The sequence below is a fragment of the Megalops cyprinoides genome, chromosome 1 (assembly GCF_013368585.1).
Source record: "Megalops cyprinoides isolate fMegCyp1 chromosome 1, fMegCyp1.pri, whole genome shotgun sequence".
NCBI lineage: Eukaryota > Metazoa > Chordata > Actinopteri > Elopiformes > Megalopidae > Megalops > Megalops cyprinoides.
Genome location: NC_050583.1, coordinates 42,537,836 through 42,609,650, shown reverse-complemented (window position 1 = coordinate 42,609,650; position 71,815 = coordinate 42,537,836). Strand labels below are relative to the sequence as shown.

At 40.8% G+C, this 71,815-nt stretch overlaps 4 protein-coding genes across 5 annotated transcripts; 1 reads left to right on the top strand and 3 right to left on the bottom strand.

The window, feature by feature from the left end:
* Positions 1-11,203: 11,203 nt before the first annotated feature.
* Positions 11,204-13,737, bottom strand: LOC118777925 (ADP-ribosylation factor-like protein 4D). Its single transcript, XM_036529189.1, has 2 exons — positions 13,599-13,737; positions 11,204-12,450 (listed from the first exon to the last, which is right to left on the bottom strand). The coding sequence occupies exon 2, from the start codon at positions 12,305-12,307 to the stop codon at positions 11,705-11,707; it is 603 nt and encodes a 200-aa protein (XP_036385082.1). The 5' UTR covers positions 12,308-12,450; positions 13,599-13,737; the 3' UTR covers positions 11,204-11,704.
* A 6,307-nt stretch (positions 13,738-20,044) lies between these two features.
* Positions 20,045-25,792, bottom strand: LOC118783202 (transmembrane protein 106B-like). Its single transcript, XM_036536956.1, has 8 exons — positions 25,591-25,792; positions 24,031-24,217; positions 23,774-23,837; positions 23,395-23,548; positions 23,130-23,270; positions 22,637-22,680; positions 21,102-21,155; positions 20,045-20,260 (listed from the first exon to the last, which is right to left on the bottom strand). Exons 2-8 carry the CDS (start codon positions 24,194-24,196, stop codon positions 20,155-20,157), a joined length of 729 nt encoding a protein of 242 aa, XP_036392849.1. The 5' UTR covers positions 24,197-24,217; positions 25,591-25,792; the 3' UTR covers positions 20,045-20,154.
* A 2,409-nt stretch (positions 25,793-28,201) lies between these two features.
* Positions 28,202-47,782, bottom strand: LOC118786212 (next to BRCA1 gene 1 protein-like). Of its 2 annotated transcripts, none has more exons than XM_036541319.1 (21): positions 47,552-47,782; positions 42,708-42,770; positions 42,406-42,424; positions 42,168-42,190; positions 41,584-41,781; positions 41,188-41,265; positions 40,284-40,477; positions 39,716-39,838; positions 38,963-39,166; positions 38,507-38,666; positions 37,199-37,450; positions 36,555-36,680; positions 36,393-36,468; positions 36,059-36,169; positions 34,532-34,702; positions 34,219-34,374; positions 33,488-33,926; positions 33,287-33,369; positions 31,500-31,581; positions 30,590-30,689; positions 28,202-30,252 (listed from the first exon to the last, which is right to left on the bottom strand). In XM_036541319.1, exons 1-21 carry the CDS (start codon positions 47,651-47,653, stop codon positions 30,076-30,078), a joined length of 2,937 nt encoding a protein of 978 aa, XP_036397212.1. In that variant the 5' UTR covers positions 47,654-47,782; the 3' UTR covers positions 28,202-30,075. The 2 variants fall into 2 exon arrangements, with proteins under 2 accessions (XP_036397212.1, XP_036397220.1); XM_036541327.1 differs by having other exon boundaries at positions 41,596-41,781.
* A 1,252-nt stretch (positions 47,783-49,034) lies between these two features.
* On the top strand, positions 49,035-56,131 carry LOC118780285 (proteasome activator complex subunit 3-like). The gene is made up of 11 exons (XM_036532710.1): positions 49,035-49,179; positions 50,336-50,368; positions 50,455-50,517; positions 50,995-51,099; positions 51,751-51,805; positions 52,241-52,359; positions 52,508-52,576; positions 52,903-52,970; positions 53,061-53,115; positions 53,820-53,906; positions 54,400-56,131. Exons 1-11 carry the CDS (start codon positions 49,138-49,140, stop codon positions 54,478-54,480), a joined length of 777 nt encoding a protein of 258 aa, XP_036388603.1. The 5' UTR covers positions 49,035-49,137; the 3' UTR covers positions 54,481-56,131.
* The last annotated feature ends 15,684 nt before the right edge of the window (positions 56,132-71,815 follow it).

Genomic DNA, 71,815 nt, shown 5'->3' with positions numbered 1-71,815 from the left:
CCAACTCTTCCAGCCTCCTGCACCCAAAGGCAATGGTTCCTGGCTTCCCACTTAAAGAAAAATGGCACTACACAGCAACATCACATTGTTACAGACATTAAAGCAAGTGAAGCAAATGAAGAAACACTTAGGGTGACTGTAGTGGGAAATAGACCATTACCATATTTCACAGCCTTTGATGACAAATGGAAATCATGAGAGATATAGAAAGGTCTGTCCACACTGCTGGGACCTATTTGCAATTTTAACACTAATCACTAAACCCATCTTTGTGTCTTTTCCGCCACAAACAGATCACTGTTGAATCTTGAATCTTTTCCAATGGGATCTTTACTGCATGAGATTATTTAACCCCATAGAAGATTGAACTGGGGTCAGTGGGTTACAAGTCAAAGGCCACGTAATGCCTTTACTCAGAGTGCAAGTGAGTAAGGGCGTTATGCCTTTAATCAGAATGCAAAATAGATGTACTGCATTGCATGTTTTTTGCTATGCACACCAACACAGAGACCCAGCAGCAAAAACTAATTCAAGCAGAGATCAAGTGCTTAATGATCTCAAATGTCTTCTTTTTCATTCCACATTACTCACAGAAAAAGGTGCACATGCATACATTTTAATCCACTCAAGGCAAAATACGATGAGCAAATAGATGCTGAAATGATACACTATTGAACTATGGCTCTTATCCCTGTGAATAAATTTGTACTTTGACCTCCAGAGTCTTGGGACAACTTGTGGCTGCCAGGCAATTGAACCCTGTGTTCTACTGAGCCCCATGTACACTCGATTAACCGCTTTGCCACGGCTGGCTGACTGATCAATAGGTCATACAAAGAATGGGGTGAGCCAGGGTGTCCTGTTAAACCTACAGGATCAGGCTCCCGCTCAGAGGCTTAAAGTGCCCCCATTAGGGCTCTGCTCACAGATAATGTTTCACTGGCACACGAGGAGCCCAAGCTGAAACAAAAACCTTTCCTTAATTTTATCCAGGATGTCTGCTGCATTTACCCCTCTCATATCTGGCTGCCTGTCAAGGTAATGTGGAAGCAAGCCTTTCCTTTGAATACAGCACCCATCTGGATGGATACACATCAGCCTTTCCACCAATGATCTGAATGCAGCAAGTAAGTGGATACAATCACCTTGAGCACTAATGATTAAGTGACCCATGTCAATATACTTTGCAATTTGAAAAAGATAGGAATTTATTTTTCATTATACCAAAAGTATGTTATTTATTACATTTTAAATAATCCCTTTTAAAATCCACTTTCATGCATATGGTTTTGGAGGATGAATTATACAGGCAAGTAGCGATAAAATACATATAGTCTGACACAAGCTTTATTTTGACATATGTTAATATGTACGTTTTGGATATGTTCCTGGATTTTATGCTGTATATTTTTTTTTTTTTCAAAAGGGAATGTTCAATGGAAATAATTCAATATAACCAGTGGATTGTTTGGGTTCCCTTGTGTTCTTTTAAACCAAACCCTTCCATTAACTCCTTGCTAGTAGTAATAGCTCTGGCATATGTATCAAGAATCTCATCACAGGATGTCCCATTCCCAAAACATAATTCTGACTTTGCAGCCGTTGTCAACCACCAGATGTGTCAAGTTGTGCTGTCAGGCACAGGTAGGAGCAAACATTGGGTGGAGGGACAAGCTAGGAACAAGCCTTGGGTGATTGTATGAAAAAGAAACATACTTCCTGTGTCAGACCTGTAAAATCTAGACAGGGGATCTTAAATGAAAACACACTAACTCCTGCATGATTATGTCCTGTTCACTCTGCCATATCTCCAGTATCTCTGTGTCCTAGGGTGTCATGGCACCCTCCCCAGTGTCGTACTGCTAGGGTGTAAGCATGAGCTCGTCCAAAGGAAAAGCCACTATCATTCGGATGGAGAGGAATATGCTCAGTGAGGCCTCTGTGTTTCCCCACTGCTTCCCAGGCCTAAACCTATTTATGAATTTCATGCTTTGCTAGAACAAACTCTAGGCCTCCAGTCAACTGCCCTCAGCCCCAGCTGTGTTTGCACTGGAAGAGTCTTCACTTCACCTAGCCCCCTGGTTCTCACTGAGGATAGTGGTGTAACTGTTGGTGGGGAATCCTGTGATAGACTGTTAAATCTACCTAAATCCACAAAGTAGTTTTCTGTCTTGACCTCACACACTGATGAGTAAGGTATTGACACTGCCTGTAGTCAGGTATGCCCTGGTGTAGCTACTGTGTTTACTTTACCTCCAGGTGCACCTCAGCTCACTTTCTAATATGGCACTTGCCTGAAATAATGCCAACTATAATTTGAATATAGCTAGCTTTCAATATATCTGGATATCAGAAGAAATCAATGACTGCCAATGATGTAGGTGGGCAGTAGCATGTGCCAGCACTTCTCTTTTTTTCTGTAATAAGAGCTGGTGTAGGGGCAATGTTTAGAGGCTGACCTCTGATGCTGTTGGAACGCACACGTTTACCCAGTGTAAACTGGCTGAAATGAAATATCACCAACAGTTTCAAGCTGACATGTTACAGACTAGTTAGACCCAAATGTGGCCAGAGAAAACAGGGCAGAAACAACAAGCTTGCTCAAGTGGTCTCAAGGAACATATTCCAGCTGATGTGTCTGTGGAATGAAATCATTCAGCTTCGTAAGCTTCCATAATGTTTATGCTGCGGAAAACCTGCCTGTTTATAAAAGTGTGGCACAGTAGCCCTCATTCTTCTTCCCACATAGTGACAGTAGATTAGATTACGGCACTTCAAGTCAGTTGACACTAACATCTAGAAAACAAACTGACGAGATTAAATAATAGCTATGTTTGCTGGTGATATAATTGCTCAATGTCACACGTAATGCCCTGAAATTGTTCATACAGAAATAACTCAATATCCAAGCATGGTTGCAGAATGTATTAGGATTGCATAAATTCTGATAGTTATTTATAGAGAGAAATGTAGGGCACTAGGTCAGGATACAATGAATTATTGGTTATGTCTAAAAAACCTGAAATATACTATATCTCAGTTTAATGTGACATAAACATTGACTGTTACAAAGAAAGACTAAAAACAAAAATAGTGTTAAACAATTTATAAAAATGATATAAAAACTAAAACAAAGCTCAAACAAACAAATCTCAGTAATTTTCTACCATTTTTAATCTGTACATTTGTTACAATGATCATGTCCTTTTGTTGCTTTATGTATCTTATGTAAGGTCACTTCCAAGAGTGATGTATTTAAAGCGTTCATAATTAACTGTACAAGACCTGCAGTTTAGCATTGAAACCATGACCTTTCAGTTCTGAGTCCTAAGCTGTGACCATTACCCTAAGGAGTATGTGTTCCTCTGGATCTTTGGGATTTCTTAATTCTCAAACAAGATGACATTATGACCTCCATTTTATTACAACTGATTATTGTGACAGGAGCTACTCAGCACCTAGATCAATCAGTGGTAGGAATACCAGATGAATTGGGACTTACTGTTAGTCCTATATCACCAAAAAGCCCTCTCAAGATTTAATGGGCCTTTTTAATAGTGACATTAAAAATAAGTAGAGGTCATCTGCATCCAAACAGCCATGCAATTTTAGTAAGAAAAATATCATAGTGAGAAATACAATACATCACATTCAATTAGCATGTGCTTGCAGGCTTTCTTTTCAGAATCTCCAACAGAAGTACAGACTACCATTGAATAAGAAAGGAACAAGGGTGATATAAGCCCCTACATAGATGAAGCTGTCACAAAATGATACTAATGCAAAAAGGTATAGTTATGAAGTCTTTTCTCTGTTAACACTCTTCATCTTTTAACTAACAGAGATAATGTTCCCATCAACCTCTGCATAGGCTAAACAAATACATCAAAGTCCATTGCCAATGCTTTTTACAATACTTTTTTTGTACAGTTTACAAACAATTTGTTGTAAAATATGAAATCCCTGTTGTGTAATGTCTCTTAGAAATAAGGGGCCTTTGATTTTTTCAGAGGCCAGTGTACTCAAAATTAATCAAAATCCATGTGCCAGAACCACACAGCAAACACTGCTATGAAGTGCACTCTAGCAGTTTTAATGACTACATTCCTGAGACTAATGGCAGATGCAAAGCCATGGGAGCTCACAGCTTGGGTTTGTGTCTATACAGCGGGAGTCTCCTGAGAAAATTCTACCAGCAACTAGCAAGCGGGGCTCTCAGCTGTAGCGATGGGAATGTTGTGTCACTGTATGAGCACTGTATAGGTCTCACAGTAAACAATCTGACACATTCTTGCAGTGCTGCTACATGGCTTTAGATCACACACAACCACATAGTGCCCCACCAGATTCACTTCTATAGCTGAGAGCAGGCACAGGAATATTTTTGGAAAGGTGTGTGTTGGGGCATTTCCCAACAGAACGGTGAATTTGTCACTGTAACCTCCTTTTTAAGATGCAGCCCTCTAAGGATTGCTTTCCCACAACACTGGCACTGTATAAAATACCATGTTTTGTGATGACTGAAAAAAGGCTGCTATTCTTTTTCCATGAAGCAAGGTTGAGACAGAAGGCATATGCCAAGATAAACAGAGGTACAAGGTAAAGCACATGTTTCCTATTACATCTTTTACCAGGATTTGAGGCAAGGACAGCCTGTTGGTTCGCCAGCCTCGGGGGCTGATGCTGAATGACAACATGTGTGCTCCAGATTCATGGCAGGGCCCCAAACAGACAAACCCTGCAGGCTGTGTAAGGCCAGTGAAATAGAGCTTTCCAAGCCAATATAATTAGTATTAGTCTAAATGCCACAGCTCTGCCCATGTCATCAATGTTTGTCTATGCAAAGGCTTGTTTGTTCAAGTTGTTAATGCTGAACACAGAGTAATTGGTCACAGGTGATGGAGTGCTACTCAACAAGTGGTCGTGATATTCCCAACAAGTCTTTCATCATGAAAGAAATCCTGAAATGAACTCCCCAGTTCACACCCCAGTGACTAGTGATTTATGTGGTCCAAAAACAGTCACAGGATTTCATAACTAATCCACTATAATTAACAGATAAAGCAATCAAACAAACTGGACAGGAAGCAAAAAATCCCACTCGTTTTTGAACCTGAAGAGTGTCATGTGTATGCTTACTCAACTCAGCTATGACCCACCTCAGCATTGTTCAGTAAGGGAGTCAGTAACAACACAGCCCTGTAACAGGATCAGTGAAACACAGAGTATCTTTATTAAAGTGTCCCTAACCACTCCCAGGAACAGAAACAGCAGGCTTAGTGTGTTATTAAAAGTGTGTATCACCCCCAGACAGCTCCACCACAGGACACAAACCTGAAACCATTATAACCTGAGCTCATTGTACAAGGGGGAGGGAGAGGCTAGGCAGATTTTCTGGCACACTTTTTTTTGCAGAGCTGGAATAGAATTGTTTTTCTCTGTCTTTTCTGTCACTTTAGTTGTGTGGCTGTTCCCTGTGCAAGCCCTCCATTGTAAGTCATGTGCCTTTAGCAAATAATTGAAAAGAGATGCATGTTGTTAATCTGTTTGTCATGTAACTTTTACCTGAACTATTACATTTGCTCTGTGATTGTAACCTTAGCACTGAAGATGGCACATTGACCTTGCATGTGCATGCATAATTAAATCCAGTATATTTTTTTATATTGCCATCAAAGTTTTTATCTTTTTTGAGTGCAGTTTTCTTGTGTTGCATGCTGTATTATTACTGTACCTCAGTATTCTGTGTTTCTAATTCAACAAGGCTGGAATATTTATAAATTTATCCAGTAATATCCATAAATCAATAGCAGCCAATGTAAAGCCACCTTTAAATTAACAAGAACTCTTTCAATTCCACAAGATGATGCAGAACCTTAGAAAGCCACACATTTTCATTTCATGTCATAACTGTGCACTTTAACTTTTTGTGTGAACCAAAACCAGGACAGTTTCTGAAAGCCCTGTCCTTTTGCATTCTTACTGCTGTTCAGTAACTCACTGCAGCTCTGCCTGGCCATGTCACCATGTTTCCTGCTTCACTGGACACTGCTCCTAATAAGGCCACTGCTGGAATTGCAGACACACACATATTGACACATGTACTAGACAGGCTTCTCCTCGTTACCTGCCTTTTGTAAAGTAGAATCCACATACACTGTAAAAGCAAATCTATGCTGTCAGCGTGAACCAGTGAAGAAGTGTTGGGATAAACCTCTAAAGCCACCATTTTACCATTGTCGAGCTCTCTGGCTGCTGTGTCTGCAAACAACAAATCTTAAATAGACATGGCAGAATCTGACAGATAGGAAAACATAAAAAGAATGTGACATATTTCTTTTATCTTCAATAATCATTCATTCTCACTGAAGGCCTGGGTGGAATCTATTGGAGAAACTGATTGCTCAGCAGAATCATTTGTTACATCATCATAAATCTATTCATTGGGATTGGCTCCAGTGCAGTGTTAGGTTAGTAGGAAGCCCTTATTGAAAGCATTATCTGTAGTCTGCCACCCCCACAAAGGTTACAAATGAAATAAAGTCAGCCTGATAGAGGTCACCAACAGTAATGGAACCTTTTCAACCTTTCAGTGGTAGGGATTTTTACAATCCAAGGAAAAATTTGGATCACTACACAATGCTCCTCCACAAAATCCCCATCAGACCATCCAGCAGACACATATCCTCTTATCCACTAAAAGGAAATGAGGGTCTTGTCCCTTGTCTAAGAAAGATTGTTCCAATTTCACCTAAGGGTGTGCTGCATTAGCATTTTTAAACATTTCCTACACACCGCCATCTGTTATCAGAGCTGAAATAAACAGTTTCCTCTTATCCAATTGGTGCTCAGCTCTGAGTTACTGACCATCTCATAAACAATCATGAGTGACTTGATTAGGGAATTCTGGGAGCCAGACACAAAAATCTGCTGCTGATATGCTGAGGGCAGCTGCAGATGGAGCGTGGTTACCTCACCAGTCGGTGTGTCCCACCCCCTGGTTTGGCTAGGCTGTGAAGCTAATAAACCTGGCATGAAGCCACTCAGAAAATCTGTCGAAGTCTGCAGACACTTAATACACGGGCCACAAGCTTTAGCAGGAAAGCGTGTAGTGAACATTGTCACAACATTTCCACAACAATCCTGGAATGTTCACCAGACTTCACAAGCTTCCTGAGGTCATTTTTGTTTTTGTTTTTGTTTTGGGGTTGGGGGATAGTAACAGGAAGCAATCTGGCATCAGGAAAAAGAAAAGCCTACCTCTAATGAGCGTGACAGCCCTTTATGATTCTGCCATTAGCACTGAGTAGTGGCACGCATGCCTTCACTGATGCTCAGCCCATCGTCCCACGCAGGGTGATCCACCCGCCTCACTCCCTTCTGCCAATTGGTTTCGATAATAGGAATAATGCTACCACGGCACACGCAAAGTGCTGTTAGTTGTCAAATAGTGTCTGAATCACATGGCAATGCTGTCGGAACGTATTCTTTCAGCTCCAAGAAGCACTCTGATCTCCCACAGGTGCAAGCTTTTTTGACTGTTAGATCTTGACAAAGAGAGCCCACATGCTGCCTGGTTCTGGCCTAAAACTAGTACAGGCAGTACTTACCTGGCTGCGGCCACACAAGCAAATGAATGAATACAGGCAGTACTTACCTGGCTGCGGCCACACAAGCAAATGAATGACTACAGGCAGTAGTTACCTGGCTGCGGCCACACAAGCAAATGAATGATCACCATCTTGATAAACCAACAGAGGTAAGGCTCAGATGACTTGCTGTGGCATTTGAATTAATTTGTTGCCCAAACTAAACAGTTAATGAAGGAATGTCAAATGCAACAAAAGGCATGTAAATAAGAAATACAGGTGGTTGCAAAGGAACAGTCTGTTATTAGGTGTGGTAAAAAAGATGCTTAATTTCTCATGATATGCGAAGGGCTCATGCTATCCCTTGTTCACATAAAAGCAATCTAGGGGTAATTTGGAGGAAAACATACGTGAACATCCACACGCATAGGCCACAACTGACATCCCATCTGTCAGATTGACCTCCTTCCAGTTGTAGTCATGCGAACAATGGGGACCCCATTCCAACTGTCTTCCAACTAGGCCACTGAGAAGACTGGTGTGGTTGTCGACATGGTTGCACTTAGACAGTGCAGCTTCTGTAGAGCAGCACTAGGAAACTTCAAAGCCTGTGAACTGTGAATATGAAAATCTGATTTGGCCTTACTAAAACAATGTATTCAAACTCATTATAGGATATGTTCAAGGATATGGAATTCTGTTGTGTTAGCCTTTTACCTAACCAAACATAAATCCTGTGAAAAATCCTGTGGAAATATCAACTATTTGCTCCAAGGTAAATCCCAAAGAAGGACAATTGAGTATTTATTTATTGTAGACAGAGAGAGAATTGGGGCAAATGTTTGCATGGTTGTTTTGGAGCTGATAGTGATGGTGTCACCTTGTAATTGAGTGTCCCTGCAGGGTGCTCCACCTCTGAGCCCATGTGGGATAACCTTGACTGAGCAAGTAAAGTTAATGCAATCTCTCCATAATGTGTCACCACCATAGCCTCGACTGCTATCTCCTCTCCCCAGTGTGCTACATTACATAGCCATTGCCTGAGGTGAAAAGTATGGTTTGCTTTTTTCTAGCACTGATGTATTCGTCTGGGCCTGGGTGTTGACCAGAGAATAATATGATAGCACTTTTTGTAAGAGCTGTTCTCGATTGCTTTTTTAAGGCTTGATTCACTAACCATGAGACAATGTGACCGGAGTGCTAATACAAGTTCGGGAGCTGTCACAGTTTCGTCTCCCCTCAGTTCTTACTGCCCTTGTGATATCTTTACCCTCTGATGATGTTAGATGAGAGAAACCAGATGGGTTCTGAGACTAGCCTAATCATCAGGAGTGAATGTTTGCAGTTTGAACTGGAACTTCAGTAAAGCTGCAGCTCACTAAAAAGCAGATGATACATGGAACAGCCTGTAAAATGGTAGAAGCAGCCAGGAAGAGGGACTTAGAAGGCAGCACACATCACAGGGTTGGATCTTAACACCTTTTACGCTTATTACTAATCCAATCGGTCCCATGCCAAAGTAGTCAAGTATTACCAAAAGCTACAGCAAAATCAAATTCTTTGTTCAACTTTGCTTCTCCAACTTCAGTTCTGCCCAAAAACGGCACTGGTAATTAATATAATTACAGCTCAAACAGCTGGGATGCTGCTGTTTCAATCAAAGTAATTCAATTTGATGGTAGGGCAAGTGTTTATGAGCTCACTGGGGGTGGGGGGTGGTCAGTCGAATTCCTCTGTAGCCTGAGGCAGCAATCCAGGAGCGTGGGTGTAGGGAAAGGGCCTTGTAGAAAAGAGGCCCTAATTTGATTACAGTACAGGCCTTGCAACAGAGCTAACAAACCAAAATCCACTCCGGCACAAGTGCCGCTGTAGCTGTTTATTCTCTAGCTGTGACAACCCAAGAGTGGCAAGCTAACATGGCCGTGTAGCTCCAGGACACCTCAAATGTAAACAGACTTGGATCCCAGCAGCTGTGCATCCAAATCATGTGACTTTGATTCCATTTAGTCTTTTTGTTTCTCTGCAAGACTCATATTTTAGGAAGCACCTGTGCTGATACAGTGTGTGTGCTGCATAAAACTGACTACCGCAACACGCATTCAGTACAGGCTTACACCATGAAAACAGTTTCTTGGGGTTATGATAGATCCACACAGCTATGCACACATAAACTTTCACTTCCCCAACCTTCTTTGAGATTCTCCATACACCTTGCCAAAGCCTGCTTGGTTGTTTTCAACGAAACAATCACATCTGGCTGTCTACTGGTATTTTAAATCACATTTTACCTTGATCCATCCCCCCAACGGAGCTATGAGCCATTTCTATTACAAAAACAAAATCAAGTCAGTTTAAGAGGATTATGCAGTGTTGTTGTGAAAAAACATTAAGCACATTTCTTTTAACAGTTTTCAAAGTACATAATGTGTTTAGATTAGGAGTAAGGCACCACTTGGTGACATGGAATTGTGTCAAGACATCTGATAAGCATAATTGGTTTTCAGTTCACTAACTACCCCCCATCACCAACCCCCCAATACATACACACACACACACACACACACATATGCACACCAAAAGACAAAAAACACTAAAGATGTATTGATTTCTCCAACTGCGGCAGGGGAATCAGATATCTCAGAATATCTTGTTACAACAGGACCCTTGGCAATACTAAGAATGTTGTTTTCTATGATATGAAGGTCCTTTTCTTTTTGATATGTTTGTTGTCAGTTTCAACATACTCCATATGAGTATATAATTTTTACAGGACTCTACACATATGTCACTGATATTGTTAATATGAAAGGAGGGGGATGCATTCCTTTCTATATTTGAATGCTACTTAATTTGCACAGATCTTTACGACAGAAAAAACAGCATATTAGGGATTACTTTTTCCTTAAATAGGTCCCAAAAATTTTGCTTGGGTAAGTCCCAATTCTTTCAATTTTACAATGTAGTACTGCAATGTCATCACAGCAACAATGAGATTGTGGCTGGCTAAACATGCATGTTCTTCTCTTAATCAGGGCACAATGATGCAAAAATCAGTCTCATTGAAAAAGGCTTCCTTTAGTGCATGGATTTGGGAGGAGAGCTGTATCTAATCACTGCTGTGGGGCAGGATTTTGTATATTAATAACCAGAAATCCCTTTTAAATTAAAAATTATATCAGGTTTAAGACTGGAAGGGAGATTTTGCTCCCTTCCAATACTGTGTGAGTTTAAATGCTAAACAATACCTAGAAATACTTAAAACCCATGTTGACCCAGGAACCAGCCTTCCCATAGATAAGACAGTGAGTGACATTTTTATAACTTTCCTTTCTCAGTAGTCTGTGCACATGCACTTTAACCCTTCGGCATTCTTCCGGTATTTCAGCATTTTCTGATTTAAAGTAATAAAAGCCCAAACATCTCTTTGACCCACACATATTTGCATTTTCATCACCAGTCAAAGCTTCAGATATCTGCTTCAGAAACAACAGAAAGGCAGCGCTCATGTCAAAGTCTTCAATAATTTATTTATTCATAAGCATTACAAAAAATATGTACAGATTGTAAAAACAGTCCACTGTAACTACAACTTCATTTCTGTGATGTGACAGGATTTCACCTTAGACATTATGTCTATAACTACCAAAACAAACAGTACCTTTGTAGTAGCTCACCTAACATACCAGTGCTGGCATTCCTCCCCAAACCACAAAGCAGTGTTATCTTTGCTGACAGCCAAGGGGGGCTGTGATTTTTTTGTGATTCTGCAAAATCGTTATCTTACCAAGCTATTAGCCTCAATGCAGCTGTTTGGTTGAAATGAAAATTTTAGTCTATCCAACTTCATGGATGCCTGGGCTAAATTCTGCTGATGCTACGGCCTATTTGAGCAATCACATATTTCCTTAGATACAAAGGGCAGCTGCAGCGCAAACACTAGCTACAGAAGAAAGCGGTTCAATACTGCATGTCACTTAAAGGACAAATCCATTTTTTCTGACCTCAGGGCTAAGTGTTCCTTTGTTTGGCAACTTGCTGCAAATTCTCTCGTTTTAAAGGAACCTTAGCCGAGGTTCCAGAGTTTTGAAAAAGGGAAGGTCGACTGGGCGAATGGCTCATCTCTTCTTCTTGCTGTGTCTGACCATCTTCTTCCTCTTCAGAATCATCTCGTACAGTTTCTCCAGGCCAGGCTGCAGGCCCTGGCCATCAACAGCACTGCAGCCCTGTGCATGGTGCAGGGTGGAGGTGTTCAGTTCATGGAGGGCGAGCACCTTCTCCACCTCAGCCACTGACAGTGCACCAGGCAGGTCTTGCTTGTTGGCCAGCAGGAGCACAGGCACACCCTGGTTCTCTGATGTGCGTGTGATCTTGTGCAGCTCCACCTTAGCCTCCTCCATGCGCTCAGCCTCAGTGGAGTCCACCACGAAGACCATGCCATCTGTCCGCCGCGTATATGATTTCCACAAGGGCCGCAACTTCTCCTGGCCGCCCACGTCCCACACCTGGAATGTGATGGCACGTGAGTTGCCCACTGCCACCTTTATCTTCTCCGTGTTGAAGCCCTTGGTTGGAATGGTCTTGACAAACTCCCGCAGCTTCAGTCTGTACAGCAGTGAGGTCTTTCCAGCGGAGTCAAGGCCGATGACCACCACGTGCAAGGACTGGAAGTTTGGCAAAAAGGGCGTGTTGGGGGCAATCTCTGTCAACTGGTTCCCCATGGCAACAGGGTTTTTGTGCCTAGTTAGCAATGAGGTGGCAGCTTCCTTTGTAGGTGACTGTCTTTATAGGTGCATGGCATTCACACCTACTTCAAAGGTAGAGCTGGCAGACAGGAGGGCAGCTGGCTGGAGTCACCAGAGACCTTATCAAAACACAAACACAACATTTGGTTACAAATCACTTACAGTATAAGGGTTAAATATATCTGTTCAACTTCTTGGAATGCTATTAACCTTACTCTGTATGCAAGTACTTAGTAAACTTAGCTACATGACTTAATGTGTTGCATATAATTACATATCTCCCTCTTTAGTAATTATAATTTCACTTTTTGTCCTCACGTAGTGACAGAGGAAGTGGCTATCAAATTGTTTAGTGAAGTATATATGCAATAATCCCCGAAAGTCAAGCAACCATAAAGGACAGACAACATTATTACAAGAAGAAATAGCTTGGTTCTAAAGTCTGCAATAATATAGCAAATCTATATCCACACCTCAGATACGAGTAGGAAACAGAAGGTTAACAGTCTGCAGGTATCAACAACTGCATAATTTTGAATTTTTCACCTGATATTTATCTAATATTTTTCATCTAACCGACAAGAGATAAGCAAAATTGTCAAAAACAATGAGGCGAATTTTGTTCATTTGGGAGACTGCCGGTTGTTGTGGCTTATTCGCTTCTGGAATCCTCTTACAGCACCAAATCGTAAGGCGGCAGATGGATCTGACGGCTTAAACAGTAATGCGAAGGTAGACGATATCTACGAATTATCCAAAAACACCGAATTCTCTGATTTCTGTCAATTATACCATTTTTCGATGTCATGATCTGTTTCAATTTATGGCATTGCTATAGTCAACACAGAATCTATAGCTATGATGCATAGGATGCCTTATTAATACTGTATCGAGAAATAGGCTATTATCATTCAAGTCAACATCGCCAAAAATTATAGTGAAGGCACATGTAACATCGATTATGTTTCATGCCTCGATTCGCTAGCAAAAGCAGCTCCCCTAGTCCAGAGAACGGCTTCGTGCAGTCGAAGTTTCCGTTGGAGTAAACGAAATAGGTATATAACATCACTGGCAGTTATAAAATACATCTCGTAGTTTCCGCAGCAAAACAAATGACAAACATTTAAATCACTTTATTGATGTTACCAAACACTGCAGTGTCCTAACGATGCCTGCTTACAAATATGATGGCATACATTTGAGCACAATATTGGGGTGTTTTTATTCCCCTCCAAATATTTATAGGTACAAATTTAAGTACACTTACCTTACGATCTATCTTGTATTGACCAATAAGACATCGTTCTTCTGAAATGCGATTAACAGTCCTTTTTATGCGTAGGTACACCGGTAATCCCAAATTCTGAGATTTCGACAGGTCTCGCGTACATCTCCCCTCCCCGGTATCATCTGATGAGTTGTGAGGCAGGGTAGACGGAACACAACAGTTAGAGCACAACCCCCGAGTGACGTAGCCCAAACATGCTACAAAGAATCCGCTGCTCCCTCCGACTCCCCTAGGCGGGATCTTAAAGGGGACGCATGATGTTTATCAAATGCCAACCTTTGTGAAATCTGCGTCCAAAAATAGCCACGGAATAAGCGTGTCTATTCCTCTTTACATAATGCACGGAATATCTCCCCCGGGCCCAATCGCAGTGTGGATGTCACGAAGATAGTACAAACTGGGGAGAATTCACAATCTGATAAATTCGGGGATTAGTCAAAATACTACACTGGAATATTTTCAAGCCACACAATATTTAAACACTTAAGTGTAGCACAACCCGTGTCATTGTTCACCTTTAAAAATCAATAAACAAGAAACGATGTCCGCACGACGTGGAAATTACATCCACTGTGCTCTTAAGGATCGGTACATTACAAGTATTAAACCAGCTATTTACATTTCTGATCACGGATGTACTTGGAAATACCATTCATGTTGCTCTGTAAGTTAGCTATGTACCTCATTCAAAACAGTAACGCTGAACCTGCCGGAGTTGTTGCTAAACTAGGTCGAGTTCAAGGACCAGTTGCTAAGGACAAACTTAGGTGAAGCTTTTCATGACGTGCTGCCCTGACTGTATCACTTAATGAGATATAATAATAATAATAATAATAATAATAATAATAATAACAAAACATTAACAAGAATAAGATATGGTGGAAGAAAAAAAAAATCATGAGCTTCAGGACAGCCTTTGCAAACGATGAGAGAAAAGGAACACAGTGGACTGTGGTGGTAAATTGATCGTACTCAAGATTCACTCTTGTGTGCCAACATTCCATTTCTTCTTACAAAACAGCGCGCTTTTGTTTAACGAGGCAGTAAAGAAAGCACACTGGCGCTTAACTACCAATTACTAAACAAGACAAAGCATCGTAACTTACGCGCTAAAGTTTATACATTAAGGATTTTGCCCCAAACCCCAGAGCAGTCACATACGCGAAGTGCACGACATTATTGCGCCCCCATGTGGTGGTTTTAGGGTGGCGTACATCCTCCATCTTTTCCCCCACTTACAATGTCAGATAAATGAATTGACTGATTGTGGGAACATATTGAAAAAGGAAAATCATGAGATCGGAAAAAGTCACATTCAGAGATGATCTTTGAGAAGTAAGTATGTCGTAAATTTTGAAAGCATTCGTGTAATTTTGGCATGACATACAGTAGGTCTACCTATTTTATTTATTTATTTTTTTGTTAAACATCAAACCACCTTGCAATACAAATTTTTCCAGACTGCTTCTTGATAAGTTGGCGAAAGCCCAAGAGACTACGGTCAAATCAGGAGTCTTCTCTTCATGTCGGAAACTTTAACCTTCTGTTCTGTCTCACGCATAAGTATTTCAAGATGCGGAGTTATCAAGGTTAGGTGTCCCATTTGATGATTGTGCCATCCATGTTTGGTCTGGAGAAAGCTGTGTTACCATTTTATATCATAGATTATAATTAATTTGAGCCGATGGGACAATATTAATTAATTTACTGACAATTTTGACCTTGCACTTTTTCATTATAAGAATGCAACTTGTATGATGTCCATATCTAACTAGCAAAGGCAGACAGAGACTAACAAGTGCATTAATTAATGATCCTATCCAACCTATTGGATGTACATTGGTGCATATTCATGTAGTGGTATTGTACTGATCCTATGGATGCCTATACAGATGTCACAAACGTTCCCAACTGACCTAAATCAATGTCAAATCAATTTAATGTGTTAATCTGTATATTCAGACAGGTACACTTTAAACATAAATACAGGATCTTTGTAGCACTGCAGGCTATACAGGGATGTATTAAATGTATGCAGATGAAGGATTTAAGGGGGGACAAGATAACAATAATCCTAATTTTTGCCATAAACATTACATTTTATCAACAATTGCTATTCCAATAGAACGTAGTTGATGTGTACTTTATATATAATTTAGCAAAGCACAACTCTCAGGTTTTCTGCTGGGGGCTTTTTTTAATCAGCTCTGTGCTTAATATTTTCAAATAAAAATTGTCTTCCCTGCATCCTCCAGAGCCATGAGTTGAGGGTCGCTCTCGATCAGCCCACTTAATGCTTCTGAAGTCTCTCTTGAAACCATTGAATTCTTGAGAGTTGACTCTTAGTTCAAGAGGACAAAAGCACTGTAGTAGCTAGGTGCACTACTTGGTGTGGCTGTGTGGACCATTGGCACTTCCACTGTTGGGCAGAGGGGTGTTTAGTGTGGTGGCTGGAATGTGGAGAATGTGTGACAGATAAGGGAGCTCCTGGTCCAGTACACCAACACAGTAAAACACCTATAACCAGGGAGTGTGTCAGGGTTTCGGAGACGGCTTCCAAAATGACCAGCAGGCGTCCTCCTGACAGTCAGTCTGTCCCGGTTGCCTGCTGCTTCCCTCAGCCCCCACCAGAGGGACTTTCTTGTGTGTGTCAATCATTGACTGATTGAGCACATCTGTTTTGCAATTAGACTTTGAATGTTTGGTGTATTTAAACCCCACCTGTTGTACTGTTCTCTGATCAGTCTCTAGCTTGCATTCTGTTTTGTGTATTCAGCAAAGTTTTTTTTTTTTTTTTGTTATTAGCCTCCTGTGTATTTTGAGTGATCTCTGCATTTGGGTTCCCTCCTGCTCAACTGTTACAGTGTTGTTGTGGAGTGCTGCAAACAGTTTGCGCACAGCACACAATTAGTAGGGAAGGTAAACTATTTGTAGGGTAGTAAGATGGCTTCCCTTAGTACTGTAGAGCTTGATACAACTCTTTATTGCAGCACAATATTGCTTTTGGTGTGGTAATGGGTAAATCAGTCAGCTATATCTGGGAGACTTGCCACCACCAGGTCTTCTACAGATGGTATTTAATCATAATAGTAAGAAAAATAACTGGAAATTGCATTGATTATTCTCTAACAGAGACCAAGCTCCAGGCATCACTGTCTCACTGCAAGTGGTTGTGTGGAGCTAATTATTGCACCCAGAGCATTATTCTCTACATCATAAAACAGGCCCTGAAGAACATACCTCTGAATATGTGTGCCAGTTAATTATTCTCTGTGATGCGAGTGCCCCTATTTCCACAGCAGGAAGTTTAATGTCAGCTGCGTACAAAATGAAATGTTGGCTTCCCTTGGGCATGCTTCCCCATTCAGGGGCACATGCAAGGAAACTGGGAGAGAGGCTCACAAAATGCAAACTGCCTTATTAGTCCACTCAGGCTCCTTTTCCCAGACAGCACAATACTAATTCTGTTGCTTGTTTTCCAGTGACCTCTTGCAATGTGGTAGATGGGTGAGAAGAAAGGGTCAGTAGTGTTTGCATGCAGAGTTTACAGTTTGCATGTTCATGCATGGATCAGCTGATCGGTTAAGACATGAGTCCACTCTGTAACAGTGTGCCAAATTCAAACAGAATCAATCTAAATACATAAATTGCTTAAAACTGCTTGAAAAGCACATACTTATTTCACTTCCAACCTATCAAACAAGCCAATTTATCTGTGCATGTTCTCTTCATATTTTACTCCCAAATCATTGTTTGTTCTTTGCCTCGGGAGTTCCTGCTTGCAACTATATTTCATATTTAGTTTTTCAGTGGGTGAAAGCAATGCGTTACAGCACACGCCCTGCACAGTGATAGACCAGCTCAGACCCAGAAATAGTTCAAAAATAAAAATGGCCCATCCTATGCATCAGCTTCCTTTCACCTCAGAGACGTGCGTGCTTGTGGAGTTTCTCCAGCTAGCTGTAAGAATGGAGAAGCAAGGCCTGTCTCAGTTTGGTATGACAGAGGACAAATCATCTGGTCAGATAAAACCACACAACCGTGTGGCATGAATTCCATGATCAATCTTGGCCATGGAGTTCCATTTTTGAAGCCAAACACTAATATCTGCTTTATTTTGGTTGAAGCACCTAGAGAAGCAGATAAACCAGCAGGTACTAATACTATTTAATATTCTGCAAAAACCTGTGCCAAACTGTCAGAGCTACTGTGCTCCCGGAGGACTCTTCAACACAAAATATTGAGAAGTACAGTTTGTTGAAAAGGCCATTATACTCAAAGATGTGCAAAAAAGAGCAACCTTCATGTTTGCCATGGCTACACACTGTTGATTGTACATATGGAGCGCTCTCTCAGTTGAACAGCACTCATAAGATTAAAAACAGAACAGAGGAGCTTAAGCTGCACTCATGCGTTTGGGCATTAGCATGCAACATGCATCGTCCATGTTGCATTTTGTCGCGATTTAGTAGCCCTGCAGTAGATGACAGCTGCAGTCAGACTCATAATGAGCTGTAAGGTGACAAAATTTCATATTTCCTGTCAACACCCCTCCTAGAAGTACAGTCAGAGTGAAAGCTTGTGGGGGCTGGCTGGAATGCTGAAGGTCTCCCTCTCAAGGAGTCATAAATGCTTTCATTTCAAGAACTGCTATTCAACTTGCTACTGACAGCATAAGAGTGAATCCTTACTTGAATACCAGGCAATGCTGGGGTAGTAGGCCAGTTCAATTCTCATTCTGTTTCACTGTCATTAACAATCAGCAACCCAGTCCCTTTCCAAATAATGCATTACATTGCCATGACAATAATACATTTTTCACAATGTTACTATGTTACCTACATTACATAGCCATAGTGAAAAGGGTGTTCACATACAAGACAAAAGAAAAGGAATGTTATATAAACATACATAAAGATTAGGTAAAAGAGTGAGGGTATAGTGTAGAGTAAATTCAAGTATTTAATTACAGCAGACAGAACCACAGCAACAACAGCTTCGAAATGTCAATATATTAAAACAATAAAAGATGAAATAAAAAACATTTGTGATTACACTGCAAGTTTTTGCTAGAGTTCAAAACTACTGAAAGCACACATGCTCATACAGTATACTCAACTCACTGTTTTGAACATCCAAAAAGATATTACATATCAATGGGGTAAAACACATTTAATGTCCACATTAACAACATGAAATTCCAATCTTTGGTGGGCGAACTCCCTTGTATAAATACTAAATGACAAAGTTGTTTCTACTTGCAATCTGGATTGTTGACCTTGTGAAACAAGGAAAGACACAATGCTTGATCTCCACCTAGTGGCTGTCCTCATGCATGTCAGTTGCTAACAGCTGCACCACCGGTAAACCATTGGTTCTTAAAATGATACTGGGCAAGTATAGCAACACATTCACTTTCATTTCCTCAGAAAGAAATCTCATGAACTGATAACAGTTAAGGATCATGGCTGCTGTGACATCTTACATTGCAGGAGTTTCAAACTAAACTGATCAAAACAATGTGGGATTGAAAATCTCCCCATTGTCAGTTACATACCAAACAGTGGAATAAGTGATTTATAATTGGCTCTGAACAAAATATATTATTGGTTATGCACATAAAACAAAAACATATGACATTTCACTCCCTGTGAAATGGCTGCATATACACCCTGTAGTGTGTTAGAATTCAATGACTACGATCCTTTCCATATCCTTTTAAACAACACTTTGAATATATGAACTTCAACAAAGCAAGAAGGTATTAATCCAGTCAAATTCTGGTTGGAAAGGCAATTCCTTTTTCCCTCACCCCAAACAAAGTCCAACCCGAGCAACAAGAAGTCAAATCCTAGACATGATTATATTCTTGTCAACTTCAAAAAGAATAAAAAATAATGACAAGATTCAGGTAATATTTGATTAAGAACATTGATATATCCCTTCATAACAATTTCAATTTCTTGCACTGTTGAATGAGAAAAAGCCACTGTGGTAGTAATTGTTAAAGTGCACTCACATTGACAGGTCCAGATCCTTCTCCTTTATCAGATGAATTACTCAAATTATATGAGGTGCAGAAACTGATTGTAAGCATAAAGACATTATCCCCTCTTTAGAACAGAAGCACCACTCTGTGGTGGAACTCTGCATTTAGGACACTGCCTCATATGCAGTGATGGATTAGAGTGGTGGGACAGTTTACGGAGAGCAGGGCTGAGAAATTCTGATCCTTGAGAGCCAGAAGTCTTGAAGGTTTCAGTTGCCTTTGAGATTTACACTTTGAATACCAAGTAGTGACTTATTATCCAAGTAATGAAAGCAACTAAAATACTCAGAGATGAGGCAGAAGAAAAAATGGTGCCTGCTGTGGGCCTGGAGGACTGGAGCTGACCCCCCCCCCCCACCCCACCCCCCCCACCAACACCAACACAGAATGCTCCTGCTGATTTCAGCTGTCCCAGGGAGCAAAATCTCACCCATGCCCTTTCCATCTCTCTGGGCTCCAATAACTTGCTCTCAAGGCAGGCAGGAGTCAAATAATGTGGGGGACAGTAGAGTTAGTCCCACAGTCAACATACTCAAATGTGTCCATGGACAGCTGCTCAGAGTGTGCCAGATAGTACACCCTCATCGTCATCCTGTGTCATGGAGGCAGACAGACATATGTTTCAGTGAGTAATAGGAGAGTGTAACTCCCTTTGTTGCTTTATGACTTTATACATATAAATTTAAAGCCATTTCTCATATATTTTCCCCCTGTAAATAAAACAAGCCACAGACAAGATAAAAAAACAAACTTTTAACTGGGTTACATGTTTATGTTAACACTTTAAGACAAGAAAGGAGAGAATAAAAATGGTTAAAATTTAACTGCATTTATAGCTTCAGAAAAGCATGTTCCTGGTTATCTGCACGACAGTTACAATATAAGCATCTTGTGATAATGAATTGGGACAAATTAAACCCAGTGACAGGAATAAGAAAGTCTGAATGGCTGTTTGTGTTCCAGTGAATGAAGAGATTTCTCAGCTCTTACATTCAATTATTTATCCAGTCCTGTCATTAGAGCTTTCAGCAGCAATGATCCCTCTCAAACGTGTAAAGGAAGATGAAGCTGCTAGTTTATAACTTCTGCTTACTTTACGAAAAGTTTAAGTAGAGCAAACATTTCAGCTAGCTGGTAAAAGTCTTGGCAATGCAGAACACAAGATAATCTCCCTTCAAGTGGGATAACAGTGTAAATTGTAAATTACATGATGCCACTACAATGTCTGCAGTTTTTTTGGTCCATTAAAGATATGCAAGCAGTTCAGCATAAATCGCTTTTAACTGTGTTTAAAGTTGACCCACAGGAGTCACTGTGATGTGGCCTGACTGTGGGAGTTGTCAACATGCTCACACAGTGAAGCTATAATGCGAAATGACTGTACTTTGTAAAATTTCTTGAAATAATAAAATAGAAAAAAGCATGATACTCACTGCAAATGCAAAAACAGAGTGTGAATCCTGATGGAGGTTGACTTGCAGTAATTGCTGTAAGACAAAGAAAGTTCTTTTACTGGGGAAAGCTCTTTTACGGTTCTGTAGAGATTCTTGTATTTAGCACTTTTCACATTCATAGGTTTCATTCAAATAATCTGATTTTGAGTGAAAATGGGTGAAGCCATAATGGCAGAGTAACGCACACACATGAGTCCTTCCATAAAGTTCAGATCATAAGCATGGTAACAGCTACATCTGAGAATGTCCCCCTCCCCACTCCAACCACCTGTATGCTCTGCAGCACATAGTTCATTCCATCAAAGTGTAGTTTTAAATGCTGTGACTTCCCCCAGATTTAACAGTAAGAGAAAAAGCCTTTTGCCCAGATCCAAGCCATTGGGTCACACTGATGAATGCACTGGGGAGTGTGAGTGTGCTTCTGCCACATCCTGGACTTTCCCCTCTGCCCTCTATTTTAGTACTTGGGGGGTGGGGGGGGGACTAAAACCTTTACAGACACAATTGGAGTAGCACATTTCAATTGCCTAGCATTTGGAAACCTTTCACTGGTGTTTTAATAGAAGGGATGGGGTGGTTACTGGATAAACTACAAACACAACAGCCCAAATCTTCAGAAAGTACTGGCCCAGCATGATGAATTTGAGGGGCTGGTCAGATGGTACAACGAAATCCACTTCCTAGCAAGCCAAAGTAAGAACAAATGAATGCATTTACAGCAAATTAACAGGTCTGAACTCTTAATCATTCTCTCAGTGTTCTAACCACACCACTGCACTCTCAGAATGTTGCTGTAATATTATGTGACTACTGCAAGCTAGTTGTAATGAAATGCAGCCCAAGCCATTGCCCTCTCTATAGCCCTGCCCCTAGATCCTGATGCACTTTCCTTGTTAAGAAAAACCCTGAGTTCTTTACAAGTATTAACAAAGGCTCTCTCCACTGACACTATAATGCCTAAGCAGCAAAGTATTTTAACAAAGACTAATACATTTTCCTTTGTTATTTTGTTGTTAAGTATGGAGAGTTCATTAGTACACAGCCATCAAAGAAAGAGAAGAGACATGATAGCCCACAACAGCTTAGATCATGTACTCTTGAATCCACCCACCAATGATTAACCCACTTACGTACAGATACAGATTACCTTTCCTTCTCTCTAGAAGAAGCCACACAACCAAAGTCCAGCAACACAAATCGACCACAGCCACAAAAGCCAACCAGACCCCTTCTTTGTTGCCTAATGGCATCTTACTGGGATTTCCACACAGCAAGACATTCAAATGTCTGTGCAATGACTGACACACATTACAGATTCTTCATCATTAAATGCAGATCTATAGTTATATCAGTAGTCAATGTCTAGAGCAGTTTTGAGAGAACTGTGGGCAAACAGGCCTGAGTCCTCTCCAGCTATGCAGATAACTCTCCCTTCTAGCCCACACACCCACTTCCTGCATCTTCACTGAAGATGGTGATATCCCCTAAGACACAAGACTCACATTTGTACTTACTTTAGGCCATCATCATCAATTGTAACTGGAACCACATAGGTGTACTGCAGAAAAAAAACAGCAGGGTTAAAGTGATTTTGAGGCCAAAACAACTGTAAGAAGCATCTCATAATGTAACAGTTTGACACAGAATCCCCAGACAGCAGATATAGATTGCATTTATATGATATGAAAGACAAATGATAAATAATTTTTGCAAGACTTATTTTTTTCCATAGTATTCCACTGTATTGCTACTTGGCATAATGGCTTGGCTAACTACCTAAATGTATCCTGTACTGTGAAACCCTCTTCAATGAATCCTTTCTTTGCCTCAGCACAAAAGGATAATATGCCCTGGTTCTGGGGTGATACAGATTTCCAGGAAAAAACCTACTAATTTTACAAAGAGAAAAGATTGCATTCTTGGACTTCTTTCCAGTGTTCTCACACTGGAACCAAACTGAAATTGCGTCCTCTCTACAGAAAAGCTATCCCCTGCAGGGGGCCTCACCGCTTTCTGAGAGCGTGGTTTGATGGTGGTGACATTAGAGACCTTGGCCCTGCCCACAATGGTATCGTAGATCAAGACCTGCAAGTCCAAGTTGCAGGCTTGGACAGTCACAAAGTTCTCGTTGGTAATGTTGACCACATTCTGGAATGAATCAAACAATTAGAAGTTTGAATGTGAAAGGCCAGCATTGTTCCCCCATGCACCCGTGTCTCCTCTAGTTTGCACTCCTAACTTTATGCTTCACCCTCAGTCTCCCAGCACCCACCGTGACATTCATTTCGACGGTTTTCGGGGTGAAGAAGACGTAGGCAGAATTGATGGCCACGGGTGAAAGTGAGACACTCCGGGGGAAGAGGAAGAAGAGGACCAGTGCGCAGATCAGGAGACAAAGCACCACCGACACACACACATACAGCTTCCTAGGGGAGCGTGAAGAACGTATTGTGTCACACTCACAGAGATCATGTGCACATACACAGGCAGGCTCACACGTGCACACACACACGCTCATGCTCACACACGCACACATTTTTAAGGAATTTAAAAAAGGGATGCTACACACTCACAAATGGCATATATATTTTTTCTACCCAGGATTCAGTTGCCTCCAGAGCACCGTCAGGACAGGAAACTATTTCACTTACGTGTGCCTGGGCTTCAGCCTTTGGTCACTACAGGGGATGACTGCCACTAGTTGGCTTTCCTGGCCTGTGAACAGGAACCAACAAGAAGCTCCACTGAATAACAGGGCACTTATGCAGTCAAGCAACCTTGTAGACACTGAGGTGGACACAAAGGGAATGACTCCTACATTTGAGAGTAGGACAGAGGTTTAAAAATGCATCTTGGTACACTTGTCGCTTAGGAAAGCAGACACTAAGGGGCAGACAGAAAGACCTACCTCTAGGGATGCGTCCTGTCCCCTGACAGGTAGGGCAGTCACTTGAGTTGTCAACACTGGTGGTTCCATAGTCCTTGCGGGACAGCCTCCTCTTTCCTGCGTCCTGAGGCACAATGGCCTCCTTCTCTTCCTGAGGGTTACTGCGATGCCCCACTGAGACCCCCATTGGTGATCCCTTTCAGCCTGCCTGTTGGAGGAGACAGTCAGGCACTTGTACTCTAACTCTGCAGAGAACAAAAATGACATGAATTTGTCCATACAGATTGGGGCTGGACTAACCTTGTGTGTGTGTGTGTAATTGTTTGTTACTACAAAAACTTAAACGCAGGTATAAATGTTTTATTCAACAGACCAGACATTCATAAATTAACTCTGTAGAGGCCACCGACTTGGTATGTGCTTGGCACATTCCTAAAGGATTTCATTATGAAGTGCATTAAATTACATTAAATTACATCATTTAGTAGACACTCTTACTCAGAGCGACTTCCAAAGTCCATAAGTACAAGTACGTAATAACTTTCTTCCACACAATCTGACATTAATTCAAACATCACAAATATGAAACAAGAATTTCGCAACAACTTTGTGCAATCAAAATGTATCACAATCTACTCCCACATACAGTCTTAAGTTTCAACTGAGTTTTTGCTTCCAAATGAGCCATATCTCAAATAGCACAGAGCCACACAAACGCCACCATTGTATTGTGTTATTAAAATCAAATGACAAAACTGTGTGCCTCAAGTTTAATTTCAAAGAGTTCGGTGAATTGTGTCGCCCTGAAACGATGAGACCTTACACAGATGAGTACACACGATGCATGGACGTGTGATAATCCCTTTAATTTTACTGTCCTGTGTTAAATGTTAACAAAGTCCCTGGTAAAGGATACGCTGCGTAGCCATATTGCGTTGTCTTGTGTTGTAAACAAAAAGTCACTTCACATTCTTTGAACAGCATATTCATTTTAGTAGATTCCTGAAACGAAACGCCACCAATCCCTTGGTCCATGTTTTCATAACCCGTCCTTCCAGTATTTTTGGCAAATACAGGTGCATATAACCACACATTACCGCCCATTCCTTTCTCCGTATAGTCAGCTTTTATAGACTAAACTTCCAACTCAAGCATCTGGTTTTACGCTGCACATACAAATATGTAAAATTGGGGGAAATGCAAAGTAATCACAATTGAAAGCTGAAACGATACAATAGCTGGACAGTTAAAGCAGAATAAATAACGTCTTGACACAAAAGGCAGTTATCGTTTACATTATTTCGCCAAAGGGTACCCCTAATGTGTACTCATGTAAGCCTATAACTTTTACATGCGGATTGAGTGATCGTAACTAAATATTTGAATCGCAATGCGTTTTCTGAGAAGGCAACGCACATTGAGAAACGCACGCAAGAAAGATAAAAAAAATTAAACATTTCGCATGGACACGTTGCAAGCATATGGACTTCATTTATGATTATGGGACTGAGCAATTTAGACGCAGAAAATAAAACGGAAATGAGATTCGCAAAATTGTTGTTTGCGCAATAAATTACTCACCTTTTTTCGAGAATAGAACTATAAGCCGCCGTACAACATGCCGTTTAAAATCGATGGAGAAAGGTAACCACAAGTAGTTAATCAGTTTATCTCATCTGGCAATGGCCCCAAACTTGGCTTTCCAACATCGTCGCTGAGCAGCTTTCAGCAAAGATTGTCGGGGGGCTTAATGCGCAGTCTGAAAAGTCCCTTCCTTACTGAAGTCAGCTGATCTAGATGTTCACCAAAATTGTTTTTGCTGCCACCCCATGGAGCTTCAATTACAATAAATCTACACTCAAAACACATTTAGACAAAATGTTTCACATAATATTAATGATACTTGTATATGAACCCATTGTTTGGATCAATTGAATGTGAATCCATTGTTTTATGAATCCAAGCACAATGATCATCTTTTTCTGTTGGGCTTGCCTACGTTTCTTTACAGACAGTACAACAGTAGAGCTGGTCATACCGTGTGCCGTATTTACGATATGCTTTGAGGGCAACAGGGGATTCATTCGTCTTCCTGAGCTGTGCAGACCTTTTGTAATAAAGAATAAGTGGTCATAACCAATACTAACAACCAAAAATAAATATATCAATATAATGAATATGGGGTGAGATAATAAGTTAAACATAATTCTGCAAGAACAATCTTCAATTTCAAGTGTTTTTAGTAAAAACATTTAGTTTTTTCTGAGGTTTTCATCTCCTCAACAGCTAATCATTTATCATGTTTTGTTTAAATAAATGATTCATCCACATAAAAACTGAATGTGTACAAGCTTTCCTCTAGTAAATCTCATAAACAGTTTTTTGATATTTTGGAATCCAGTCTATGAAAACCTTTGTGTCTTTGAAAACCTGTGCTTTGTGACCATTCTATGTCAAATACAGTTTGTTTCCTGTACACTGCATTGTTCTTCCTCATGGAGCTAATCTGTGCCAAGGGATGCTTTATGTTCTTTCACCTAAGCATGACATGAAAAAAAAAAAAAAAAAAAAACTTAGAAAGGTGGCACATATACCTATCCATTTAAAAAAGGTTACTAAGGTCTGGGAACATCACTCCTATGACACGTTATGAATAGGTTGCGTGTGCACTTTTAGCAGGCAGTCCATTAAAACCGTTAGGGGGAAGACATCATTGTAATACAAATGAAGGTGCAGCATCAGACATTGTTCTAGTATGCAGGTGAACCTGGGGAATTGGAGGATTCTTTTTTTTAGTGAACTGGGCAAGTGCTACCCTACTTGATCCAACAAGGACAGAAATTTACAGTGGGCACCTGACGCTATAAAGAAAGGGGAACAAACAAGCCATTTCTAAAAAAAAAAAAAAAAAAAAGACCGCAGAGTTGCTTGCATCCATTCTATTTTCCTGTGGTTCTTTACCACTCCAAGAAGGAGGTCACCCTACCAAAGAAGTGACATCAAACAGTGACGATGTAATTATATTTATTAAATCATATCAGCAACAAATTGTACATCACATTTTTATGTCTGTGAAGTGCTTACCCTATGTAACATAGTAAGAATATGAATGCTATTCCCTCTGATCTCCCAGAGCTCATGCAAACATAGAATTGTGGTGAAATCAGATGCCTCCAGTCCAACCACCATTCCCCACACCTCTGTGTCAGAACACAGAATTCAGAACAAAAATGTCATTTGCGTCTTTACACAGCCAGGTTAAACTAAAAGCAATTAAGGTGGTGCAACAGAAACCAGTAGTTCAACCATTCTCAATGTTAATGCCATTGATATTGCCTCTGCCCAACTGCACAATCATCGTCAAGGCCCTCTAGACATTGGTTGATAATGCTACTTCTCACTAAAGCTCAAAACCAAAGCAAATCCTATCAATGCTGGTGCACATTGTCCCCTAGAAACATTAGTAATGTAAGTGAAATTTCATGTCTGTATTTCAAGGCAGATGAGCATATACATGCAACAGCACCTGCACGGTCCCAGTCATTTTGTTCATCTGATAGCTGAGACCCCTCCCCCTTTCTTTAACAGAGAACCTAAATTTCATGAACAGCATCTGCTAATGGCAAAAAGAAAGGTTTTAAATCAAGGCCAAATACAACAGACATTCCTTTTTAGGTGCAGAGCTAAAAGAAGAGGTTGAATGGGAGGCTACCCGAGTTCCCCTATAGGACAAAAGGGATGTCTGTCAAAATAACAGGCCCACAGACAACTATGACAGCCCCTTAGCCTTAGCCATTCTACCTTCAAAAGAGTTACTCTCATTCTACAACAAAAGGAGAGTACTGTTTCAGTGTTCAAAAATAAGTGCTTTTATGCAGCCATACATAAATAGATTTAGTACAACTGTACTGTTCAATAGTAATAGTAATCTTATACTTCATTTTTAAGGAAAACTAATATGACCATTTGCAAGTGCTCAATATTCTAAATTACTCTTCAGACACACCTATATAGGATTCTCTTCTCTCTGCAGAAAAATAAAGTGACTCTACAGCTTGCAAGGCTCGTGGAACCCACAGAGGAAAGGTGCAAAAGAAACGCATGAAGTTGTGATGCAGATGCAGACTCCTCTGTTTCACGGCATCCTGGCACACAGTTCCGAGGCTGCTACTAGACCACAGAACCCCCCCCCCGTAAACTCACAACTCAAATAGCACTGGAGGGTCATCAATCAGTAAATGTTTCCATGATGACTAACTTGATCATTTTGAACGGCCTGTGTCTACTCATGACACCCCCCACACACACACTGCCACAGTTCTTCGGTTCCTAAAATTGCACTGCATCCAGTCATACACTGCTTAAGCCTAAACCCCCGCTGATAACAACGAAAAAAATACACGGCACAGTGTCCAGTTTTTCCTTCCAGTAACAGCGGGGGGAGGGGGGAGATGATGTTTGAGCTGACAAAAGGAAAAAAATGCATGGACTTCCTCTGCTTGTGTAACCCTGCTTTCATAACTCTTTAAAAAAAGAACCTGCTTTTTTGCCTTACTTTGCACTTCAGTGACTTCTTTAACCACACATTAACTCTGCATGTACAGTAATACCTGCACATTTGAGGCAAACAGCATTTCCTCAAGCACCTCAGGTCTTCAGGGGCACATGCCTACAGTATTACAACCTAGAACAGGTCGAGGTTAATAAAAGCAAAAGGCGTAATACTCATTTCACGTACACAGTCCTGAGGTGGTACTGTTAAGCTTTGAAGCAACCTGGGAAGGATGTGCATTCTGATTAAAGGCTGTTAATTTGATTGACAAGGGAAGGACCGCAGGCAAACCGCTGATACCCCCCAGGGAGGAAGTTCCACCCTGCTCCACACAGTAAACACTCTCCTGTGCCATGTGCCGTTTATATGCAGTTAACTATTCTCTGCACAGAAATAAAAAGGTGCATTTTCAAGTTAAGGGAAAAGCATAGTCACACCAGAAGTTATGTTCTTAAGTATGCCCCAAAGTATTCTATCATTACTTTCAAACCACAAGCCCTTTATATTCAAAAACTCAACTTAGAGAGAATTGGGACAAAAAACTCCTCTCCTTTGAAAACTAAGAAATACATTACAATTTACATACCAGTATACCCCTCAAATGCTGAGTCAGTGTAGACAAGTATATATGGATTATCACTACAACCACTGCATGAAATAGGCAATGTTATTACAATCTCCTCTTCAAACATGTTCCACAAACACATTGGAATGTTCCATTTTTTTCTGTAAAGCGCTAGACACATTTTTACACATCTACAATAATTAGCTTTTCCTTTGGCCCTTCATGTATGTGAAACAGCAAGACATTTCAGAATGGAGGTCAGTAACATTCAGCGTGCGGTCTCATGTTTGATCCCAAATGTACCTTTAAAATCAGTGTATGCCTATTTGCATAAGCCTGACTCGCAAGTGTCACAAAAAATATAGTTTTGCTTCCCACACAGAAAATCATGCATACGTTATGAAGAAGGTATCAACTAATATCTATACGATCTCTGTTCCATAACGGTGGCTATTAATGTGAAAGCCCAGAATCTTGCCACTTCCCAAGTACCAAATAATTTACTGCAATGGCATACAGTTTATGCAGATACACTAATTACATTACGGAGGGTATAATGACGGACACATTCTATGCCCATGTTTGCCCCTATCATATACTCCTATGTATACCTACTTATGTAAACACATTTTTAAAGCCAGCTTGTAGAAGTCGTTATACGACTCCACTGTTACTCTAATGAAAGATATGCAATCTATGTGCAAAGGCTTTCCTCCAGCGCCGTTTACAGATTGTCCCCTAGAAACAAAGAGAAAGGCTGAGAGACACGCTGTCCACTTGATAGAGGGAGGGCCATAAATGTTTCTGTGTGACATTTGGGCCAGTTCAGGCCCAGACCTGACTTACTCCACTACAAGTGACCTGTCCTGTAAGAGAGGGGAGGAGAAAGGGGGTTGGGAGGGGTGAGGGGGGCAGGTGTTCTGGTCTCCCGCCTGGAGCAGCTACGTCCTCAGTAGCGTGTGGCGTACCACTCGCTGTCGCTCATCTGCACCAGCTCGTTCACCACGTCCAGCAGGTTGTAGCTGTGTTTCCTCAGCAGCCGCTGGTTGAGCTGCCGGTCGCCGAAGCCCATCTCCAGCAGCACCGCCATCATGGTGGCATCCTGGCTGGACGCGTCCGTGGGGGGCTGCACCGGTAAGAAGGACATCACTGGGTCACCAGGGAGTGCTGTGAGCTACCGCTGCGGTGAATCTCACAGGGGGTAGTTAAAAGTTACAGAACCGAAGAGAATGGGATACGTTCACTTACCAGGTGAATGTTAATAATTACCATTAAGTACATAATGCTTTGGAAAACTGAGGATCCTGTGCGGACTATTAAGGACTATTAAGATCTACCTAAAACTACCTAACTGCTGCGCACTAGAGGTGCACGCAGCCGCAGTATCTGTGTTTCCTAGCAATACAAGACCGATAAAAATCACAGTGACACGCTTCATTCGCTTCTCCACTGTACAGACTGACCTGGGCAGGGCCAGGCTGCCCGGTGAAGAGGGCCTTGTAGGCTGATGCGGCAACAGACAGGGCTCCCTTGACCAGGCCCCCGGTGATGCCTCCGTGTGTCCTGTGATAGAGAGAGGGGGTTGAGAGGGCACTCAGCCTGGCTATTACATCACGTCTGTGAGCGTGTGGGTACAGCAGGCTGCAGGAACAGCCATTTGTCTGCAATTAGTTGATGTGTCTAAACATGGCAAGACCACTGAAATCTACCCAGATGTTTTAAAACACAAATGAACACAAGAAGTCAACATCAAGTAGATTATAATAATACTGCACTCTAATTGTATCAATATTTTGTTTACATACAGACATGCATACATGGAAATGTACATACATAAGAAAGAGGGAGAGAAAGAGAGAGAGACAAGCAAGTAAGTCAGCAGCCACACAGAAGTTCTGAAGCTACTGTGGCTATGTGACTATCATTATTGCAGGTGATAAAGTCCACCTGATCATGAAAGCAGAACTTGCTTTATAACTTAAGTTCAAGTCATAAAGAAACACCTAGTCTCCTCTTCTGGTACTTAAGCTTTCAGAAGCAGTTTTCCAAATTTTATAGCATCATCCAGACAGAGCATGCTTCTTGCTTGCTGATAAAATGGCTCATGAGGTCAGCTGACGTTACCCTGCATCTGACCTTTCCTGCATTCTCCTGATCAACTGTGCAGCTGACAGACCTCAAGGCCTCTGAATCTGTTTGACTGTGATCCTAACTTAATATCTAAGAGGAAAAAAGTAACTAAAAATATTCCGAGTTGTTCCTGATTTTTATATCCCGCTGTTAACAACTGAGGAAGGTCAGTTTCAGTTACTTATGATGCCTTTGCATTTCCACATGCCCTGGTTATGCTGTGTATGGTGGTGGAAGTCCCACCTGAGATCTTGGGAGGTGCACGATCTAGTGTCACAGGTCTCAGAGGGGCTGGCTGGGCCCTGTGGCTGTGCTGGACTGAACCCTGGAGTACAAAAGCAGTCAAAAAAGAGACAGGAGACCAACAGAGCTCCAGTTAAGACCAGTTGAGAATAACAAACACAGATTTACGAGAAGTGAAACCACGGTTCAGAAAATTAAAAAAAAAATCATGAGCAAAAATATGCAGTGAGAGCACATACAACGTTATTAATACTGCAATTAAGGGGAACCCCATACAAAATGATCCACACCTGAAAAGAGAAGCAGGAAGGAAGCTACAGAAATTAGGGACTAGACCACCAAGTATAGCTATTTCTATGCCTACATAAACATTTTCCTTTATTATAATATAATAATGCACACAGAAGAATCCATCTTCTTTCTCCACATATCAACCATGAGCACTTAAAAAGAGACAAGTAAAGAGTGTCCAAATCGTGCTTATCATGAACCGCTGCCTTGACTAGTGGTTTCCTGCTTGACTATTGAAAGAATGTCCGCAAACACACTTCCTTTATAAACCACAAAATGTTCAGACAGAGAGCCAAAACGGAACTAGACCTTGTCAAATATGGCTTTTACACCACTGATCTGGCAGCCTTGTCATAAGCATAATGCCCATTAAGAGCATTAAAGCTTCTGCTTTGTCACACTGAGATCACAGCAATACATGCCGATGCCAAAAATACCACCAGGTGCTCCAGCAAAGGTGATGAAGATGGCTCTGAGCAGGAGAAGCAGTGTCCACTCATTTTCTTTTTGGGCTTTTGGAAAGCCACTGCCATTACCAGCATATCTTTTTGAAATGTTCTCAATGAGAAATACTTCTTGAAATAAAATACATTACATTTTAATTTTATTGGGTTGACCTTAAATGAGAATGATAAAGCCATACTCTGCAGGAATAAAATGCAAGTCTGGAGCACACCACATTTGCTTCAACACTGTACTTCAGAGGTTCTCAAAGACATGCCCATTAGCATGGTTGTGCCCTCTGGAGCTGTCTGTCATGCCTGCAAAGCATATTCTAAATTAGTCTACATGTCATGCCTGCACACCTTTTTGTCATTATTCCTATGATTAATTGTTTTCCACCACTAGTTCATCAGTATCATTGTGTTAACATATTGTGACACCTCCACATAACTGTGAGGTCACCATTAATGGGTTGAAACTGGCTCATTGCACTTCAGCGTTGTGTAAATACATGCATTGGCCATATCTTTCAAGATCAATTGTATTTGCAATCCTATTCATAGCTTACTTCCTGACACACTCTGATGAAGCCAAATGTGCAACCGATGAGGAGAGCAGTGTATCTGTATCTATAGACACTATCACATTCACTTCCTCTTTAGAGCACCTGCAGTACTTATTTTTTTAATATATCTTCTATTTAATGTCTTTTATCTTTAATTATTATTTTTTATGATTATTATTAAATTATAATAATTCAATTATTTAGAGACTTCAATTATTAAATTATTATTATACTTTAATCTTTAATTATTATATCTATTCTTCCTCCGTTCTATAATTCTAACCCTTGGCAGAATCTATCTTCATCTGTTCTATAATTCTAACCCTTGGCAGAATCCAAACATGTACTGTATATGTAGCACACTGTATACAAATATTTTAATTGATATTTATAATTGAGTGTTTGTACAGCATCATCTGAGGCCTGTCTGTCACTGCTCTCACACTGTAGCACAGAGCAAATTCAAAGAAAAGCGAAAAGCACTGACCTTCCATAGGCCCCTCAGGCTTTGCCAGTTCGTTCATGCTCAGGGCCTCTGTTGCCAACTCCATCCCACAGGGTGCCTCAGACCTGGGACAAAGCGAAGCCACTGTCACAAGTACCGCCACGTGTTTCAAAGTGACACATTCCCTGGGATATGCAGCAACCGTTTCAGAGTTGGCTGCGCGGACTTGCCATTCCAGTGTACCTCTTTGTGTGAGCAGACACCAGGGGTGACTGAGGTGCGGGGGCAGGCACCACCTCTGGGGTGAGGGGTACGGTGTCCAGTGTCTGGGAGGCACAAAGCATGTCGCTGATGCTGCTGCGCCTGGGTGTGGCCAGGGCACCGGTCCTGCACCCCTCCCTCTCACCCTCAGGGGCGGTGCGGTGTGGCAGCTCTGGATCAGCGTCGATGGCTATACCGCCCTCGGCACCGGGCTGCGACAGGGCCGAGCTGTACATGGACTCGCCCAGCGGGCGGCTGGTGTCAAAGCAGTCAGGCAGGACGATGATGTAGTCCTCGGAGGAGGCTGAGGAGGCCTGACTGCGCACCTCGTCCTGCTCCCCGTCATCCTCATCCCTCTCCTCCTCTGACTGGCTGCTGGCGTCCACACCAATGTGCTCAATGTCCGACTCCACGCACTCCACTGAGGAAGGTACACAGTCAGTCATCCACCACTGATTCACAAGAAAGCTTCTCTTGTGAATAATTGTTCTTTGCACATCATAATCATCTTTAATTCCTGACTTCTGAAGGTAAAGGTACACATTTAAAGTAAAAAACATAGTAGAGAAGAATGAAAAAAATCCTACATGATGAAATAAATGCTAATTTATTATTCAAGCAATTGTAATTTAATATTATGACTCAAAATGGTTGTAAAATGACACCGCAGTATGACAGCATTTAGACTGACATGTGAGGGGAAATCCACACACCTGGGATGGCAGGCTGTTCCTGGATGGCTGTGGGAGGGGTCAGAGCAGGAGCAAGAGGAGGGACTTCAGTACTCTTGGTGCCAATCTCCACAACTGGTTCTAACCTCCTCTCTCCTGGTTCCTTCATAGTTCTCTCCAGTGAGGAGGGTTCCAGGGCTACAGGGAAACCAGTTGGGAGAGGATGACACATGAGGACTGATATTAACCATCCCATATTAAATGAGAGCTAACTTATTAGGGTACATTAGCTTCAGTAGGCTGTCCATTTTCATCCCAGTGTAGTGAACAGACGGAACCAGTCTCGTTCCCTCACCCTTGCTGTTGCTAGGACGGGGTCGACGCAAAGGCTTGTGGTCCGGAGCTTCCTCCAGGGTAAGGGACCGGATCACTGTTTCACACACAAATTGTGTCCCACTGATGTCCTCTTCCCCCTCCTCCTGGGCCGGGATGCCCGATGGTTCCTCCTGTCCCGCTTTTGTCACCCCTGATGACGACAACCAAAACCTCAAGGCTATTAAAGTGGTCCCACAACATTCCTGGGATGTTGCAGAAATGGTGAACATTGTGAGACAGCTTTCTATGATTTGCATGACTGAGAAAACTAAATCAACTCCTGGGGTCATATAGTGCATGCTTGTTTTTGTTTACTCTTAAACTATAATTCTGCAAATTAACTGAATTGCTATTTGATTTTGTCTGAACTATGCCTTAGCAGGGATGAATTCTCTGAGGCCACATAATGTCAGAAACAGATATTTCTGCCATGAGTATCTAGCAACTGATGAATGAATATCATCTCTCAGGCATATAAAGCATTCACTTTTATGTAATATAATCTGTGCTAATTCCAATGACAAGGGGACTTAACAAACTCAAATCTGTTTAACTGAAAGTGTGTAAACTTGGTGTATACACCTGTGCACCAAGATGTGGAAAAAGAAGAGTTCACATACAAAGCAAATGGTACAAAGCCAAACCCACATTCTCATTTAAAGCAAGAATGAGGTACTTAAATTCATGTTTTCACTGACTTCATTGGAGTAAGGGGCTGACAGAAGAAAAAAAAAAAATCAGTATTCAAAATGGCCCCCATTTGGGAAACCCTGCTTCATACCACAGTAAATACAGCCATAGAATGAAAGAACATATTACGTAAATATTAAAAAAATATATCGTTCTTGCTTTATTTCATGTGTGGATGATGGTTTCCTTTTTTGTGTAACATTTTGTGTTGTTTTGCTGGATGCCCTTTGTGCTTCACTTCTGCAATCACTTAGGCTAAGAGCGTCTATTGGATGTCAATAATGTAAATGCCATGTTTTATGTGCTCATCTTCTACACTGCTCTGGGTAAGAGTGCCTGCTAAGCGAAAAAATGTAAGCGTCAATGTACTGCATCATTAAAAGTTCAGAAATGAAGAACCACTGAGATTAGATTAAAACTGTGTCCAGTCCATAACCAGACCACTTGTTTATGAGCATTTAAACACGTGTAAGCAGTGATTGTCAATCCATATTAATTGTATGGTTCCCTGTTACCGTCCATTGCATCTGATTTATTGTTTAAAGAAACAAGGCAGGTTCATTTGAGATGGGGCTGCGTTGTCTGGAGCAGTGAGCCAGTTGGATAAGATACTGTGCTCTAAGGAGGAATCAGCCTGACATGTGGCTGATAAAGACAGACCACAAACTCAGTGAACTGAGTGAAACTGTCTAGTGAAGCAGAATTTACCTCAGAATGGCTTTTTCTTTGTTCTTGCCCCATGTAACATTTTGCCTACTGCCAACTGTATGAAAAACGAGGACGGCAGATGAAAACAGGAGGGAGCTGTGTCTCTTACCCAGAAGGCTCTTCACCCCAGATACCTCAGACTCTTCCTTGATGAGCCCCAGACCGGGCTTCTCCTGCAGTGGGCCATCGTGGGGCAGAGGAGACATACAGGGCGTCATGTCTGGGGATTTGGAGAGGACATTCAGATCTAGAATCCAGAGATCTAGATGGTCAATCTCATTTACTTATTTGTTCCCACAAACCATCCGCTGTGTGTTCAAAGGGAGAGATGGTACAGAAAAAAGGTATGCAAGTGCCTGCAGCTGCGCTCAACAATCCCAACGTTTCTCATTTAAACTCCCACGCTAACCAGCTGGTCCTTTTGCCTCTTTGCAGGGCCTTACCCACGGGCGTGTTGTGTGGGACCCTCTCCAGCTCCTGTACGATGTTGATGTCCAGCAGTTCAAAGGAGAGCAGGTCCTGTAACCCCAGAGGGGGAGAGCATTAAGAGCCGTTACCCAGCCTCCCCTACAGCCCTCCCCCCATCCCTCACAATCATCCTGTACCTGAGCTGTGAGCAGGTCCACGGAAGGGATGAAGAACTCCCTCTCGCAGCCTGCAGACATCAGCGCGCAGTCCCTGGAGCTGGAGCAGCATGCCCCTTCCTTCTCTGAGGGGCGGGGTCCCTTCTCCTGCAGTAGGCATTAACAACACACAGGAGCTTCACATCTGCTGGATCATCTGTATGAGCAGTACTCTGTATATATATATATATATATATATACAGTGCCTTGAAACAGTATTCAGCCCCCAATACTGTTTTCACAATTTACTGTCTCAGATTCCAAATTTAAAATATATCAAAGCTGTTTTTTTCCCAGCTGGTCTACACAATATTGTGTTTCATGACAAGTCAAAAGAAACGTCCAAAACCTTTTAAAAAATTTAGATTTAGAGACTTATCCAAAAAGACTGATGGCTGTAACAACTGCGAAAGGTGGCTCAACCAAGTACTAAAGAAGGGGGATGAATACTTATTAATTGTTGACATTTCAGTTTCAGTCAAAAAAAATCTGATTAGTCAAAATCTCAGGTTGTGGAGATCACTTGTGTGAAAAAAGGGTTGGGGGCTGAATACTGTTTCAAGGCACTGTATATGAACTTGGTGTGCCTGGCACCACCCAAAGAGGAGAGCAGAGCCATTCCTTACCTGTGGTTTTCTGGGGGGAAAGGCAGGCCCAGCGCTGGCTGCAGAGTCCACCACGATGCTACACCATACCCTAGGGCCAAACTGCTCCCCTCGGTGCGCAAGGCGCCAGTGCGAGGTGTAGGTGCCCTCCAGCACAGGCGCCACAAACGCCACGCTCACCACACCGACCTGGCCTGGCTGCAAGTAGGGCACTGCAACCTCCTTCTGCTTGTCACTGGATGCCAGGGCTAGGTTCCCCCACATAAACTTCAGCTGCAGGGACAAATGCATGCACACACACACACACACACACACACACACACAAATATCATTCCTACAGAATTCACCTCAGCACTGTCTCATTCAGTTTTTTTAGGGTCAGACAGGGGTGGCGCTACTTGATGTGACAGCATAAAGTCCCCGGGTGTAAAAGGAATCCTGATTTTGTTTTGAAACCGGCTAATACAAGAGAAATGAGGATTACTGAGCTTTTTTCTCTATTTAACTACAAAAACCCCTTATCTACAATAACTATAAATAGCCTGGTGAGTTACCTGAAAAACGAATGAGTGGTTGCGATGAATGCATAAAAGGCAATCCAAAAATCACTGATCTATAACTGTGTGTTCATTTAAAGTTGTTTTGTGTGTTGTCTGTATTTTTTCCGGCAAAGTGACACAATTAGTGAGACAGAGTGTTCACACACAACCAAGCTAGTCAGTGCTGCTGAAAAAGTAGTGCTCAGACTGTGTACCCTTCTGTCATTGTATCAATGAGTAAACACAGATCCTGCAGTCTGAATACTATCGTACTGCATTCTAACAGTCTCATAAGGAGATGGACACAATTCGCCCCACAGATCCACAAGGACATACGGTGTCCCCTGTGTCAGCCAGCCAACATTGTTTCACAATACTTGGCCTGTCTCACAATTCTGACAAACTATCCGACAGCCACTCCCACTTATTTAGCAATTCACTCTTAAAAAAAAAATATTAAAATCTATATGGATGAACTACTGAAAACTCTGACATCAACTTTCTTCCATGACATGACTCAAATGAATAGGGCTAGGGGTCAGCTTCCACAAGCTCTGTTCATATCCACTGTCACCACACCTCCTCAAAAATATAAATGTAAAATGCTATTATTACAATGTAATTATTAATTACTTAAAATTGAAAAAAATCATAATACTTGAAACTCCCCCAAGCTAATCTGAAGTCTTGATTAAGTGACCATCGATGAGGACAGTGTTGAGAAACAACTGATGTTGTGCTGCCTGTCCTGGGGGAATTCTCTGTCCTGTGGCGCCCCCTGCTGTGCTACCTTGGTTTCTGTGGTCCAGCAGACAGTGCCTGTGTTCCTCATCTTCCAGCACTTCTTGAACTTGGTGCCGGGCTCCAGGCGCGTCCCATCAGGTAGATTCTCATCAAGGAACAGGGCAGTCATGGTGGGCATCATGGTAGGGCTAGACAACTTGGGCCCCCTGGGTATGGAGTGCCACTAAATTAGCCTCACTTTCATGGACAAGCAGGTTTCCTACAATATAGCTGTCATTTTGACAGCAGTGCTGTTCCATTGTTGAGGAAGACAAGGTATAAAGTTAACTGCACTGACAGATGTAACAGCTGCTCTTTATGGAGGCAGTGCACAGTGACTGTTCGCAACTGCTCAGAAAGCAAATACAATGAGGTGGGCTCCTTAACACTAAATATGTTGGCCTGGAGCCCTGATATAGCCTGGACTTTGCCTGACTGCTGCCTCCCCATGTGAGGCTCTTACTCTGGGCTGCTGGCCTGGGTGCCTCGGGGCTGGAGCAGGGCAGGGTGCGGGGTCCCGTCGCTGGTGCTGCTCTGCTGCAGGCCTCTCCTCTCCATCCTCAGCTGCTTCTTGATCTCCTTCACCTCCGCCTTCAGCTGCCGCTTCTCCGCCTTCAGGCGCTGCTTCTCCGCCTTGCGGAAGCTCCGGTCGCCCCTCTTTTGGAACCTAAGCAGGAGGTGCACAGCAGTGAAATGAAGCAAAACACCAAGAGCCATGTTTAGCCCTGCTTGCTGTGAAAATATGTAAAAATTCATAGCTGCAAACGGTATTTTCATTTCTACGCTACTGCAATTATTACCAGGTAGTTTATCAGGGGCCCTCCAAGGCATATATTATCGATACATACAATGCATGCACTTATACATATAGTAATTAAAACTACCACAAAGTAAAACAAGACAGCCATTCCAGGCTAAAACCTATGACCCCCTACTTAAGACTCCCACAGGAAGACTTCAAAAATCTTTGGTCTGGGGAATCTGTGGTGCTAAAGCTAGCTCCTTAAGATAAAAGCCTGAAACTACAGTGAACAGAGTGAAAAACAATGACTGATCAGTTTATTTGATAACACTCTGGTAGTTCTGTTGATCAGGTGCATTTGGTCACAACCACATTACTCCTCCCTATACATACAAGTACCATAGAGTTTAAATTTCAAACAACATACACACACACATATAGTGTTAAATGTGAGAATGTGAGTAAATCTCCTACCTGGAGAGTTCTCCGGCTACTCCGTACTCAGGGATTGACAGCGGTGTCCTGGCCCTCACCAGATTGTGACTGGGGTCGTGGCTGAAACTGCACAGCTCACACAGGGTGCAAGACGGGCACACACTGGTAGGGAAACAGAAACCAGGCAATGACACATGACAAACTGACCACAGCACACCAGTGAAAAGAAACTGATGCCCTGTGTCTCTGACCTGGTAGGGTAAAGTGAAAGCTGCTTGTGGGGGATGGATGTGTGGTCAAAGTTACTTGGTCACCCACGCTACCAGTCAGGGTAAGTCTTTGTTATAATCCTCATTCTCATTTGAAGTTTACATATAATGTATTTCTGGCTGAGACCTCTGTGCACAAAGTAAGGACATTGGCGAGCCAAAAATCATAGAGGAGGGGATTAAATGGGTGTCGGGGTGCAAAGAAGGGTCATACAGCAGGAGTGAGAAGTGAGAAAGTAGGGTGGAGTGAATGAAGTAGACAGATACACAGACTGAACAGGGTGAGACAGAGAGAGAGGGAGAGAAAGAGAGAGAGAGAGAGGGAGAGAGGTGCCCACCTGCACTGATAGCCTCCCCCTGAAGCTAGCCCCTGGCAGCTGCTGCAGGAGGGTGTGGAGCTGACCTCAGCCACCAGGGTCTCAGCTCTATTGGGACCCTCAGCTGATGATCGAGGGGGACCGTGGACGCAGCACTGCCCAGAGAACTCACGGCACAACTGGTCCACTGTCTCCTTCACCACCTGGTCCTTAAACTGAGGAGAAGATTCTATTACAGAGGCCACTCACGTTCAAGTGCACATGTTGCTTTTTACAATTGGTTTTCTTAGAACAGATCTTAATGGATCAGTTTTTGTTCTCATTTACATCACTGGATTTGTCATTTTTTTCACAATGACAGATTGTAATGTATAAAAAAGGCAGGTTACATGCAAACAGGTAAGATAACAAACAAGTGCATCTCAAAAAGTAGAGAGACAGAGAGGCTATATATCTGAAACAGGCTGGTCACACTCTCACAACTGTGCTTCTTAAAGCTACCCCTAGGGTAAAAAGCTGTTTTTCGAATCATATGTAAATGGAGAGTTACCAAATCATGAGAGGGAGCCTGGGTAGGCAAAGGACAGTTCATACAGGGGATCATTACTAATTTATCATTTTAGACACAAATGTGAAATTATGACTTGGTGGTTCCCTCAGCAGGTGAAATGCTGAAAGGATCATGTCAAAACAGGTCAGATTTCACAAGGAATGACCCAACTTCAAAATAACCTCCCCTAATCAATGACATATCAACAATCTGCAATACAAACTACACTGATCAGGTACAAGTAGATTTACAATCATTCAAAGTTACAGGTGAGCTTGTATCTACTGAGATAGGGCAACGGTGTTGCAATATGAAACCACACATAAGACAGCTTATTTACAGACGCCAGAATCTGCACTTCTCTGCAGCTACTACCTTTTCCATGTAAGATGTGAACCAAGCTGGTGGGCCCTTGTCCTGGTCTTTGGTCCCCTTGACTTCCTTTGCAAACACCTAAAAAAAAGGGACTTTCACAATCATGTCATTAGCACATGAACTTCTCCGCTTTTGTTTTGGAGACACTGAGCATTTACTTGACCATAAAGTCATATGTAGGACAGTACTCCTTAAATTCCTCGCACAAAACTGAATGTCTGTAGCACATGCTAATACAGGATTAAAATAGCATGATACCAGTAACATTCCACCAACATTCTGTAGACCTAAAATAACAACATTGCAACAATTTACAGAGTATATTGTGTGGTGGATGAGAATAACTAAACCAATTAAATAAATTTAGTTCTTTCATGTTCCAAACATTGAACTAACTTTGATGTTTACCACATCCTGCTCAGGGGCGGTGACCTGTGTCTCCCGATCAACAGTCTTGACCATAGAGGGGTAGAGTGGCAAGGGTCTGAGGCCACTCCTGAGCTCTTTAGCCTCTTTCTTCACGGGCCCCTTGCCAACTGAACCCTTCACCTTGTACACGTTCATGTGAAGCTGGTTTCCTTGCTTCATTGCGCTCTGTAGGGAGGAGGAGTTATGAGGTGGGGAGAGCAGTGAGCCCTTTGCTTGAGCGCACTTAAGTTATTAATTTACTTCAACTGAGCTATACGCACATGGGAATAGAAATACTAACAACAATTAAACTCAAAGCTTTGGTTAAAAGCATTGTTTGCTCTGGACACCCTAGCTGGAGGAATGATGCACATGGGTTCCCTCTGAATCTGATTTCCACAGTAGAGAACAGAAGTCTATGGCATCTGCTATTACTGAAAATCAGCACCCATACTACAAAGACTACTACAGAGTAGTGCAACTTGAGATATTGTAGCTCAAAGCAACAGACAACGCTATTCATGTTATTTATTTGACAGCTTTCACAGTGAACAGTGTAGGTTTGTAAGTACCTTTAGTGCCTCTCGATATTCCTCTGAAAGAAGAGAAAACATGAGTATCATCAAATAAGGCCCTAATAAAAATCAACTCTTATATTTTATCTGCATATTACAATGACTTAAGAACCACTAACAATGAGAAACAATTTTTTCATGGCATACAATTCACAGATCTTAGTCTTACTGACAAAGAATGACCCTGGATCCTTCTAAGAGAGTAACACTAACAAAAATAATTCTGATCACTAACCTTGACTGTTGATGGAAACCTGAAATGTGAGCAGAGAAACAGCTTAAAAAGAAGACCTCTTTAAGACGCGAGTGAGTGAGTGTGATTATGAGTGTTCATTGAGTGAAACTAAAGTACCTGCCATTTTAATTAACAAGGCATCTTTATATTCAAGATGTGTTTCTATGTGCATATACTGTACATGTGTGTAAAATGCATGGGTATATTGGGGGCATGTTTTGCATCCAGTCTGTATGTCTTGGCTGTGGAAATTAGCATGGCTCTGTAAACAGAATAGCCTGCAGATGAAAGGGTACACTCACCTCCTCGTTGTCCTCATCGAAATACTTCACTTGCAAATTACCCAACCCAAAAGATGTTTTCATCTGCAAAAAACAAAGCAACAGCAGTGATGTTAACTGCAGCAGCATCAAAAGTAAAAGACACGCAGAATCTCTTCAAGCAAATGTGCATGGCTAAGCCTTCACATTCTTTCCATGTGTAGGTTATTCCCTGACCGACAGGGCAGAACAGGCCTGCTAATGCAAAATCAAGGAAAATCTGGTCCATACAAACAAGATTAGTCAGATGCAACAATCATTTTGTTTTTGAGCCTTGTTCTTGGAAGAAATCGCTCTCCCAGGTGATTCCATAATCTTGAAAATAATCATATTGATTATCACTATAATCAATAATCATACAGATTTTCTTAAAACACCCTCTAAGAAACCAGAAAAATTGCTGAAGCTTCACATCTGGATAATTTTCTGTCTGGTTTGAGCTGATCAGGGGTCAGTCAACAAGGGGCCAGGGGACACCTCCTGGCTGTTAGAATTATGCAGAGAAAAAACATTTTGTGGGACAATTTACTATGACACTCAGACCATGTGGAGGCCCTAAGAATACCACTACAACTGCTCCCCTTTGTGGCTGAAGTTTGAAATTACATTACGTTACATTATATTAATTTAGCAGATGCTCTTATCTAGAGCGACTTCCAGCACAAAATAACAGAAGTGTATCCATTCAAGTTGGATTAGCAATAGTGTCAGACCAGGTTAACAACACTCTCAAACCAGTGAGTGTAAGCATAACACTATTCAAGCCATACCATAAGTTAACTTGTGCAACCTAACTAGACAAGGGAAGCCAAGTATACTACCATATATCAGTCACTAGAAACGTCACAGCAGTGCTAAAAATCATGCAGTGAAGAGAATGAAGTCGTGTAAACAACAATTGCCTACCAACTAATCAACACATTCATGGTATTGTGATCTGTAGCACTACATTACATTACATTATTGTCATTTAGCAAATGCTCTTACCCAGAGTGACTTACATAGGTTACAGTTTTTACATGTTATCCATTTATACAACTGGACATTTACTGAGGTAATTCTGGGTCAAGGACCATGCCCAAGGGCAGTGCCCCAGTGGGGAACCGAACCAGCAACTGTTCGGGTTACAAGCCCTGCTCCTTACCACTGTGCTACACTGTTGCCCTAAAGCTAAAGCAAGCCTAAAGCTAAAACCCAAAGTTAGTGAAATAACTTTCTAAATACACATTCATCATTCTATCAATAGCTAAAGGACAGTTTTTTTTTTAAATATTGGTGGTTTTAGATCAGTCAAGCTGTCTCACAGCTTTATACAGTAGCTTTGTAACCCAAAAGGCTTCCTGTTATCGCTCGGATCAAGTTCAAAACCTTGGTGCTGGCATACAGGACAGTGAACGGGACAGCCTCCTCATACCTATGACCGCTCTTCAAACCCCATGTTCCTTCAAGATTGCTGCATCTACAGGGCAACTGACAGTCCCCATCTGACAAGGTCACTCTTCTCAGGCACAGTCCCTGTCTGTTTTGGTCCCTCCGTGGTGGAATGAACTCCCAACAAAGGTAAGGACAAAGGAATCACTAGCCATCTTCCGACGCAGACTGAAGACCTACCGCTTCAGACTGTATCCCGGTTCCACTTCAATCCCACCTACTAGCACCTGATATCTCTTGTATTTGATACTTATTTTATGTGTAGCATTGTGATGTCTTTTGAATTCTGTATTCTATGGACTGTTGTATCGTAGTATACTTGGCTTCCGACAGATTGCACAAGTTAATTTGTGGTATGGCTCAAATAGTGTTATGCTCACACTCACTGGTCACTCACTGGAGTGTTGTAAGCCTGATCTGACACTGTTGCTCGTTAAACTGAATGGGTACACTTATGTTATATTGTGCTGGAAGTCGCTTTGGATAAGAGCATCTGCTAAATGCATGTAATGTAATGTAATGTAATGTAATGAAGATGAACAATCCCCTGAATATAAATATTGAAACCAATTAGGTCTCACTTTTTCATGTGAAAGGTGCAGCTACCTACAATTCTTTATTAAAGTTGGTCACAGAAAATTCTGTGTGCAAGCCAAATTCTGAAAACAGTACATTTATAGGTGGATAATTGTGTGCAATTAAAATATGGAACACCAAGGTTTTTTAAGACCTAAAAAGAGCAAAGGATTTTCAGCCTTTCATTATCACAGAAGAAATATAGTCAGTCAATAGCAAAAGCATTTTAATTCATTCTGGTTAACAACACCCTGAGGCACAGACCTAATATTACTTCATTCTACAACAGTATGGCTTTGTTAAGCACCCCTGTAGCATGTTTAGTAACTTCCAAAGAGTAAAGAGGAGCCTAAAGACATACAGCAGTAGGCTAAATAAAAATCTAATGTGATTCCCAAATCAAAAATCAAAAGTGATTCTGAGATGGGACTGCAGGTTGGTATATGAGCAGGGATACCCTTGTGGGATAAACACTGACAAGTGAACAGACAAAAATCCAAAAGAACTATGCAATCGCACAGCATGCAGATGTGTGGAGGGCAAGAAGAGTGGAAAAAACTACTACAACGGAATGTGATGTGATGATGGAAATATACATTTTTAGCCAGGGAAAACTTCCCATTGCTGTGGAAGAGCTCTTTGTTTACCCACATCACACAGTTCTGTGGTGGGTTTTCCATTACACTGTACTGATAAGTATCTTCACACTCTGATCATGTCAATGGTTAAGTCAATATCATGTAATGATCCCATCTTATCATTACCTGGGTAAAATACCAGCATCTCTAATGTAATCTACATTGCTGGTTTGACTGGTTTGATCTTTGAAAAAAAAATTCACCTTATGGTTCATATATTACTCATATATTACTGTCACAAGATACTGCCCTGTGTATTTCTCATCAAGTCAAAGCGCTGTATTTAATGATTCAAAATGAAGATTCGTTTCAGATGACTGAGTACAGGAATTCTGTTACAAGTCACCATGACTCATGAACATTGCGATGCACTTCAGAGAGCCAACATATTGAGCAACAGCAACATTTCCCATTTTTGCAACCCTTTTCTTTCATGATAAGGCTTAGTGTTAATGTCCTGGAAGGTTCTTGTGTACCACTTTTCTGGCAGTTTCCGCTCTCAAAGAAAACAACAACAATATCAAGACTTTGCTAAGGGAAGTGGCCACAGATTCAGGATTAAACTAACTTTTCACAACCAATCACGACAATCATACAACAAGAGAACAATTAGCTGAAATCAGAAAAGATCCTGGTCAGCCACAGAGGGGACCAATCAAGGTCTTGTCTTCACTCCAAGAAGTTACATCACAATCCATTGCTGTTGCCTGAACATAGTGAGCCCAGTTATTGTACACATAAGCTACTCTAGTAGGGTTCTCAGGCATATTCTACTGTACCATTTTAAACAAAACTGAGGAGAGGACACAAAGTCAAATTCAGAGAGCTGATTAACTTCACACAATTGCACACTTTAAGGACCCCAACACACCAGCATCTGTTCATGTGGTAGTTCTATCACATCAGCACTACCAACACCTCACCTTCAACTTTCAGATGACTTCTACGTGGACATTTACATTTGTAAATGGCATTTGGCAATACCACACATACAACGACCTAAACTCATCTGTGAGAATCTACTGTGGGGAGGACTCAGTGGAGCCCTGGACTTGCTTCTGTTTGGCACTGGTTATGAGAACACTGAATTGCTTTTTGTGACTAGAATTCTGTGCATATTTATTAACATTGTATCTGTATACATTAAGAGCCAGGGAGCGCCAAGAAGCAGAAGTTATTGTCCCGTCCCCCCCCCAACCATCTTCTGTTAATGCATAGGCATGACTTGAATATTCAGTATCCACCCTACATTTAGGAGGGGCAATAAACAGACAGTAACTGGTACAAATACATCCTGACGTCACAAGTGCCTGAGCAACCACCTCTTGTTTTTCAAGACTGTGCTATGTCTTCTATCATGTGACTGTATAATACATTCTCTCTCTGAATATTTTGTAAATTCAAAGTTCAATAACTCGTGATCATGTAGGCCTATGTACATGTGCCAGGCATTATGCTGCTATGTGATGTCTAAAATACAAACAGAAACGACAGAAAAGGAGGTGTATATATAAATGCTTATCACACCATAATACAATGATACAGAAGTTCTGCACGCCATACCACTTATTACTTAAATAACTAAGACACGATCTGTAACTCCGTAAGTTTAAACAGGACAAATGTAAATAATTTATTGTGTAGACCGTAGTCAAGCTTCTCGAAGTGCTGAGGGTCAACCTGAGACGAAAAGTATTAGCAAGCTAGGTCTTCACGGGTTTACGTCTGTGATTGAGCCTACCTTCACCAGCCGAGTGCCGTATTATCTGCTTAAACGTCCATGCACTCTCCTTCCTTAGCAACGAACGTCTCAGCCCTCTGCGTCATAGATTTGTACCTACTACCGATTCCTGCGTCATTCCAAGTCTCACACTTTATATCACTGCCTAAGGTTCAATTTTTAGTGTTCAGCGTTGCACAGGTAGCCAGTGACAATCTCTTTATAGTGTCGCTAGAAAACGAGCAGTTGCACAGTAAAAATTCATTGCTGCAAAAGACGATTTTTTTATTTCACTGTTTCGCATTTTCAAATTTTGCTGTAGTATTCCATATTTTAACATTGACAGAATTCGGGTTGTCAATAAATCTTTGAGGTACTGTGCGGAATATTGAACCGAGGAAAAGGCCTTTTGGGGAGCGAGAGGAGTATGACAGTACAGCACTAGAGCCAACGTAACTCACCATGGCTTCCACTGATTCCCAGCTCGTCCTCTCTGAATCTGTAACTAGGAAATTCTCTGCGTTCCCCCTGAAATTCACCTTCAGATTCACAGGGATGTCCATAGCTGTTGACCACCGTCAATTAATACGTATCATCCAAAAAGTGATTTTTTTCGTGTTTATAATTCTGCTTGACTATTTCTCTTCTCCTAGCTTGGACACGAAGCTTCTCTTACAGAATGTTTACATCAGCTGTACACTCCCTCCACGGTCATGTGACAGGAAGCTGTTATAAAGGTCGCATTCACGCAGGTCGTTTCTTTGGACCGAGTGCGCACCCTCTCTGTTCCTCGTTAAATCTGAACTTCCCATTTTCTTCACATAGCACGCTAAAGCATATGCACAACATCAGCAATAATAAAATAATAATAATATGCCCAAGGTTGGTCATCCACAAAGATTATACGACTGGAAAGCTCAATGTTTGTTGTGCATGTGAAATGTATGACCTGCTTCATAAATTGAATTAATATGTTATGGCTGTGGTTTTAAATTGTTGGACCATACCTACTACAGGCCTGGCGCCAGGAGAAAATACAGAGGGTGCAATTGCAATCCACGGGGGTGCACAAAGTCATACATACTTTGTAGACGACAACGGGGTGTAAGGAGACAACTGGGGGTGCACTGAGGTCCGTCTGGGGGTGCAATGCACCCCTAAGTATCCCCATAGCACCGGATCGGCCTACTGACATTTTTTTTTTCCATTTTATAACGGAGGTATTTATTCATTTATGAATTTTGAGGTGAACCAAGGGTTTATACACAATATAAAATAGGCCACCGTGTCGTTGCGGTGATAATGTAACTAACAATTATAACGACCAATTTACACATGTTTATTTACGAAGGCTTCACGGCAACAAGCTTTACTGTCTACCTGGGGTCGCAATGGTTATTCCTCCATTATAGTGGTAATTTTAATACTACTGCTTTTGTTTAAGTTTCTTATAAGATTTGTTAACTTCGGATTCGATTTGACAACATGGATTCACTCATCAACAGCCCAGGGGCGTCAGTAGTCAGCCAACCAATTTAAAAGAGGTTAAAACCTGAAAAACGCATTTGCATTTCAGTGTTTATTTAAAAACAACATAAGTACAAAACAACATTTTGCTTAAGACGTACATCAAATGCTTTCACAATAATACACTTTATCGGTTCAGTTAATAAAAGTACATAAAAATGAGCCATAACGAATGCTTAATTACCCCGCTGCCTCTTAAGCACAACTGGTTCGTTTGATCAGCAGTCCACAACAACGATGCTGAGTTTATTTTTCATCACCCTTTCATACAATCATTGTGTTGTGATTACGGATACATTGTCCAACGCTGAATCGGTTTACTGGTGGAAAAATGTCAGGAAACGGTTTCGGAAAGCCTCTCGGGACCCTTCTTTTTGTCGCACTTTGACGACGTCATTACTTGCCTCTCAAGTAAAACCTTGTGGCTGATAGGAGCTATAACAAAGCCACACGGCTAGACTTTCTAACTGTGAATACTAACTAGCTGTTTCGAAACCTTACGGATTTCTTTCAGAATAGAATGTCTTCACTTCTGAAGGTGGACAATGAAATCAAAACGAAGGTAACATATCAAGTTTTCAGTGACCCACCGTAGACGTGGTCCGGTGCTTGTATGAACGATAGGGAAATTCAGGCATCAAGGCCGTAGAAGCTAGATAGCTAACGACCTAAACGTGCATAGCTAACACCCAACTAGCCAGATAGCTAGTTTCCCGCGCGATATAACGAATTAGTTGGCAAGCTGTGAACGCTTCTATCTGGCAAGAATTTAATGTTTAGTTTCAGCAATATAGTGAACTATGTACGATTCTCCCCGTGTCACAGTCACTGTGCTAGCCGGCAAGCCAGCTAGTTAGCTTATTACACCGGCGGCGGAGAGGTTTAGCTTGCTCAGTAGCTGCGTGCTGTCAACATGTGCAGTTAAACAGGTTTTGTTGTAACTGACGATTAACTAACGTTTTGCTAGAATAGCTAGCTAGTGACTTATTTAATATGTTATACTTAACCCGAGGAGCATGTGGTACAAATGATTAAGATGTGTTTGCTATCAGGCGGCATAGGTTGGTAACCGTAAATTATACCATAGTACTCGCTGGTTAGCCAGAAAACTGCTCGCTTTAGCACGTGTCATACGGCTTAGCAAGCTAGTTAGCAGGATCTGGAGTTGATTATTCCTGGACTCCCGCTAGCTACCTAATGAAATACAATTATTATACATTGTCAGGTCTCATTAACAAAAGTGTTATAGATCGAACACTTCAACATCTTACCTATTGCTAACATGTCACAGTGTTTGTGAATGTTGATAGATAACACAGACGGCACAGTATTAGTTAGCCAGCTATTTTGAGAGATGTGCCAGCCAGCTTTAAAGCTCGATATTTTGGCATATGTAGATGCTACCGTAATATATTTCATAATTAAGATGGACATATCTGAAACTAGCTGGATAGCTACATAATTTGCACTTCATTATCGTTGAGGCTATTAACATTTAGCCAGCTAGCTGTCTAGTAGGAACATTCCAAACCCAAACACACTTTTATAGCTAGTTAAATGAAATCAGTTGTAATTTTATCTAGCGAGCAATAACTGTCGGACCGAAGGTAGTTTTTTTTATGTTACGATGCACATTAAAATGAGCTAACTCGATTATACTGTATAATTATCTGTTACCTTTATTATACAAGATATTTTGTTCTTTCTGTTTTACACAGGTTGACGCTTTCAGGGAACGAATCACAGGAGAAGTGAGTAACTTTTCAATGGGCTCTTCGTAAGAGATGGATGGGGTTCGTGTCATCTGAATGTTGGCTTAAATGTTTTATCATTTTAGGCAGAAGACCTTGTCGCAAATTTTTTCCCAAAGAAGTTATTAGAACTTGATCATTTTCTCAAGGTAAGCTGACCCCTTTAAGTGAATAGTTCTTTTGAAAAGGTGGTCACACTGAAGAGCCAACCTTTTTGCTGGTGCAGTTCTAAAGAGCTTCTGAGGCGATTATATAAAATTATAAACCCATTTGATGGATTTATAGTCACCTCAGAATGTTTTTTGTTACAAAGATTTGCTCTACACATTTGCAGGGGCTATTTGTATGTTTGTAATTGCCAGATTAATTAGTATTATATAATTAATACTCAATTGTCTTATATTAATAGATATTTTATACAGAGTGCTCGAAAAATAATATTGCAGTCCATTTAAAGATATTTGTTCAATCATAATTGGAACTTCATGTGAAGCTGCCTTTTCCTAGAAGTTGACTATTGCACTACTTCAACAAAGACCAGTTTACTAGCACTTGCTACACTTAACAGGCCCCTGTTATTTTGAAGTTTCATGCACTTGCAATTGGTTGTGGTGTGTGTCTTATAGGACCCAATCTTAAACATCCATGAACTGAAAGACATCCATTCTGAGATCAACCTGACTGTGCCGGACCCCATTCTTCTCACAAATAGCCATGACGGGCTGGAGGCGGTGGGTAACATCATCTCTCCATCTCATGACATCTCAACAGACCTTCTTTTTACAGGGAATTATTACATTTGTCTAAAGAAGAAAATCAACAGTTAGGTTATTCATGTTCATGTTCATTCATGTCATTGAAGTTTTAACGTCACCCTAACTGAAGAGAACTCTCACAGAAGAAATGTGACACTACATATCCTGGGTACCAGATGTTTATTGTTTAATTGCCTTGACTTGAGGATCAACTTTTCTGGTAAATAGAAAATGGGTGGCACATTTCACACGTGTTTATTGCTTTATAGATAAGGCCAGATAGGTTGAAAGTCACTTTAATTTGATGTAAGAAACAAAGTTCCAGATCAAAGGTTGTCTCATAGAAATGTCTTCCACATCTAGTTTTGAGTTTCATTTATCAGGAAATCCAGGAGGTCCTGCCCTGAGATGCCACCTATTGCAGTAATTCCAGTCAATGTCCAAATCAAGGGTCAAGCTGATGAGTTAATGTATTCAAATCAGTGTTTCTCACTGAATACATAAAGACATGAGCTGTTGTCATATTATAAATATACATATTTTGAGTAGCTTCTAATTCATTAATGATGTAGATGTTCAGCAGTAAAGCTGAGATCAGTTGCTAATGAGCTCCTGTTTGTGTTGCAGCAAAATGCAAAGAAGAGGAAGCTGGAAGATGCTACAAGTGATGACAATTGCCAAGGTCAGCATGCCTCCAAAGAACACTTATCTTTATCTAAGCATTGTTGTAAAATTTTGCCAGTGGGTATAGGAATTAAGACTGGGATTCCAGGATTTCCAGATGTGATGCATTCTTGTTTCCTTGAACAAATTCAGTGGGGGAAACCAGGAAATCATTTTAGTAGTTGTAGTCAGTAACAGTGCACTACTACACTCCATTTTCTGCTGCATGGAGCAAAGGTAATCAGATTCTGCATCTCTGCTGATGTTTTGTCACTCAAGAGAAGCAATAGCCTAGTACTCGTCATACCAACTGGCAACATGTGCTTTTAACTCCATAATAGTGAGTGAATGAGGGTGGGTCCCTAGATGCACTGTCTCCATATAGGATGCAGATCCTTGATAAAATTTGTCCTCTCCCTGTTGCACTTTCCTCTACCTCTTATTCCACTCACAGTTGCTGGCACCAAGGTCTTTGTCATGCCTGGTGGGATGATGAAGAGCAACAACAAGCTGGTGGATCTGATCGAGAAAGTCAAGCCAGAGATCAGAACACTGATAGAGAAATGCAACACGGTAGGCATACCCCACTCCTACTACATCTTTTGCTTAGTACCACTTATAGAGAAGGTGCTTCTGACTGCGGTCTAACTTGAACACACTTCACTGACCTGATTTCATGGTCCCTCATTCTCTCTATCCCTGTTTCCCTTTTGCTCTTCAGGTTAAAATGTGGGTTCAGTTGTTGATCCCAAGAATAGAGGATGGCAACAACTTTGGTGTTTCAATTCAGGTAACATCTGCATGTGTTTGTGAAGTTCCAGTTTTGATTCTGAAGTAATGCTGGAGTGTCCAAATAAAAATACTTGATAGAAGTTAATTTTTCTTTATTCTGGCATTATGCTTTGTTGCATTTTATTATTTAAAATATTTGTTATTGGATGTTGTCTGTATTGTGCAGAGTGATTGTACTCTATTAGCGTCCTTGGTCCCGAGTGATTTTTCAACGTTTGATTTCAGTGGTACAACAATCAAAGTTGTCAAATAAATTGTCACAAGTGAACTTCGCTTTGGAAGATGTCATTTTGGGTTTATTCAGTTGTGCCTTTTCACCTGTAGGAGGAGACCGTAGCAGAGCTCAGGACAGTGGAAGGAGAGGCAGCATCTTACCTTGACCAGATATCCAGGTACTTCCTCTTTCCTCATGTGTCCTCCTTATGTCACACACAGCCAAATACAAAACCTAACACTGGCACTTTCTCCCCACGTGCTCCTAGATACTACATCACAAGGGCAAAACTGGTTTCCAAAATTGCAAAGTACCCACACGTGGTAAGTTTGCATACTCGCAGGATCTGTGCATGTGTTGATTCCATTCTTCATTGTATCTGGGGCTAGAGCTACATAGGCGTATCCACTATAGTTTGATAATACTGGGTATTTTTTATATTGTATTGAGCACTAAATGCAATAGCTAGTTAGCTAGCTTGTTGGCCAGTTACATATAGTAATAGTAGTTAGCCAAATCATTTTCATTGTCATTGAGGTTAACCAAAATTCATGAAATTATTGTGAAGTGAATTGTGCGGATCAGAAATTTTGATGGTAAGTTAGCTAACTAGCTAGCTATAATTTGGTTATTATGTTACTTTTTAGAATGACAGGTTAACTCAAACTATCAACATTATTTCATTGATTGACTTTGTTTAAAATTTCACAGTAACAGAACCTGCTTTGCCTGTTCACTGTGAAAGATACCACACCACTAGTACACTGGTATATGTTCTCTGGTGTGGGGAAGTCTAGCAGAATTTCTTCACTTCTCTGTTACATCTAATGTGCCAGCCTCCTTACTATAAAAGGGACTTGTATGTCACAGTTTTGCTTAACTCTGTGCTGTAAGGGTGATTTTTTTTTTTTTTTTTTGGCGGTTTCTCATTTATCTACTTTGGCAGGCACAAGTGGCTTGGCCTTGCTATCTCCTGTGTTGTCTGCACCCAGAGTTTCTTGCCTGAAGGCTGCCTGTCTTTTAACAGGAGGACTACAGGCGTACAGTGACTGAGATAGACGAGAAGGAGTACATCAGCCTCAAGATCATCGTGTCTGAGCTGAGGAATCAATATGTGAGCCTGCCTCCATTACTCCTTGTTCTGTTCACCAGCAGAAAACATGTTTTAAATGTCACAGTTTTACCATTTGCACAGTCATGGAAACTGTACTCTGATTATTCTGTCATTTATTGTAACCCATTCATGTCCTTCAAACTGAAAACTGTCACAACAGTAGAATTTTAATGAACAGAGCACTCATCTAGTAGTGTTCACTATGGTCCTGAGGGTTTCAGGGATGCCATTTTACTAGCAGAGTCACTACTGGCTGAACACCTCCAAGTCTCTATCCAGCCAGTGGCTCTTATTCAGTAATTAACCCAATCTGGAGTGAAATCCAGAAAACCTATGGGATTGAATACTGAATAGGTTACTGGGGAACACCAGTGACCTATTCAGTATTGTAGTATGCCACTGAAATGGGGCAACATGGAATAACATTGGTATGTCTTGAAAAAGCACATAATCCGTGTTATGTTAAGTGTGTTACTTAATTGTTCTGCTGCAGGTAACATTACATGACATGATTCTGAAGAACATTGAGAAGATCAAGAGGCCACGGAGCAGCAATGCCGACGCGCTGTATTAAGGCCCCAGGGAACCCCTTCTCCTCCCCCATTCCAACCCCAGTCCTTCCCTGTCCTCCCCTCCACAGTGCTGTCTTTGTGGCTGGAGCGTTGGATCGGTTTTAATGAAACGGACTACTAGAACTGGGTCGAGATGGACCGGCATGTGTGACAGAACAACTGAAAGCATCAAGTGTTTTTATGTTAGAATTTCAAACAAATGTTAGAAGATTATCACCATTTTAAACCTCAGTAAAGATACAAGGGGCAGAGTAGATCATACTTTGGCCCAGCATGAGGTGGTGTTGAAAATGCATCCCCGAAAGCTTCTCTCAAAAAAAGAAAAAATACCCTTTTAATCCGAGAAAGTTATCTTAGAAACAATGCAGTTAAATCTAAATGCTGGATTCCCTTATATCCTTTTGGTCAAGCCAACTCGAATTGGACTGATTTTTTTCCCCACATAGCTCCTGTTTTGCTTTACGAAGTCAAGCAGTGTTGCTGCATTAGCTGCAACTGCTTAAACTGACCATGATTTGCTTTCTGTGTTTCCCATGCAGACTGGGGCGCAGAACATGGTTGCTATTTAATTTTTTTTTTTTGAGAGAGAGAGAAAGAGTGAGTATCAGTCAGTGGAGAAGCTCTTAGTTACCGAATGAAACATTCTGTGACCTGGTTTTGTTTTGCATTGTCCTTTAATGTTCGTGTGTGTTTCGACTGACATTTGTTGTCTAGCACAAATCTCAGATAAGGTAATGTCTAAAAAGGAAAAGCAAGCAAAACTCCTGTTTTTGAGCAGCCATTAACTTGAATGTAAGGCCAGATTCAACAGCTACACAGGGAGAGTGTGATGCACAACCAGAAAAAAAAGGAATGCCAAATGTTTGGAATGACAGTCCAGATAGAAATGAAATGCCAGTGAGATATTGTTTGACTTCTTTGGGGAAAAGTCTGTTTTTTTTTTGGCCTTGTTTTTGCTTTCCACAACACCCTTTCCCTAAAGGAAGCCGATCTGTTGAGGTCATCAAAAGCATGTTTTTTGTTTTGAGAATATTATTTTACTGAATAAAATATTATTTTTAAAGACGTGTAACTTTTACCCTCCCACTGTTCATGGTTATTTGTGATTGTGTACCATTTTTTTTAGTAAAATATGTAATGGAGCACCCAGACTAGATCAGTATCTTAAATATTAGGAACACCTGCATTTCCAAGGTTTGGCTATGTGTTACTGTTTGCTTGTAGAAAAAAATGACCCAGTCCATATATAGTGTCTTAAAATGCAATTTTATGTTCTGCAAAAAAACCAGGCATAAAATAAGCATTTAGGAAATTACTGTTGTGAACATTTCTAATTGAGGAACATCTAAGTTATGAGATGCCCTCCTTTGGGAAGACACAACTCTACGTTCTCCTGTACAATGGGGAGTGCATTATTTTGAGCAGGTCCTGCCATCCTCTGTAGTTTTCAAGGTTTGTCATCTTCACAGCACTTTTTCTTTGTCTGGGCCGATTTGGTGTCGACTTCTAGGCATTTGGTCCCCTGCGCATATTTCCAATGGCCCATTTAAATGGGTAAAAGGCACATTTTCATGTAATATGAAATTATGGGCTTTCATTGAAATGTTGGTTAGCTTTGAATGTTTCTCCTCTAGGTCATCCTCAGAATTTATTTCCGTCGTATAGTCTTTTCTAGTATAAATATTAATGATTGCATCATTTTGTGATGTTTCTATGTCCCAAAAGATATACATTCTTCCTGTACCACTGCCATTCCTTACCTTGTAAGCTTTTGTGTGATGGGACAGGTGACCGTGAGTTTCTTACTTTTGGGGCAGCATTTTCAAATCATTATTTCCTCTTTCCTCTTGTACATATCACTTACCTTATGGTTCAAGGCCTCTTGTTTTGCATACTGTTTAGATCATGTCTTTTTTTCTAGAGAGTCTTTTTTATTAATTTTTGGTCAACCATGGGAAAGGTGTTTCAGTGTCATTGAGTGTCACTTTGAAAAGTCAGTGATGGGCTCCCATTCTTGCTGATTGAATGTATTGTGTACAGTACGGAACACAGCTGTAATGTTCTTTATATTGGATTTTATCATCACAATCTCACGTCTTTAGTGTTTCTCAGTGTGTGTTTATTTAGCTTTAGCAGGCAGCTTACGCTGATTTTTGTTCTTCGTTTTGTGTTATTTTTTTTTACTCAGACACACAGGATCTACATGTTCTGAACTGTTGGACTACACAAGCAAGAGAGAGCTTTTGCTCCCAGATCCAGTGAAGCATTTTATGCTAGAACAGCACGTTTCGTAAACCTCAGCTACACGCTTTGTCTTTTTTTGCTCTGTTGCTTTATTTATAGTAAATATTACATCACAGTGATATTAATGTATTCTATATTCCTAAATTTTATTTCATGATGGGGCAGCAAAAAAATGTTACACCAGTTTTTGTAACAATTTGTCCATGTTTTCAAGTGACTCACTGAATTGATTGTCTAATTCTGTGAGAAGAGGTCAAAGACAACCTGCAATTACAGTGTCAAGTTCAATTTGAACAACAGCTTTGTGTTGTTAAAACAATGACAGATGATTGCCGTGCACCCCTGAATTGTCTGACTCGTCAGTATGGACAGACGTTTTGTTTTTCAAGGACCATTTTCAGTGCCTGGGTGGAATACAGTTCCAAGGATTTCCCTGAGAGTATTGAAAATGTCCTTCCTGTACCTGTTTGCTTTCATACCCAAAATATGCAAGCATAACATTACCCAAGAATTTGTGAAAGCCACTGAGAAGCAGATTCTTTCCATTGAACCCTCAGCTAGAAGTGTATTTCCTTGTTTGATTTTGCATTTTTTTTTGAATACCCTAAAATCAAAAAAGGCAAGTGTTTTGCTCTTTCTGAAAGAGACTTTATGGGATGTACACCCTTAAAGCATCACAGATGGCTGTCTGTCAAAAGTAGAATATCTCAAGGCAGAGGAATCTGAATAAATCATATGCTTTTTAAGCCTGTTTACTTGAAATTCCAGGTGGTTTATGAGGTGGTCTTGTATGTTGTAGAAACATTACTTGTGTTTTACAGGACAGACCATTTTTGACGACATCAGTTAGATCTTGAAACCTGGATATAAGCATATGTGGGCCTGCTTTGCTGTCATATTTTACTACAGGTTGTTACCTTTTGGTGAACAGTATGGCAGTTGAAACCTGTTTCTTACGAATGTGTTGCAGTAGGATAGTGGTTAAACTCAGGAAGAAGTGCTGAAGAAGCTAGTAATATGGAAAAGAAAGCATTAGGGCAACACATTTTGACAAATTTGAGCGTACCTGTCATCACTGCATTTGAAATGTCCAACAAAACCCCTTTTGGTGTGCAAAAACATGGGTATTTGTACTTTTGTGAAGTACTGAAGCAGTTGGCAAAGACATAATTCAATTACACATCTGTTACCATTCTTTTTGCCCTGTCTCAAATAGCAGAGCAAAATGAAAATGATAAACAACCAAAACCAAAACTTTTGCTTCCATGGCCCAGGATTTGGCTTGTTCAGTGGTGTTCTTACCCTCGGGTTGGGCCTCCAGTGTGGGTATCATCCTTGCCATTGCCCTCCTGTCCTTTGAACATTGGTCCAATTCCTACCTAGTGTCCAGACAGAAAAGTCAAATGTGTGTGTTCCCAGTATCTCCACCAGATGGCGTACATTGACAATTATATACTTGTTTAAGAGTTCATGGAGCTAATATAAAATCATAACTTTTCTGCTTCTGCTCAGAAATAGTTTCATAACTGAGTATCACTACCTATAACAACAGGTGATCATTCTATTATGTGCAAAGCAGGCTCACAGTGGTTTCAGTTTATAAAATGTCACCATTTTAGGAGTTTCTGATGCAAAAGAGAAAGATGATTTACTATTTACAATGAATGGGTATTGCCCATAGCATAAGTAAGCCTACTGAAATTGAATTACTAGCCATGAGCACTTTGCAAACCCAGACAGACTAGTGTAAGGTACTGCATTGACTGCCGGGAGAGAATGGTAATTTCCCTACCAGACAAAGTACCTGACGAGGGGAATACACCAGGGAGAGAACTCTTCATTCACCTGCTCTGGGACGTGCCTCCCAGTTGTAGCACTGTCAAGGTATCACGGTTTCGTTGTCTGCTCACATCACTGCAGACACCATATGGGCATTTTTGCTCCAGCTGCTGTCTTTGCATGCATCAAAGCATTAATAACATATTAATTTTAAAAATGCATAGGAGATCTGTGCATGATGGTAGAAAAAAACCATAATTCTTCTAATATTTTTACATGTAATTTTCCCCTTTGAGTTGCATTCAATGCACAAACAGACTTTGCTGGCCACATACTCTGCAATAAGTCCCTGCTTTGTAGTGTATTAAATGCAGTTAAATCTGTATAGGATGTTCATTTCTCAATGTTCCCTCTTACCTTTACATCTGAAACTTATGTTTCTGTTTCACCTTGCCCTCAAATTTTTCAGCCAGGCAATAGGTCTGACGTAGATACCTAAAAGGACTGGAAATAGGTTCCTAAAGTTGTTGTACGGTCTCAGGTTAACACCACATTGGCTTTATTGCCATTAACGGTAGTTGATGAAGTGAAAAAATTCAACAAGCTCATTTGAAATAGGTGTAGTGTGGAAAGAATTCAATTTAGTCAAATTTTATTGTTTAATATATTTTTTAACGCATTTTCTATTTTATGCAGCCCTATTTTTGGAATTGCCATTTGGATGTTACTCTCGTCTCAACACGACAACCACTGTACTCATCCTGAAGTACAGCAAATGCAACTTGTGATACACTCTGATACACTCACATGCTAACCGCAACTATTTTTCCACACACTGCAAGGCACCAAGTGCACTAAAGGGGGCTAAGCGGCAATTACAGGAAGCACACAGCTTCTCTGATGTCATCAAAGCAACCCACAGACACCTAATGAGTCACAGGGTGCCCAAGAGCCACGAGACGAGGAAACTGTCAACTTACCTGCCCCCATCCCAGGCAGAACAAAACAAATATGTTCTTCCGCTGTGGGCTCCTGGGCATTGCCATCTGATGGCATAGCTGAGATCAATATAAGCCGTAGAACTCAGCATGCACTCAAAGTGAGAGCCTGAACCATTATTTTGGGAGCTTAAAATTTCTTAACATGGAAAATAGAATTTGCACAAGTTCCCAAATTGCACATGACATAAAGGGTCTCGCACTCCCCCCTGACTGAACACACAGACCAACCATTTTATGTTCTGGGGGAGACCATAAATTCTTGAGCAGATTGTGCAATATAATTCACAGGTTTTTGGTCAATCAAAGTGCTGTGTTTCCTGACCTACTCAAACTTAAGGGTGAAAAAATATGACTGGGCTCTGCAGTTCCAGTAAGGATAGGCCTGGTGGCGGAGTCAGCAAGGCTGTATATAGTTATCCCATGACACTTGGTTATCTTTCTCAACTAAACATTATAGAGATGAAAAACAAATTGAATTAACAATGTATTGTTCAGCCTCTGTTTTTGGGTCAAAACAATGTAGACTCCATCTGTGATGGCACGTGTCAGCTATAAAACACATCACAGGTGGTAATTGAGTAACTTCTATTCATGGATTAACTTTCAGTTAAATGCAGGTAGTCTATGACTGGCAGTTGGATTGTCACATATGCCTGGCACACTTTTAATCTGAGACAGTTTTAGCTGGAAAGATATTTTAACACCAAAGCATCAATGTTTCTTGCTTCTGAGAGCAAAGTGCTGTTGAATGAGTGACCACTAGAGGGCACTAAGCACTCAATTTGTTGCACAAAGGTCTAACAAGCAGTGCCCACTGGGAGACAGCCTGTTGTTTACCAGAAAAAAAGTCCTTAGAGATCTCAACAAACCTGCTATGTCTTACTTTCACAGTAGATTGGCATATCTGCAGTATATCCCAAAAAGACAGCAAGGAGGGCAATCACCTGACCATTGCCAATGAGGAAAATCAGCTATAACAGCACAGACTTGCAGAGCAGAAATAACATAACAATGTGTGTGTTTGTGACTGTGAGTTTCCCTTTCCAGGATCTCGTGTGAACAGCTGCATTCTAGGAACAAGAGATGGCCAGCTCACACAGTTAGACACCTCAGAATTTTCAATTAGGCTCTTGCCTTTTTGTTTAACATGGTCTTGTCCAGTTTAACTAGTTGGGGTTAATTTATTATTAAATTATATACAATAATTATATAATTAAATTAGGAAACAGGGCTGCTACTTGAAATGCTGAAGCAATATTATGGTGCAATAACCTAGACATGCTTTAAACTGAGGACCATCGGATCTGTAACACAGAGGGTGAATCACCCCTCGAGGTGAGAGAGGAACATACAGCTCTTGCTTCTGTTTCCTGGCTTTGCCCTTGCACTGTTTGTTTTGCATGTCAAACTTCAGGCCTGAAACTGGACCCGACCAATTTGTGCTCCTCCCCTCTCCCCCTCAGCATGCCCTCCGTATCCTTGGGGAACACATCAGAGCTTGTGATGGGTGCTGAGGCAGGTTTTACCATTAGGCGAACAGTCGCAGGCAGTTGAGGACCCAGCCAATGAACATTGCCCCACCAATCTCTGTGCCCATACTCTTTTGACCTCACCAGGTTGTCAGCAGAATTTTTTAATGAATTAAATTTAATGTACATCTAAATCTGAGTTTTTTCTTGCCCTCTCTGAAAATGTACTTTGCTTTTTTTCCCCTTTTCCATTTGGCAATGAAAACTGGATTATCAATATTGTCTACCACTTCCCAATATATTATCAACCTCCCCACACTAGAAACAGAAAAGAAAGATAAAGTGCCCATCTGATTTCAGCTGGGTGACCATGACGCAGCAATTATCTGAAGATCAAACAGCATGGTATCTATCAATGGCTATAATCAGGCAACAGGCCTTGATCCTCCATAGTACTGTTGTTTCCAAAGACAACTCCAGTCCTTGGATTATATAATTTCTAAAGCAGCTCTGGGGCCACTTGAGAGGGTGAATGGTGATGTCCTTCACCAGGGACAGAGACAGAGGGGACAGGTCCTTAAAAGCTGAAGTGTCACACATTAAAAAGCTTTGTTGTGTTGAGAGTGGACACTGGTGCCATGGAGAGCTCTCGCTTTAACACACTGCCATTAACAGGGCTCCAGGGTGACTGGTGTTCGATAAGTGAAGGTCCCTTGCCACAGGATTGACCTCTCTTTCCTTTCAACCTCCTGCACTTGGTGCCATCCCAGAACTTCTTTTTCTAAGAAGAGAAGTAAAAACAATCTGCTGGGAGGAGTCTTCTATGCTGAAATGGAGACTTTAAAAGCAGCGTCTGAGTTGTATTCCCAACCTGTCATTGAGAAGACAGGCTTGTAAATAAGGGAACAAATTGGAAGACAGAAAGCTTGCTTTTAAAAATGCCTTGGGTTAATCCCAGAGGAAAAGACAAACTTGACCCCCTTATGATCCTTAAGCACCTGTATACTGCTGGTGCTTGACATTCAGTGGTTGCAGGGTTTGGCACAAACTGAAGACTAAAGCCAATTGTTCATTTCAGGCTGTCATTCAAAAGTTTTTTCAGCAGTCTTTAGTCCTCGAATACTGAAAGAGCTAATAAAGAAAGCTAAATCAGTATAATCAGGGGAATGTTTAATTGAATCACCTGACTAGAATTAAATACTGCAGCCCTCCTGCTATGACCTTTGTAGATCCTGACCTTGAAGAACCATTCAAGGCCAACAAGTTATGTTGCTCCCATTGCCAAACACAGATTCCAGATATGACACATTCAGCCATCTATGGCATCTATCAAAATCAACTCTTTGACTGTCACCACTGTGACATCATCTAGCCATAGGAGGCATGTTTATGGCTCTGAATCCTCTATTTTTTGTGTTTTCATGGTTCCATCTTCCAACATAACAATCAGTCTACCCCCAGGAACTTAATTACCTTCATCAGAAAGCACAGTTATTTTCCATAGTCTGCTAGGGGTGGTCTTGAGTGGTTTATTTTCATCTTAGACACTAAGTTCAATACAGAAATTGCATGGCACATGTAGTGGAAAAGGGACAGCATTTTACCCCCATGAAACAAATCCCTTGTTACATACCTGAGTGATTGATTAGCAGGACACAGGCTGGAAATCAAATGCCAAATGCAAACAGCTCTTTAATAATGTGAAATGGTTTCATCAGTTGGATGCACACATTCAAAGATGGAGGAAACTGGGGAAAGTGCAATCAGTGGACACAGCTGAGATCCATGAGCTGGCCCACAATCCATGGCCCCTGAGATGACAGTATGAAACCAAGTGCCTCAGGGGAAAGGAGCTGGCTCTAAGGGGAACAAGGGCATGCATGGTGTAATAAAACTATCAGCAGGTTCTTAATTTTTAGCCTAGCAGAACTGGAAAGATATAGTCTGAGAAATAGTCAAGCCCTGGTGAAGAGAGGAAAAGGCTAAGGAGCAATTTCCACAAGGTGGAAAAATCCTTGAAAGCCCCATGTAATGGGTGTGAAGCTGAAAGAGATAAAGTTGCAAGAAAAAATGAGGCAGCATTTCTTTGAGGCTGTCATTTGTCAGGAAAAATTCTTGCATGAGGCAAATCATGTCTTTTCTCCTAAAATCAAATCAAATCCAGCTCACCCACACTAGCTAGCTAATTACTTTACAGCATGAATCCTCATGAAATGGATTAATCAATCAAATGTTGTTTGTTAATTACATGTTGTACACATCACTAGGTCACTTGAATGTGGTGTGTTATAAGCGGACCTAGAAAGTAAGATGTAAGAAATTCAAAAAATTGCAACCTTCACACTGATGAGTTTTTGATAGTTGTGTTTCACTGAATCATGGTTTTGAGGGCCCATAACCTTTCTGTGACACATATCATGTCAACTAACCTCATCATGTAACCTGTACCTCTGATGACTTTGATGCAAACATTCTTTGTACATCCTACCTAATCTCACTTCTATAAGTCTCTATTCCCTCCCAACCACTACGCTCTGCTACCCAACGGTGTCTGCTGATCCCGTCTCATCGCGGCACAAAATCACTTCCCAGAACCTTATCTGCCATTTGCCCCCGATGGTGGAATGAACTTCCACACTTCATCTGTTCTGCTGAGTTTCTCACTATCTTCAAGAAAAATCTGAAGTCACAGCTCTTCCATGCTCACCTGAACACCTGAAACACTACCACCCAAAGCAATTTCTTATAACGAAAAAAAAAGAATTGATCTATGGTATCATGCACCTTTATCTCTACCAGCTATCTTGTACCTTTTCTGGACAACTATTAAAACTTTGTTATGCTGCGCTTCTAATATTGTTGACTCCTTATGCGGCTCTTTGCTTGTGTTGTACTCTGCCTCACTTGTAAATTGCTTTGGATAAAATCGTCTGCCAAATGAACACATGTAAATGTAATTGTAGCAATCACCATGATCCACAGCTTACAAAGTTAATGTGTCATCCATTTTATACAGCTAGGTATTTACTGATACAATTTGTTCCACCTCTATGCCATGCTGCTGCTCAGCCTTAAGTCACCAAGGATGACCTTATGATCCAAAATCTTTGACAGGGAAGGATTTTAGACGATAAGATAAGAAATACTTCATTAATCCCGGGGGAAATTTGAGAATCTCTTTTATTCTCATTTTTTCTTTAATGGTTCGATCAATTTCAGTAGTACATTGGTAAATATACAGCACTTATACCAACTATTTCTTCACAGAATCATCTGAAAACTAAACTTTACCAACTTTTCCTTGATGGCAATTCCCCAGAATGCATCTATACTGCAATAACACACAGTTACTCACAAGGTATTAAAACAGGGTCACCCCAGCATATATAGGACTTTTTCCCTGTAGCCTTCTGTAAACAGGCTGGATGTCTTGCAGTTCTGAAAATCGCCACAGGTGGAACAGTCAACAGAACCTTGAATGAACTGAGGCTGAATGTCTCTTAGTAAAAGGACAGTTCAGTGTAATCATTGCCATCTGTCTTCATGGTTTTTGAGAGGCTAATGTTACATGTTCAGAGGCAATCTTAAAGTAGTATTTGTTTTGGTCAGATCTATTCAGGCTTCTACTGTGAGTAGAAGCTAGGATTAAGGAGAAAACATATCACTTGACTTTGTTTCCTCACTGTTATTATCCTGAAATCTCTGTTTGATCATGACTCATCTCTCTTCCTCATTCTGATCCATTCTGATCCAGGCATTACTTGATGGACTGCACACATTGCGAAATTACATACTTGAAGAAGTGTGTGCCTTTAGTGTTTTCGGTGTTTATTGCAGTATATGGGTGTTACCCTCATGCGTGTACCTGGCACACATGTACAGAGATCCTTCTCCTCTGGTAAGCAGAGGTTGTTCACAGGCGGCCGCTGAACGGGAAGCAGCAAAGCACGCTGGCAGACACCCAAAAACAATGGAGACCGAAAACGAGGTCACGTTTTTCTTTTCTGGTGAGAGCATCCAAAATGGTGTGCGTACACTTGTTTGGACTTGTTTTGGAAGGTCATGGTGTTCACAGCCATACTGCAACAGTGACCCAGCCCAAGCCCCTCGGCTCCCATTTCCACTACGTGCACTCTGTATAAAATGTTAAGCTACTTCAGGGACCTTCTCTCCAAATGTGCTTACAGGTAAGGCTCTAATTGAAATCTCTAACCAATTGCTTATCACAAAATTTTAAACTGAACATAGCCTTGATCTTTATCTTGTCAGGCAATGCTTGTCTCAGGGCAGCACACTGTCCTCAGCATCAACTTTGAAATTACTCATTTGTTTTGATTTAGCTCGTCCCCGCTTTGAAGCAATAACTACCCCTGTCTTTTAATAAAAAGCAGAACGTGTGGTCTCTTATACTCAGAAAATTATCTTTAACATGCTTTCATCTTTAATGAAATGGTACAGTGACAGTGCTTGTGCTTTTAATCCATTTAATTGCTTTAATATTGCATGCTTATTGCCTGCGGTACATTACCCACAGTGCTACACCCCTCATGGATGGAGTTTCTGAAAAAACCTTCCCTCTGTCTAAGAACTGGAATGGTTTCATTTTCTGCTCATGATTCTAAATAAATCTGTCACAGCCAAGTCTCCACAAAGAGCCACTGAAAGTTTCCAGGCCTGATACACGCTATGGGCATTGTGATGAGTTATGACTGCAGCCAAGTGCAAGCAACGAATGTATTGGGATTACAGTAATGAGGCTTTGTGTCACTTGACTCCCTCTCAACCCATTAGTTGTGACAGTGACTGCATTTTCCTTCTGCAGCAGATTTTTTTTTCAACCGGAAGTTCAGAGTTTACCAGTTTTCCACAGGATGAACATTTTCCCCTTGCAGATTAGGCATACAGTTGATCTATCAATATCTCTATTGATATTTAAACAAATCATAATGGAATTAAATTATAGTAACCAATGAAAAAATATAGCACTGACAAAAGATCATTAAAATGAGTGACAGTGATTCATATGAATACCTGCTGATTTACAGTGGTGAGCTTGATAAAGATCATTTATGATTAAATCAGATGGGATTTCATTTTTGATTTGAGCTATCCTGATATGCTTAAAATGACAAATGATAAAATAATGCTGCACTGATTTTAGTTTTGTAGACATCCAATGAGTCATGTTGTTAATATAATAATAACTGGGCATGCAAAATTATTGGCAGTGTCGTTTTTGTAATAAGGCAGACCGTACAATGCCCATCTCTCATATAAGCACCTCCTTGTCAAACAGATCTGTCCTGAGAGTCACAATATCGGTTCTCTATGATTTTACTCACAAAAAATTACATTTCCAGTTGTTTTCACCATTAAGTAGCACCTGCCTGCTTACCTACCTGCTTTAAAACAGTGAAGTCAAAGCTGGGATATGCAGTGCATATGCAATAATGCTCATTATAGCCATATATAGCCTTGTACCAGCACCAAGCAGATGCCTGCAGAAATGAGCCTCTGCTCTTGATCACTCAGATGAACCAATATCATCTACAGCTTATAGGAAAGTACAAACCCCTAGAGGGCAAAGGCTGTTCATTAGAAGAGGATAAATTTAAAGTTACAAAAAACTGTGATCCTGGCAGGTCTCCTCGTGATGAGCAGGATTATAATGAGGAGCTGAAACTGAATACAGGGTAAGACCAAACAAGGCTGATTCCTAAAACCCAGGAGATGGGCTTCAAAGGAGGCAGATGAGCACAGTCAAGCTGAATCGTTCACTATGGCAGAGGAGTTATGAGTCAGCCATCAACGGACACTACGGTCTCCTGAGAAGTGTTACTTTGACATGCTGGTGTTGGCCCTGGCTATACACTGAAAAATCCATGTCAAGGATTCATAATGCTCTTCCTAAAGTGAATGCCTTCTGAGATAGAAATTATTAAAGGGAAAACAGAGGAGGGTAATAAATAAAAATAGTTTTAGAAAAAAATATATGTCCTAAACTGGCGTTTTATAAAAATCTATACAATTACGAAATCCATAATAAATTAGTAGAAACTTTGTGCATTATGTAAATCTGTTGACTCGAATGAGAGGTGGGAGCACCTTTGTCTTTCTGCCTCTGGGTTTTCTGCTATGCCTAAATGGATGGACATGCACAATCTAAGCACGCTAATGCACGTTCCTGGCTAGTTCTGAGGATTACCAAATTAACCTTACATATGATTCCTTGCATAAGGATTTTGAATGGAATACTTTGAGTTTCATCAGGGTGCACTTTAAATGAATCCATCAGTTGACTTGATTCTGCATATCATTTTTTCATCTTTCTGTTTTCTACCAGGATGGTTTTCAAAGCACGTACACCCACTGATTAACACATGCAGATGAGTCATGTGTTAAGTACTAGTTGAATGGATACTGACTGCATTATCACAAGTGTAGAGAAAGGGTTCTTTCTATCACATACAACATAGATATGCATATACACAGATAAATCAGGCTGTGAGATCCATAAAGACCACATAAAGACAACTGTTTGCATTACATAAATAAATTGTTATGACAGTGTCTTGTGCTTTTTTTTTAAGAGAAAAGTTCTATTCCAGATATTACTGTGATGGAAAAACTGAATCAAACATCTAAAGATACCTAAAGATGTGGTCTATTGAGAAGTATCATCTTATCTCAAAGATTAAGGAGGCGCATGCACCATGGGGTAAAAGATTTTAATGGGTAAAACAGTGCCAAAATAGAAGCAAGATGAATTTTACAATTATAGTTTGTATTGAGCAAATTCCTACAATCCCCAGAACCTCCATAACCACATTTGCAGTGTGTATTTGATATTAATTTAGTCTTTTACCTGGTGCTATCAACAAAACATTACTCTTTTAAAATATTTTTCCAGGTATATTCACTAGATGGCAACATTTCCCCTCTTATACAGCCAGAACCACAGTACCAGAGCCAGTACCAGAGAATTATCTGTAGTAAAGCTTTATCATATTACAAATGAAATGGCACCGCATTAGAACACTTATTTCCCTTTTGTGAAAACGTCCTTGTTTTGGCAGCTTAATAATTACTTGCTGCTTTCAGCATTTCACATCACGGTTCAGCCACATAATTTTGGAAGTAACACCAGGCCTCTTTATACAACTACTGGCTTTACTTTATTCACTCTAAAATAACAAGCAAAGTATGGGCCTCCAGAGTGTCATACCAGGTAAAAAAAAAATTACGTGTCTATATGTTTATATGTCTATATGTTTGGAACACAGCAAAATAATAAGCAAAATAAAACAAAAAGTAGATTGTATTATTATTATTATTATTATTAATAATAATAATACAAATGTGAAATGCTTTTGAAACCAAGAAACTTGACCAAGGTGGAAAAAGTGAAGCACAGCATATACAAATATTACATTTTAAACAAAGACAGTTTGATATGGTCTCTTTCCACTAGTTTGAGCCATGAGTTTGCTAACTGGAGCTGTCCAAACTGCATTTTGATTCAGTCTGCAGTCGGTCCAAAAACTTACATTTATGCAGAGTTCAAAGCTGAAGTAAAAACAATCAGTTCTTAATTGGGTAAAGATTCTAATTTTAGTCTGTCAGTCCAATGGCATGAGCTAGTATTACCGCTGATGCTGTGGATGCTGGAAAAAAATGGGGCACAATTTTTTCGCACTCCCAGAAAGAGATTTGGTTGACTTAGTAAATTTGACTTGTGGTAAAGATTGGAATACTTGACAGGTTTTTGAAGGTTCCTATGATGAGCTTTAAAAAGTTCAAATATCATATTTAAATGCTTTTAATGGAGCTGGGAGGCTACATTTCAGACAGTTGTGTCCTAAATTCCATTCATAAAACGCCTTTGTGAATGCAGATATCTGAGGAATAGGAAAGGAATAGGGCTGTTACAAATGGCTGCTAATTGTTTAAAATTGAAATTAAAGCTATATTGTAAGAGGAATAATTTGGCTGCAGTTGTTAAGACCACATGGAAATGTATCACTGATTAACTGTAATGTTAATCACTCACACCCAAGATTAAGGCCTTTGTTTGTGAAAGACTTATGAACATACGTGGAACATTTGTTTTACTAGGAGAAAACTAAAATGATGAATGAAAGAATCTGGTGTTTTCAAATCTTTATATTAAAACTGTCCCTGTAGCAGGATGCATGACAATCATAGGGTGAAAAAATAGACTACCAAATGTTTACTGCCTAATTCATTATATATTATTATTATATATTATAAGTGATAACAGCTGAAAATTTCATTATCACCACCTGTGAATGCAGGGCTTGTTTTATTTTAAATGGACTGTCATGCACAAGTCTCTCCAAACAGTTGCACTCAGTACCTCCATATACCAGCAGTGTCAGCCAGTTTATTTCTGGTTTGTTTACCAATCAAAATTTGCAATTCATGCTACACTCCAAATGAATAATGCCGGTCTCTGTATGCATCAGTGGCTTACTGTAAATAATGATAACATGTTCTTGAAAATATTTTTTCTTAGTAGGGCATCAAAGGCATGTGATAAGAATTACAATGCAATTGTTTTCATTCCTGCAGATTGTATTAGGAGACACACACTGCAATTACTTGAAAATATATCAGATTCTACACTGTGCAAGGAAAATATGTTCTACTAAAATAATTTGGTGTACATTATAGTCTAATTTAGGTGGTAATTGAACTATATATAAATAAATAAACCCTTATATGTATATATATATATATATATATATATATATATATATAAACCTTTTCCAATTGAACCAGGTCAGAAACCTTCCTCCCCAAACTGTACCCCAAAAGAAATGTACTGAGTTCTTGAATTTTTATTGACCTTAAAATACCTCAGAACTTGAGAAAATCTCCACATTTATTGTTAACAATTTTTCAACCCTGTTCTGCAGGGACGTGAGGAAGATCAATCAGGTTAAGTGAAGTTTCAAAGCACAATCTGCCTCGGGGGCAGATTTCAGAAGGAGACAAAATAAAATGATTCTGTAAGTGAAGGTGTGCAGTGTAATTATGTTCCTGCGTATGCTCCAGACTCCATCAGAACTCCTCTTCCATTTCCAACTTTCACTTTGTTAAAAAGAACACATTTTAGAGAGGGACTGAAGAGCAATGCATTCAAAATCATACAGGCACATGTAATGCAAGCATTAATCGGGGACGGTTAATGGACGGTGAGTCTATTGTAACCATGTGAGGGCACCCATCAACTCCCCATCTCCTGGAGCTTCGGAGACATTTACGAAACTCGGAGCGTAATGCACAGTGAGTGTCTGTGTCAATATGAATGGGGAAAACAGGACAGAAATATCCCTGTGCTATTTTCATCCTGATTGCCGCAGAAAGCCGGGGACAGAAGCACAGTATGACAACACGAACAAAACTGAAACAGGCCCCTCCAAAAAGAAGTATACATCTGTTATTCCTAAACTACAGACAGAAGAAAATTGATGAACAGAACAAAGGGGTATTGGACTCAACCATTTAAGAGCTTTGCACTCCATCTCCCCCCATCCATTAACACTCTCTGTGTATTCCCACTTCATCCATGAGAGGTCTCTGTGTCTTTTTTGTCTCTGCTGTTTACACACTTTGGATCCTGTAGGTTCAACTAATAATAAAATCAAAATGTTTACCAGTGCCCCATAACCTGTTCCCTCCTCTAATGCAGCAGTGATTTGACACAAACTGTATACAGCTGTTTCGCCGTGGACACAGTTGAGAAATATTATGGGAAATGTCTTGTGACGTAGAACATTGCACTGTTCCAGTGATGAATGTAAGCTTTCGAATGTAGTAAATGGATCTAATCCAGGGATGTATGGAGAGCCCATCTACATAAAGGGCATCATTGAACAATAATTCAGTCAGCAACAACCCCTTAAACAGTAAATGTGAGAAATATCTACACACATTTAAAAAATCTTTAATTTTAAGGACACAAAGGGAAAAGTGTGTTGATTTTGTTTAATACAAGACTTAGTTGAAAAAAAAAGTTGGTTGTGCGGAATTTTCAAATTTTTTCATAAATGCATAGAGCAACCACTACAAAACTTTCTGATCTTCCATGGGAAAAAAAATTACTTGTTAAAGTAATACCATTCTTATAGCAAAACTTTACAAATTTGTTTAGTATATATTATACAGTACATTGTACAAAAACATCCAGAATCTAACCTGAACAGAGGGAAAGGCCAGCAACACAGGCTGTGTGCCAGAGGGTATGTAGACATCAGCGATGTTCTTGTTCGCCTTGTGTCGCCCCCTGCTGTTTGTTCCTGGTTAAACGCCAAGCTGGCTTGCCAAAGTAAGAAAGTTCTTGCCATATCTCAATGTCTTTGCTGACAGAAAGGCAGAGGCATAGAGGGAGACAGAGAGAAATGACAATAACTAGCTCCATTTGTAAGTGCAAGAGAATAGTGACAGAACAATGTCTTTATTATGCCTATAAAAAGGATATGACAAAATATACATGCTAAAGGTCCATGGTAATAAATACTGGGAGGCAAAGGCTGCCTGAGTGTTTCTGAACAAATCTCATTCGCCATGTTTACTTCACTGTGTGACACAGGATGAAAGGGAAAGAAGAGGCCAGTGGACGAAGACTTTCCTTTGGCAGGCCATGGTGAGACAAAGGTTGTTCAGAGATATCCATCAAAGGCTCTACACAAAAAGAGATAGCCAGGGCCCATTACTTTAAGTATGACACAGGCCTGGGGTCGATCCAAATAAAATGAGTCTGGGGATTAAATAAACAACAGAGCACTGCTGAGGGAAAGGCCTCATTTATCAGCCCTGCA

What these genes read in the sequence shown, in the direction of transcription:
- LOC118777925 (XM_036529189.1), bottom strand. Translation starts at nt 12,307, where the DNA reads ATGGGGAACCAGTTGACAGAGATTGCCCCCAACACGCCCTTTTTGCCA.
- LOC118783202 (XM_036536956.1), bottom strand. Translation starts at nt 24,196, where the DNA reads ATGGGGGTCTCAGTGGGGCATCGCAGTAACCCTCAGGAAGAGAAGGAG. An exon ending in AGGCTGAAGCCCAGGCACAC is followed by an intron (nt 23,549 to 23,773) that starts GTAAGTGAAATA and finishes ACGCTCCCCTAG; the next exon opens with GAAGCTGTATGTGTGTGTGT. An exon ending in CCGTCGAAATGAATGTCACG is followed by an intron (nt 23,271 to 23,394) that starts GTGGGTGCTGGG and finishes GATTCATTCCAG; the next exon opens with AATGTGGTCAACATTACCAA.
- LOC118786212 (XM_036541319.1), bottom strand. Translation starts at nt 47,653, where the DNA reads ATGGACATCCCTGTGAATCTGAAGGTGAATTTCAGGGGGAACGCAGAG. An exon ending in AGGATGTGGTAAACATCAAA is followed by an intron (nt 41,266 to 41,583) that starts GTTAGTTCAATG and finishes CCTTTTTTTTAG; the next exon opens with GTGTTTGCAAAGGAAGTCAA. An exon ending in GTGTCTGCTCACACAAAGAG is followed by an intron (nt 33,370 to 33,487) that starts GTACACTGGAAT and finishes GCTTTGTCCCAG; the next exon opens with GTCTGAGGCACCCTGTGGGA.
- LOC118780285 (XM_036532710.1), top strand. Translation starts at nt 49,138, where the DNA reads ATGTCTTCACTTCTGAAGGTGGACAATGAAATCAAAACGAAG. An exon ending in GCCATGACGGGCTGGAGGCG is followed by an intron (nt 51,100 to 51,750) that starts GTGGGTAACATC and finishes TTTGTGTTGCAG; the next exon opens with CAAAATGCAAAGAAGAGGAA. An exon ending in CTGAGCTGAGGAATCAATAT is followed by an intron (nt 53,907 to 54,399) that starts GTGAGCCTGCCT and finishes GTTCTGCTGCAG; the next exon opens with GTAACATTACATGACATGAT.